Source organism: Mesocricetus auratus, unplaced genomic scaffold, assembly GCF_017639785.1.
Source record: "Mesocricetus auratus isolate SY011 unplaced genomic scaffold, BCM_Maur_2.0 Super-Scaffold_100013, whole genome shotgun sequence".
NCBI lineage: Eukaryota > Metazoa > Chordata > Mammalia > Rodentia > Cricetidae > Mesocricetus > Mesocricetus auratus.
The window spans coordinates 13,137,416-13,209,504 of NW_024429196.1; the positions used below are offsets into that span (position 1 = coordinate 13,137,416).

At 43.8% G+C, this 72,089-nt stretch overlaps 2 long non-coding RNA genes across 2 annotated transcripts; both read right to left on the minus strand.

The window, feature by feature from the left end:
* Positions 1–23,017: 23,017 nt before the first annotated feature.
* Positions 23,018–32,515, minus strand: LOC110343273. The gene is made up of 3 exons (XR_002385505.2): positions 27,587–32,515; positions 25,196–25,435; positions 23,018–25,079 (listed from the first exon to the last, which is right to left on the minus strand). It is a non-coding gene; the product is annotated as an uncharacterized LOC110343273 (long non-coding RNA).
* Positions 32,516–37,585: 5,070 nt separating this feature from the next.
* LOC121143498 lies at positions 37,586–50,250 on the minus strand. The gene is made up of 2 exons (XR_005880709.1): positions 49,907–50,250; positions 37,586–38,117 (listed from the first exon to the last, which is right to left on the minus strand). It is a non-coding gene; the product is annotated as an uncharacterized LOC121143498 (long non-coding RNA).
* Between the last annotated feature and the right edge of the window lie 21,839 nt (positions 50,251–72,089).

Sequence of the window (72,089 nt, forward strand, 5' to 3'; positions counted from 1 at the left end):
TGTGTGTGTGCCTGGTGCCCATGGATGTAAGAAGAGGGCACTGGGTCCCCTGGTGCTGACATTGGATATTCATAAGCTGTCATGTGGGTGCTGGGAACGAAACCCGAGTCTTCTGCAAAAGAAGCAAATGCTCTTAACTACTGAGCCATCTTTCACAGCCCCTCATATTGGGACCACTAGAGTCCTTACCTCTACCAAATCCTCAGACGGAAAAGAGACTAAGCCTCCTCCTGTCTTATACTCCTCTCTCTGCTCAGCAATCTTACTGCCTGTCTGTCTGTAAGATGTCCAGATCTCTATGGTTAACTAGTGGCTAGCTCTGCCTTCTGCTCTTCAGGCAAGTTATATTTTTTCATTGTGAATTCATGGGGGATTATGCCTAGACCGATGGTCTTTTGAAAAAGTCTATCTGCCATTTTCCAGCCAATGAGCATCCCTGACACATGCCAAGACAAGTGCCTTGCCGTCCCGTCCCCCAGCTCACCCTATTCCTTCACAGTGAGATTCTTCAGGCTGAGTTTGACACTGAAGCAGTTGGACACTCAAGTGATATTATTATCTTCAAGCATGTTTTCTGAACTACCCACAGTCCCACTTTACATCTACCCCATACCCGGTGTGGCCAGTGAACTGCATTAAATAGCTCTCTGGACTCTAGAGTTAGATTGTTACCCTGACAACATCACTTTTCAGTTCCTGGAAATTTCTTTTTCTTTTTAAGATTTGTTTTCTTTTACTTTATGTATGTGAGTGCTTTGCCTGCATATATGCAACATGTGCATATCTTGTGCCCACAGAAGTTAGAAGTTAGAAGAGAGTGTCAGATGGCCTGGAATTGGGGGTCATGGATTAATGTGTAAATATTAAGCTACACAAAATAGGGATGTCCTATGATATTTTATTGAGGGAGAAAGTACTTACGTGAGAAGCCAAGAAAGCTAAGAACCAAAGGTCTGCACGCTGTTCTCCAGGCCAAAACTGGAACCCAAACAGGTGTGGTCAGCGCTACGGGTACATAGATCTCTCCCTACAATGGATGGTTATGAGTCACTATCTGGGCACTGAGAATTGAGTACTCTGTAAGAGAAGCAAGTGCTTTTGACCACTGAGCCATTTCTCCAGCCCAATCCCTGGAAATTTCAATCATATTGTACATGAATATTTCCTGGGCACAGTATTGAAGACCGAAAATGGAAAACAGGAGAGAGGCAGCTACGAAAGTGGCTGAAACGGTTTGCCTCTGTGCCAGGGAACACCACCTATTGGTACAGCCAGTCAGCAAGCACGGGGGCTAATGTCAGGGAGCCTGCACCTGGAGCCCCTCAATTCTTCCACAGCTCTGGCACTGGACATTAACAGCCAAGGTGCTGATCACCGCTTGTCTGTCATGCATAAATACAATATTACCGCACAATTGTTCCAATCTAGGGTAGCATTCATCTTGCCAGTGTGTGCCAGAAAATGAATATTGAACACTTCTTTTGCAATTGATCTTAGCCAAAAGGTGAAGAAGGAAGAAGCCTCTGTGTGTGTGTGTGTGTGTGTGTGTGTGTGTGTGTGTGTGTGGTGGCGGTGGTAATATTGCTGTGGCCTTTCACATCCTAGGCTACACCCTCGTCCAGCAAAAATCTTTTGGAGAAGACTGAATCAAGAGAACTATATCCGTGTGAGACTTTTAAACCCAAAGTGGGCTGTGAGCAGGATCTGGCAAGTTGTGCAAGACCAATGACATTCATAGACAGAAAACAAGGACCTCATAGGAAAGAACAAAGACCTAAGGCGCTGGGCTAGAAAAAAAAAAAAAAAAACTGGGATTAGGGCCTGGGTTTGACAACAGATTCATAAAACAAGGCTTTCTAATCTGAGTAGAGCAATTGCCTTCAGCTACAACCTGAAACAATTAGAGTCAAGTGGTAAATTAGATACAGTATTTTGTAAAAAGTCCCTCCCCTAGGTCCATCCGACGCCTGCTTGTGGCTCTTTCCAACTCTTGGCTGGGAGCCAGGATCTGAAACCCTCCGGGATACTCCGGCCCACTCCCAATGCTCGAGAACGCTCAGCACTGCCGCTCTTTTATGCATTGACTTGGGACAAATGTGCATTTAAAACCTGGCAGGGAGAAGTCTTGGAGATGGCTGGCCTGGGGCAGCAGCGATGAGCTTTGGGAAGGCAAATGACAAGAGGCTGCTTTCGCTCCAGTATGGATCTCAGGCCTGCCCTACATCCCCGCGGGGTGCGGAGCCGGCAGAGGGATGGGCAGCGGGTCGCCAGGGATGCTCCCTGGAGCGCGCTCAGGTGCATCAGGCGCTGCTCCACAGCTGCTCCCGCGCCGTCTCGGGAATGGGGCTCCGCTGAGGTCGCGGCTTTCCCGCCCGCAGGCTGGGGGGCGGGGCGGCCCCAGCCACATCCCCCTCATCCCATCCCCCCCAGCGCAGCCGGGCTACCACATTCTCCCGGCGTCTGTCCTTCCCGCGTTCCCCACGAGAGACATGGCCGGGAGCAGTGAGAAGGCGCCAGACTCCGGGAGAGGCGTCGTGGTAAATGCAAACTCCGCACCCCGGGCTCCCCAGCTCACTGCCCTCCCCTCCCTTTGTGGCATCCCCTTTTAGCTGAAATGAGTTCGATTGAGAACCGGCCACGGCTTTGTTCCCCATCCGAACGGAGATCGCTTTCTCGTTTGCATCCAGGCCTCCCCCGACGAAAGTCCTACTAATGTCGATCATCCATCCCGAATTCCCTGTAACTCTTCCCCTCCCATCCTCCCTCGGGTCCCCAGCCTGGAAGCCTGCGTCCTACCGGGTCCCCACTTCTGCTAGCCACAAAGAGCCTGGCCTGCGAGCTGGGGTCTGGGAAGACCCCAGCGTGAGGCTCTAGCGGCCCTCTCAGCGCTGCCTCCTCACTTCAATGAATTTCGAGTTTTGTTTCAAAAAAAAAAAATCTACTGAGAACTCTTCTGGGCAGCCAAGAAACAAAGTAGCCCCTTTAAATCTGGGGCGCGGCTCTGCAGAAGTCAGCGCCCAAGTGCCCTGTGCCTTGTCTGTGAAGAAAGACAAAAGTGGATGTGTGAAATACTCAGTGGTGTGTCGAGACGGAAGGATGGGGGGGGGGGGGGTCAGATCCGAACCTCTTCAACTCGAGGGATCATTCAGGTATCAGAGAGGGTACCCACCTCACAGAATCCTGGAATCAAGCTCCAGTGGGTGGTGGTTATGACTACCGGGATTGGTGTGAAAAGGTGTCAGGGTGGTGGGTGGGGCTGATTTGTCACCAAGAGTCTCTTCCAGAAGCTCAGTGAGTAATTCGCAGTTAATCTGTTTATGGAAATGAATGGACTGAATTAGAATGAGTGGATTGGGAAGGAAACACGTCTCACTTTAATAGAACTGTTCCGGTTGAAATGTGGGGTTCAGCTCTTAATTTAACAGCAAGGCCTGCCTTTCCTAAAGGAGGGGTGCCTTTAGTCTGGCCTGCTAGTCTGGTCCTAGTGTTGGAACAAGACAAAGGTTCTTTATCTCCCAGAATGAGCATCCTAGGGGAGGGACACAGGCAAGCAGAGTGAAAACACACAGTCCAGATGATTCTGACGGCCAGGTGGACAACAGGAAGGAGGAGAACAGTTACTAGAAGGGATGGGAGCAGTGTCTTTGCTCATATGATCAAAAGGGTTGTAATGACATTTCACCCGAGATCTGAAGCATACACAGAAGGTAGCCATGTGGGGACCCAAGGCACAGAGACTCACGTCAAGGGCAAAGAAGAGATCACTGTGTCTCATTTGTGCTTTTACAATCAAAACACTCCAGCTACAGTGAGTATGATAGACCAGATGGATGGGAGTGAAAAATATGAAAGGGGAAATATTAAATTGATTCCAATATTAAGTCTATGATGCTCACAGGTCAGGTTACCCTGTAGGCAACCTAAAATTCATACTTGAAACTCCAGAATGTGATAGGGTAGATCTGGAAAACCATCATCAGAAGGTTAGTTAATATTTTGTGAATAAGTGAAGAATGAAGTGGGAAATGGAAGAAAGAAAAACAGCTATTAAGAACAGATGCCTGGGAAGCCGCGGATGTGAGTTACATGGTGGACACAAAGCCACATAGAGGAGCCACCAAGAGTGCGGAGCTATATGGGAGAAGAGGCCACAGTTCGGTGGAAGTGGATTTGCCAGGGTCATGAGCTCATCAAGAGTGTCAGATGCTGCCAGAGAGTAAGTAGGATGGGGGTGGGCAGGAGGCCTTTTGTTTGGAGTATCCTTCAAATAGCCACCCCTACAATGCTTCGAGTACCACTATATCCTAAATACTAGATGCTTCTAATGAACAATGGCATGATCCGACTGGAGGTGTGGCTCAGACGCAGAGCATTTGCCTTTCATAAAACCCATCCCCAGCACAACTGATTATTAAAAATCAAATGGAGATAAATCTAGATGTGCTGGTAGGAGGGGTAGATACAGAAGTCCCACTGTTAGTGTCAACGGAGGCCCTCTTGTGAGAGATGCATGGACATAGCAAGAGGTGCATAAGGGGAGGAGAAGCAATGTGCCCCAGCTAGTGTGGGGCTTGGACACCCAGAGTAGCTGCTCGACTGCACAAGTGCCCCCAAGGTTGGCAATAACCAGCATAGGATGGAAATGTCCCCCTACGTAGGTTCATTTCTCTTGTAGAACTTGGATAGTAAAGTTCAGAGAACATTCAGGTGCTAAAGGAAAGGGCTAGGGAAGCTAGAGAAGATGGGTGTGCCAGCAAAGCAGCTCTTAAGGATGGGTGAAAAAATCAAAAGGAAGTTATGACAATAAAAATGCTAGTACAAAAAATAAAATAATAAAAAAACCCAGGGGTTTATTGGTCACTTCTTTTGCAGTTTTGTCAAGTCCTTCATTTAATCTGAGCAAATCAGTAAGTAGGTATCCCATAGTTTCCATTTATAGAAACAAAAATGAGAGCTCTGAGGGAATACATAAAGCCCCACATTATGTAGTTGTGCTAGGCACACAACTAGCAGGTTTCACAAGCAGAATTTAGACAGCTTTCAAACCCATGCTACACAGGAGACTGTAACTTTAGAGACAGGGCTGCTCTGGAGGACTGGTGGGCTTATGGGAATGTGTTGCTAATGTAGAATTAGGATAAAATAATTGAGGGGTGGCAGTTGAAGGAGCTACAAGGTGGAGTGGTTAGAAAGGTCAGGAAAATGGGCTTTAGTAAAGCATCCAAGGTGCCTAACAGTGACAGAAAGGGAAAACCTGGGTTGGGAGAGCTGCAGTGGCAAAGGCCGTTAGAGGGATGGAGTCAGATGATTTAATCATGACATAGCACAATCCTCGTAAGAAGAGGGGCTATTAAGAAATCTAAGCCCAACTCTTCCCGACAAAGGAAACCTGAACAGAGAAGTGTCTTCTTCTAGGGAACAGAAATAAAGACAAAGACCCACGGCCACCCTAGATGGTAAAAAATAAAGGATGGCTGAAGTGTCAGCCGCAGACAAGACATTGATGTGATCTCCTTAAGGCTCAGGGAACATTGTGGGGAAAGGGGCAGAAAGAATGTAAGAGCCTCAGGATGGAGAATGGGCTGGGGAAGAGCCGGATGTAGAGTTGGGAACCACGAACTCACAGCAGCTGGGTGTGCTGACACAGAAGTCAGCTGTGAGGAGGGGAGGGACCCACAGGACCTTATCGCATGCTGTTGCTCTGTTGGTAACCCACAGATCCTGGAAGAGGGGGGAGCATGGCTGTGTGCCCACTGTTGAGCCCACCAGCCTCTGATGGTAGGTTCAGCTCATTACTGCACAGATGACCGTGGTGAAACACTATGGGACACGAAACAAAACCAAAGCTAATAGGGGAAAGGTAATTACAGAGGAGGGCAGTGGCTGGAAGGGATCAGAGAGAAAAGGAAGGAGGGTAGGCCCAGAATACATAGTGCACATTTATGAAAATGTGAAACAGCGATTTACTAATAAAAAACGTTAAAGTGGGGCTTATCTGCCAGTGACTGTCTGTTGATGCACTATAAAGAATAAATAGAAGAATGCAATAATTACTAAATGAACAGATATAGACTGAGTTCAGAGATCTTGCTCAAAGTTGCTCGTCAATTGGTTTGGAGCTAGTAGTCACCAGCTGTGTAGTTGGTACTTCCTGGTTATTTCTCAGGGAGATAAAATTTTCTCTGCCCTCCTGGCTTTTGGGGTCAGGTTCTCAGATAGCTTTGTCTCGCCAGTTTGTGTTTTACTAAAGTGTTGTCAAAGGATCCATAGTCAATACCTACACAAGGGAGTTTGGAGAAAGATGAGAAAAATCGAAGTTACTGTTGAGTGCCTGTTATGCTTGACTCGCTCATCCCCATGCGGATGGAGTGGTAATATGTGAGAATGAATTAGAGGAAGAACAGTGCAGCAGAGGAAGGCACTGGAATACAACGGAGTCACGGGGCCCATTGAGCTCTGCTGTTGTGTTAGCAGAAGAACATGGGCCCTTCTTGCGTCCATTGTTCTAACAGTGTTGAGCTGGGCTCTGGGCTGGGCCTGTTGATGCTGCTGTCTGGGGTTCTGTGCTGATGGGGGAAACAGGCACAGACATGAAAACCAATGACAAGACTCCATCAGCAGGGGAGTGCAGGGCTAAGTGCATGGATCGGGGACAGAAGCAGACTTGAGCTGTGCCCATGTGTTTCTGAGCCCGTTCTTCTCCCTGGGAAGAAATAGTCTAAGAGAAAAAGAATAGGTTGTTAATGTAGCTTCAAATTCAAACCAGAGAGTCCGATGGGTTCTGGATCTGGACATGATATAAAATGACTCAGTTACTGTGTTTGTCATTTCTCCAGCTTGGAGATGTTTTGCCTCTTTGAATAGAGAAAGCATTGTGTGGAATGAACTTGGAGCATGTTATCTGTGAACCTGAAACTATTTAAAGATTCTTTGTTTTTCTTTTTTTTTTTTTTGTTTTAAAGCAAGTGAATCCATTACTTAAGGTTCAGAGCCACCCTGCATTGCTCCAGGGATAGACTTACTCATAACACAATTTGTGTGCAAAGACAGCAAAACAGACCCAGAGTCTCTTGTCTCTTGTCTCTGATTGTCTTATCTCCACAGTGAAACCACCCTTTCAGATTAACTGGAAACAATGGCCACTTGTGAGTGTTAGAATAGTTTTAGAAACATGCATTTCTACCAGATTTACATTTATCGCTTGACCTGGGTAGTAAGAGTGTGGCTAATTACACTGAGGTTTTTCCTTAAATGCGTTAAAACATACTTATATAAAAGATTATGCAAGTTATATAGACAACCAATGCTTTAGTATAGTTCCATAGTAATGTCATTGCATAAGCACTATAGACCACATGCTAGTGAGCCTCATATTAATTATCTGTCTTATTTAACCTTCACAGTAGCCATGTGAGGCAGGCATTGACTTTATTTTAGAGACATTACAATGTCCAAGGTCCCGTAGCTAACAGACTTGTCCCACAGGAGTTAGACTTTGAAATCTGTGATGGCCACCATTACTCATGTTGCTCTGCATTACTGATTGCTCTGACTGTTTTCATGTATGTATTTGTTTCATAATGTTCTTACTGTCTTTTCCTTTTCTTTGGCATACATGTGTGGGGGATTGCATTTGTTCAGTATTTGTTATGCACTAGTCATTGCACTCACTATTGGTATCATCCACTCCATGGGTTTTATCGTATCTTAAAGAAAAGGGAGTCACACATCTTTAATCCTAGCACTCAGGAAACAGAGACAGAAGTAGGTTGACCTCTCTGAATTTAAATCCCAGCCTGGTCTGTAAAGCTAGCTCCAGGATTGTCATGCCTGCAGTGAGACTCTGTCTCAAAAAACAAAGAAAGAAAAGGAAAACAGCGTCTCCTAATCTCATGGCAGTAAAAATCAGAGTGGAGCATGACCTTGGCATAGAGAGTTATCTCTGCGATTGAGAGCTGTAAGAATTTGCACGGTAAGAGGTATCAGCTCAGGAGACCATTGATTACCTGTGTCGTGAGTGGACAAGTTCCAGGAAGTGGAGGGGTTAGCGTCACATGTCCAGAAGGAAAGCCGGAAGAGGGGCTTGGATGATCTCCCTGGATGGGTGTTACTGTGTCAGGGACTCTCACAGAGGCTGTAGGCCATTCAGGTGCTGTTATGTCACTGAGCGGCCACTCTGGTGTTAAAGGTCACAGCAGACTCCTGGAATTTCCAGGGTGGGATCCAGAGTTGCTCTGTACAAGTTCACCAGCCACACCAACCAGTGTGCTGGTAAGGTGCAGCAAATGCAACACGTTTTGAGTATGCAGATGGTGTACACTCTTTGACTAGTGCAACAGCTATGAATCTCCAGAACTTTGAAGAGCAGTTTTTTGTTTTGGGGTTTTTTTTTTTCCATCACAAGGAGACAAACTGAGGGTTGAGCTTGGAGTTCTGAGGTAAAGACTGTCTCATGTATTTGATTGTTCAGTATTTTTAGTACTCGACAGATCTCAGATCAGTGGTCTGGGCACCAGGGATGGAACAAAGAGTGAGATGAAATCTCTGTCAGAAGTAGCTCACATTCTAGCCAAGTCAGAACACACACACACACACACACACACACACACACACACACACACACACGCATACACAAATACACACAGGCACACACATGAATACTCATGCACACATACTCACACACATATAGCAATACATGCTATGAAGGAAAGTAAAATTAGATATGAAGGATACAGAAATGGGATGGGAAGGGAGGGGAGAGCCAGTTTATATTTGTGGTCAGACAAGGCTCTCTGCACAAGCCAGAGTGAAGGAAGACTAGAGAAAAAGATTATGCAAATCATGTGGTCATCTGCAGGAAGAGTATTGTATGCTAAAGAAATAGCAAAACACTAAATGTTTTCAGCAGATTCAATCAGTGAGGAGACTGTGATTGGAGCAGAGGGAAAGAGAAAATACCAGAGAATCAAGAGAGGGACATTCTGGTGGCCACAGGGAGGACCCCAGATTTTACTGGGCATAAAATGGGAAGTCCTTGAAAAAGTTTGAGCAAGCGAATGTCATGATGGGAAATTCACTCCACAAAGCTTGCCACAGCTGCCGTGGTGGGAGAAGCAAAGGCAGGCTTGGCCATTTCTGCAGTAGTCCAGGATGAAATGATGGCAGCATAGACCCAGATCAGGGTGGAGAGGGAGCAGGGGCGCTTGCACCGGTGCGGTTCTGCTCACACTGGGAGGGCACTGGGGAGAGGATAAACTGCCGATGGGCGCCAAGATTAAAGGAAAGAATGAAGCCAATGCCAAGGTTTCAGTCTGAAGAAGTAGAAGAATGTGCTGGGTTAGGGGAGGGATGGGGAAAACAGCATAAGTTTGGTCTGACTGGGCCCTACCATAAAACGTCCTTTCTAAAACCCGAGTCGAAGGGAATGGGTTTGAGTTCTTCATACGGAGGAGGGTGGGAATGGGGTGGGAATCGTTCCAGCACTGGACCGAGTTGGACTCTAAACCAGGTGCAAGCAGATAAGATAGAGCAGAGAATGGAAGGTGTGAAACTGTTCCCAAAGAGCCCGAGGTGGAGCCCTGCCTGCAACAGAACTGCGGGGAACCCCAGGGGAGTAGGGTAGAGGATGACAACGTGAGAGCAGTCAGCCAGGCTTCCCGGAAGAAGTGCATCTACCTGAGCTTCCAAGGTGAACTTTGGCATAGACACAGAGGGAGTGGAGAGGAACAAGGGCAGTGAGTGTGTGAGAGAGATGAACCGAGTCAGAGCTGGAAGAATTGGCTATTGCCATTGGTCTCGGTTGTCCACCAGAGCTTGGTGGTGAGGCCCTATTGCTGAAAATGTTACACGCTTTGACCACAGGACACGGAAAAGGCAAGTTGGTATTAAGCAGCTTCCTCCCTGCTAACTAGTTTTCATAGTACTGGAAAGTGTTACGCCCTGTGAGGTAGAATGATGGGGATGGCAAGCCTGTGGGGCAACCACCACTTTCTGATGGATTTGAGGCCTGCACCACAGAAATGCATGCCTAGTACTGCAAATATGGCCAAGAACCCATGGTTGGGGAGCTCATAGCCTACAGCAGTGAACCTTTTACAATTATTTTTCTAAATGGACACAGTATGAAACTGCCCTATACATTCCTGTCTCTCAGGCAAAGCCTGGTAATGCATATCTTTAATCCCAGCACTCAGGAGGCAGAGGCAGGCAGATCTCTGTGAGTTCCAGGCCAGCCTGGTCTACCGTGCTAGTTCAAGGACAGCCAGGGCTGTTAGAAACCCTCCCTCAAAAAACCAACCAAATAACTAACCAACCAAAAGTCCTGTCTCTGTAGCCATAGATTAGTGCAGCTCTAGACCTCATCTGAGAAGGTTTTTGTGCACTGGATGCCCATTAATGCAGAGAATAAGTGGCTGGGGAGCACTCGTCCACAAACAGGACATCTATATCACACACAGCTCTTCCCCCTAAGGCTCAGGAACAAAGTCTTTTAAGAGCCAGAGGTCAGGGAGGATCTGAGAGTAACACTGTCTTTTTGTACAGGACAGGACCACTGCAGTCATGAATTCACAGCAACTGTAGTTAATATGTTTTCTGTACTCTGAAAGTAGGTTTCTCCACCAACGCAGTAAGCCGGATCAAGCCGAATTTAAAAAGTAAAAAAGACCAGGCTTACTTGGGCAAAGCAACCCCTGGGTGATTCTCTGGCCTCCAGAGATTGAGGCAGGAGGAGAGGGCAGAAGAAAATCACATGGCAGAACTTAATGAGGGTACTTCAAAACCTGTCGGTACTCGATGATGTGTCCGTCACAACTGGGTTTGTGCCCAAGTATGGTATACTTGGGGGGGTGTTAGTTGCTGCTGGCAACTTCAGGGGAAGAGCCGCCTATGCCAAAAATTCGGAACTGGGCTTTTGGCAGCTTTTCTTTATTGGAGATTCTCGAGGGGTTTAGAGAGAGAAATGGGGTTTCCTGGAGCAAGCTGGAGGTTCCAGCCAACAGTGCTTGCCTGCACAAGATCAATCCAGCCCAGGTTTTAACTTGGAGATGAATGGGCTCATAAACCCTCACACCTAGTTAGGGAACTAGTGACCACTGATGGCTTCTGTGGGAAGGAGAGACAGTTTTCTCTAAGGGTGTATGTAGATTTAGTAGCTCAACCATTCTCCAGGGGATGATGACCCCACCCCCATGAGTATAAGAGAAACACAAGTCAGGCATTGGTGGCACATGCCTTTAATCCCAATACTTGGGAGGCAGAGGCAGGCGGATCTCTGTGAGTTCGAGGCCAGCCTGCTCTACAAAGCGAGTTCCAGGACAGGCTCCAAAGCAATTCAGAGAAACCCTGTCTCAAAAAACAAAAACAAAACAAAAAATAATAATAAAAGACAACACAAATAGATCCTGGTGGGTTTAAACAAATAAACAAACATGAAATTAGGAGACGTGGTGAGTAGAAGGATCAGTCTGAAAGAAGCTAGGATGAGGAGTTGGGGGTGAACATGATCAAAATATATTGTATGCATGTACAAAATATCATAGATTTAATAAAATATTCATATGCATGCATACACACACACAGAATCACGACTAGACTGGAAACCTGGAAACCAATCTGAAGACAGGGATTAGATGTAGAAATGAGCCAGAAAAATCAGGCTGGGTTGTATCATTACAGGCCTTGTGGCTCAAACCTGGGCAGGATAATCCAGAAGGAGTAGAAAAATGATTAAAGAAAGAGAGCTATGAGACCTTATACAGAAAGGTTTCCGTGTATAACAATTTCATTGTTGCATCCTTCTTGTTTATGTGAAAGGAAAAAGCAACTTTCACCTTCACTGTTTTCCACAATTGTTATTACTCTAACCAGAACACTTGTGCATGAAGTCTCGGGCAAGAGAAGGGGTTGCTGGCTTGCTTTCAGTCTGTAGTCTGTGAATAGGCCAGTTTTCTTAGACCACCACATCCTAAGACTGGCTGAAGTTCCTTAAAAAGGGCATCCTGTTTCAGTCTCTACTGCACTGACCCAGGCACCTAGAGTTCTGGGTCAACTGTGATCCTGAGTTATACTTTTCATAGTTAAACCTTCCCTCCCAGGCAGATGAACCAATTCATAGTAAAGAGAAATGCAGAATATATCATAATACTGTATATTATACAATCATAAATGTGTATAATGTAATCATACTAATTTTATAATATAGACACAAAGTATATGCTTACAACACATACATATTTTTTTTTAATCACGCCAGAGCCTGAGTTTAGGGCTTCCGACATGTTGGACACTCACTCTGTTATTGAGATGCACCTATAAAGTTCCATCGGGTTAGCTAAAAGACGCTGAGTTTAGGGCCTTGAGAGATGGCTGGGTAATTAAGAGCACTTACTGCTCTTGCAGAGGTTCCAGGTTCAGTTTCCAGCACCTATATCAAGTAGTTCCTAACCACCTGTAACTCCATTTCCAGGACATCTGATGCTCTCTGTCCTCTGAACTGGCCTTTGAGGATACCTTTATGCATGTAGTACAGATAAACTCATGCAGGCACACACACAAATAAATAAAAAGAATGAAATAATTAAAAAAACATTAGGTTTGCATTTTTATAGTGTGTGATGCCAATAGCCAAATGGAGCACACACTGATCTTACCACTCCCTTGTTCTATCAGGCTGCATAAACAATAACCTCTTACTAAGTTTTTCATAGCTGGAGGGAATATATTAATGTATTGAGATATGCAGACCTAGTGTTCATGTTCAACTTTATTCTGTTTACAAATAACAGGTTTTTTCCTTATTGTTTATATTCAAAAATGCATAACAAAAATATCATAACCAGTCAGGCAGTGGTGGCACATGCCTTTAATCCCAGCACTCGGGAGACAGAGGCAGGTGGATCTCTGTAAGTTCGAGACCAGCCTGGTCTACAAGAGCTAGTTCCAGGACACCCTCCAAAGCCACAGAGAAACCCTGTCTCGAAAAACAAAACAAAACAAAAACACCATAGCCAAGCCACTTTGATTTACAGCTTATGGATAATTGGCCAGGATGACTTGGATTTATTCATGTACCCGCAGCACTATTATGGTGACCTGGAGTGTGTGCTCATCCCTCACGGCATCATAGTTGTCAGGTGAGTGCTGTGTCCTGTGTCATCATTGCATTGGGGTGGCCCCCTCTTGTGTGACTCTTACAGTACTGTTAGGGACTTTCCTTGGTGGTTGGAGAAACTACTATAGGGTAGCAAATTTGAACCCAAGGAGCGTGTGCGTTCACTGAATGGTGCACATAGGCATTTACTCAGGAAGACTGGGAAGAAGGCTATACACACATAAGCTATTATAAATAATACATCCCGTCCCTCCCACCCCCCATAATGAGTATTCTTCCCACCAGCCTGGTCTCAGAGCCGAGTCAGTCCCAAATGAACATGCAGGATGCTATATTAATTATGACGCTGTTGGTTGTTTGCTATGGTTTCTTAGTGGCTAGCTCTGACTTAATTATTAACCCATAATTACTAATATATATTTTTATAAGGACTTATCTTTCCAAGGAAGCCAGATTTGTGCCCTTTCCTTCCGGGATCACATGGTGACTCTTCATTCTTGACTACATTTCTCAGAATCCTCCTCGACTCCTAGTCCCACCTATCTTGCTTCCCTATTGGCCAACAGTGCTTTATTTATCAACATATACACAGAAGGACTTCCCCCATCACCTCCCCCCCAAAAAAACAATGCCCTGTACCAACCATAGAGATGAGGTAAAACATGGTTTTGCACCCAGAAGCATTTGATGCTTTTCACAGATTTTTGGTTTCACCAGGGAGAGTTAGGAGGTGAACTTTACCTTGGCAGGACATGCTCTTAAAACCCTGACTTTCCCTGCAATTTTCCTTTTCTTTGGAAAAAATAGTGTGTCACAGGTAGGCCAGTTTGTGTATGATTGCATCTATCAGTGGTAATATTTTGAGAATTATAGAATCTGCAATTTCAAACTATCTGTGGAAAGCACAGCTATTTTCTCTCCCATTCTAGGTCCTTCACTTTTCTGGTCCTAGACACTTCACTTACTCTTGGTTTTCAAAAGACTGCCTTTGACTCCCTACCATAGCTCTGGATCTGTAGGTGTAGCCCTTTAACAGAACCACCTCAGTACCTAGACCACCTAGCCCACTCCTGTACCAAGACTGAATAAGTACATCTTCACATTCACAAGGAAGATGCTTAAGGTCTGAGATCGGTGACTCTGAAGAGGCCCAGAACCCAGGGAGGAAGACAGTGGGGGAGTGAAAAGCTGGATCTGTTCCATTTCTACCTCTCTTGTTTTTTAATCTGTTATACTCTCATGAGGTTAAATTTAATTTTGTGAACCAAGGCCTCAGAGCAAAAGAAAAGTTCAAACATATCCATATGGCACTCCCAGATATTACCTTTCCATCAATCCCAGTCAGTAAGAAAAAGGACTTGTGATTCATACAAATTCCTAGATTGTATAAGATTTCTATTGCCTATGATTTATATGTTGCTTATTGTCTCAACTCATAGTGTATCATAAAAAAATTAAGTTCCAGTTTGGAGTTTATCATGTCCTAAGATGGATTTCCCATGACAACCACATTTGATCCTTAGAAGGAAAGAATTTCCATTAAATAAATTTAGGGAATTTTTCAGTTTTCTAACACGCAAAATCTCATTAGCATATTAAAGGTAGGGAAATTTACCCCCCCGGAAAATTGTAATGAAGGCTCTTGACTTAGATAATCATGTCAACTTAATGTGTGCAAGAAGAAACTTCATTTATTCGCTTTTTCATATACCTCACATGCAGTATCAGTTTGGGAGGCTCCATATGTAAACAAATTCTTACTTTTCTCACTTGAATTTTGTGGCTTTAGTTAACTGTACCCTGATTGAAAATATGATCATGTCTGGGTAAGAGGACCTTAGCCCTTTCCCTATACAGTGGAACCACCCAGAGTTTGTATTGGTAGAGTTTGTATTAGTATCCTGTTTCTAAAAACCCTGCATCAGTGGTCAAGGGTGGGGCCCAGGATTTCAGTCCTCACCTTTAAAACAAACATTTGACGTATTTTATAGACTGCCGAATTCACCCATTATGGGGGAATGATTCCATGATATCAGTACATTTTTATGCTTGGGGCCCATCTCCACTATCCAGTCTTGAAATTACATTAACCTACTGCCAGACAGTTTCTAATCAGCTTTGTTTCCCTGGAAATTTCTCTGAATATGTCATGAAAATAAAGTCATAGAGTATCTTATCATCAATCCAGCAGCCAGTGAACCTTTGGACTTCTAATTTGGATCTGTGCAGAGTATATGTACAGTTCATGGTACGGATGTATCTTTTCATTTCTCTTCGATGAGGTCCTTAGGGTAGAATTCTGGGCTTCCTGGTGAGTTTCAACAACTGCAGGTTGTTGCCCAAAGAGGCTATGACAGGGCTGAAGAGATGGCTCAGAGGTTTAGAGCACCTTGACTGCTCTTCCAGAGGTCCTGAGTTTAATTCCCAGCAACCACATGGTGACTCTCAAAGAGGCTGTGACCTCACTAGTAGTTCAGAAGGACTCCAGTTTTCTTCACATCTTTGCTGACATATTGTATTGTCTGTCCTTTGGGTCACCGACATTCTAGTATTATGCTCTCTCCCTGTGTAATGAAATATTTATGAATTCAAATGCCTCTTTGTGAGGTCATGCCAGATATTCTGATGTTCAATCTTTGGGTGATAAAATTTAGATACATACTACCTGAAAACAGCTAATATTCTACATATATATGAACACTTGCAAAGTGTGACATAGAATCCACACACATATATAGAGCATAGAGATTATAAAAATGCATGTGCATACATGCATAATTCAGTTTTTCCATTTTAATGTAATCCAACTTTAAATGCTAGTGGGGATTTTCTTTTTGAAGCGCATGCTTGAAATACTGCCTCTGTTTAGGTTTTTGGTATGTATGGGGAGTAGCTATGTCCTTGCAGACATGGGATGGGCAGAAAACCTGTGAAGATAGTTCCAGTGAGCTGCGGGAGGCAGGCCAAGGCCTGTTGGTTGCCTCCAGGGAGCACCCTCCATATTGGATTTCACACTGTATTGTATGACACCTCTTGCTGTTGTATGGGAGCATCTTTCCCATATGTGGCGTGCTCCTTTGGGGAGTACATGACTTTGTTGTTGTTGCTGTTACTCTGAACTTGACTTTTCTTCCAGTGTGAGTGAGCCACTCCCTGTCTTAGGGTTTCTTTTGCTGTGATAAAACGTTAGGACCAAAAGCAGCTTGGGAAGGAAGGGGTTTATTTCACCCTACACTTCCAGGTAACAGCCCATCACTGGGGGAGTCAGGGCAGGAACTCAAGCAGGGTGGGAACTTGGAGGCAGGAACTGAAGCAAAGGCTACAGAGGAGTGCTGCTCACTGGCTTGCTCCTCATGACTTGCTCGGCTTGCTTTCTTACACAACCAGGACCACCTGCTGAGGGATGGCACCACCCACAGTGACCTGAGCCCTCCTCCATCAATCATTAAGCTACACAGTACTCCACAGGCTTGCCTACAGGCCACACTTATAGAGGTGGTGTCTCAATTAAGATTCCCTCTTCCTACCGATCAGCACTCTCTATTTCCACTTTCTTTGCTATGAAATGAAGCTATCACTGAATACCATCAAAACATTTTAAAGCTTAACAAGCAGGTTCTGTAATGATAAAACAATAGGTAGCATGCATGATCTCTAACAGCTCACAGTTTATGACATACAGGAGCTGTGATATCACTGTCAGAAGTATGTTATGAACACTTTGTTCTCACCTTAACAGAACTTATCTGCCTGAAGCTTTCAGTTTCCCCTGCTGCGCAGCCTGTGTCCGAGAATGTGCAGAGGGTGTCGGGGATTGACAACACTGAAGGCTCCTCAAGAAGGTTCTCCTTTATTCCTACTCTGGCTGGTTATTATATACCCTGACACCAGAGGTGGAGGTGGGAGGGTCTGAAGAGGCTGTTAGTCTTTGGAAAAGGTCGAGGACAGGGCCATTCCTGTGGGCAAGCCCTTTTCAGGAACTTACTGCCCCAGGCATTGTATTGTTTTTAGTAAACATTGTCTTACAGCTGCCTACTCCCAGGCCCATGGGGAAGAGGGTCTCTGTTCAAGGTCTGGTGTCCCCACACCAAGCTTTTCTCCATATTCATCCTAGTGATCTAAACTGTATGAAACATCATACTGTTTATCAGTTGTACCATAATATACCTCTTATTTCTTACTTTCTTCATAATTGACTGTCTGGCTAAGGATATAATGAAAGACATAGGCTGCCATGATATTCTGGTCCTGTGTGTGCTGAAAGGAGGTTACAAATTCTGTGCTGGTCTTGTAGAACACCTCAAGAACATCAGCCGAAATTCAGATCGATTTGTCTCTATGAAAGTTGACTTCATCAGACTAAAAAGTTACAAGGTAAGTCACTGTGTGCTCCATTTTTATTGCAGAATTGTTAGAATTCACAATTCCTTAGTCAAAATTAAAGTTATAAAAATGAAGTCTTGTGTCTAAACACTGAAAAGAAAATGATGAGAATAGTTTTTGTTGTTACCGTTGTTTTGTTTTGTTCTGAAAACAGGGTTCCTCTGTATAGCCCTGGCTGCCCTGGAACTCACTCTGTAGACCAGGCTCACCTGGAACTCAGAGATCTGTCTGACTCTGCCTCTCGAGTGCTGGTATTAAAGGCATACACTACCATGCCCGGCCTCAGTGTGACTTTTTTAATGTACAAAAATACAACGCCGATTATAAGAATTTAAATAATATTTTCTATTTTCACACATGTGGAAAGACTCTTTGGGGATGATTCCTGGGTTTGTTCGTGTGACTAAAGCTGATGAGTGTGCTCAATGTGGAGAAAGTCCGGTGCTTACTGGCTTGCTTGCCAGGGCTGTGGTAGGAGTAGCACTGTCCCCAGTGAGTTGGGCTCTCCCACATTAATCATCAACCAAATCAAATCAATCATCAATTTAAAAAAATGTATTACAGACTTGCCCACAGGCCAATCTTATGAAGGCATGTTCTCGGTTGAGAGTCTCTTCCCAAATGTCTGTAGCTTGTGTCAAGTTGACAAGAAAACAGCCAGCACGGCCATCTTGAGTGCCACATGCCCAGCGAGCAGACTTTCCTCTTTCATTGGTTGGTTATTTTATGTTGGTTTTCAACCACCTGCAGGAGGTTTCCAAAGGCTTTTGTATTATTTCTGGTTCAACTCTGTTGCAGAAACTATACTGTGTGGCCGTTCTGTCTTTTTGAATATTTTGAGGCTTGGTCTACTGTCTTGCTGAAGCCAACATAGTTGGACTCCATGCCTTGTTAAGCCACGCTGTGCTTTTTCTAACATTTTGGAGCCTTTTCACTGTCTATCTCTCTCTATTTCCCCCAGGTTTCCACCTAGAGGCACACATTCTCAAACTTAAAAGATATGCTAAGCCACCCTTGTATGATACCAGTAGAGGAAAATGTGTTCATCTCTAAAACAGAGACGTGTTCATTAACACTTCATCTTGGCAGACGTTTGTTTTACTTGCCACATTACTTCCTGGGGGTGGGGATGCTGTGGTTCTTCCCTGGGGCTCCCAGGGAGAAGGGAGGCAGCAACTGACATCATCTCTTTACCACTGGCGTCCAGTCTCACTTGTGCATCTTTGTTTCTGCCTCTCACCTGAAGCCCTTTAAGCCCCAGCTGTGATGTCTCCTCTCTTCTGGCCAAATATTTCTCCTCTTGCCCATCACCAAGGTAACACAAGCCATCTTCGGAGCCATTACCTCATGGAACAGTCGCCTGCCTGCCCACTCAGACAAGATGTCCCTCTAATTACGTAGCATCCAAAATGGAGGGGAAACCCATAGTCATAGTCTGGCCCGTGGCATGAGCAATTCTCCACCCATGACATACACTCTCCCCATTCAGAGATGCCTCAGTTGCTCGGTCGGCCTGGAACTGGTCATCCCCTCAGCACGCCTGAGGGCAGAGGCCAATAAAAACAAAACACTTTAAATGAGGAGGAAGGACTAGCTCACGTTCCTCTGAGGGGATCTGGTACTTCTCCACTCCTCCACACCTTTGCACAGGGCTCACACATCTTGAACACATCTGTGTGATGACTTGAGTCTGACTGTACCTCCACAGCTCGTGTATGGATGTTTGCAGCCAGCTGGTGGTACTCTAAGAGGCTGTGGGCCCTTGATGGAAAATGTAGGCCACTGGGGTTGGGGGACATGGTTTGAAGATTACAGTGTGAGCCTAGCTCCTGCCTTGCTCTCTCTGCTTCCTGGTTTGCTGTGATGAGAACAGCCTGTGCCACATGATCCAGCTGACCTGCTCCTCTACACCCTGGGGGACTGCAACCCTGACCATACATCCTTCTTCTTATGTTTCTGTCAAGTACTGTGGTCATAATGACAACTCCGTCCCCAGTCTGTTAATCACTCTGAAAATGCCTTCACATACACACCCACAGATAGGTGTCTCTCCAGGATTCTAAGTGCCCCTAAGTGGAAAGCAAAGAGCTACCACCACATCTTGTATCCTGTTGTCTGACGAAAACTAGGGTAAATTATATGTGAGACTGAATGACAGTGATGGTTTAGTACTCTTGCCTTTCAGAGCCCTGTGTAGGAGCCATTTCCTTCTGTATCCTAGGAAAACAATGATATGATTCTGAGACTGGCAAGAGGAAAGATGGCTTCCCTCTTCCCGGCCCTCAGCCTCTGTAGGTTATGTCAGGGTTACTCTTCCCAAGGATGTCCCACTGGACCTTGTGGGACAGATGGCTCTAAACATCTCAGGGATCTCCACAGTCTACCTTGTCTTTGTTCTTATATGAAACTTCACAGGAGACATGAAATGAATTTGCATGAATGGTAGGAATTGAGAGACCGATTGTTTAGAAATTAGCATGAGACTGATGTATTTTTAATATTTTTTAAGATTTATTTTGTATTTTATGTACATGAGTGTTCTATTTGCATGTATGCCTACATGGTGGAGAGGGTAGCAGATAGAAGAGGGCATCAGATTCCATTATAGATGGTTGTGAGCTACCATGTGGGTGCTGGGAATTGAACTCAGAACCTCTGCAAGAGCAGCTAGTGCTCTTAACCACTGAGTCATCGCTCCAGTCTGAGACTGATGGATTATGGGCATGGTGAATATTCCTGTTCTTTAATGGAAGGAGGGGCACTGACAACCTGAATTCCCTAACACTGTGAACCCTCCCTCCTCCCTCACTCCTTCCTTCCATTTTCCCTCCAATCCTTCCTCTGTTTCCACTGGGGCACAGATAGCACTTCATAGCAGTCATGTCTCATTTAACCCTATCAGAAATTCTCTAGGGTTCTCTCTCACCTTTCATCCAGGAGATGAGGTAAGTCACACCATGTCACAAGCCAGGAAACAGTAGCAATGGTGCTATAATCCAAGTCCAGCTGTCTCTCAAGCCTGTGTCCAATGTAGCATACAAACATTCCCCACAGAACTCCTCATATTTTTCCCCGGAAAACTTAAGCTATTGATTTGTTTGCTAACATTTTAAGAAATCAGTTGTTTTCTTCTTAAAATACACGCAAGAGAAATATTAAGTATGTGTAAATAATTGTCATCATTATGCAACAATTTGCTTTTAAGAAATAATCAAATCTGAAAATCTTGTATGAAAGAAATTACATGTATGACATCCCATATGCACAAACGTGGCTGTGTTCAGTAGCTTGTCCTGTAATAGTGACAAAATTTATGTTGCTATTCATCGTTTACTTTATTTAGTGACAAATCAAATTGATTACCTCTCGTACAAGTTTACCTGCCTGTGGGCCTGCACTGCTCAGCTGCTAGGACCCAAAGACACATTGTGTCTTGTGGCCATCTATTTTCTGCTACTGCTTTACATATTTAAAAATTTAAAGCCTTTTATTTTCCTTAAACTCCAACAACTGTGTGTTCACAGTGAGACAAGTAGTGTGGCAGTTCTCTGAACTACTGTGGGTAACTGGAAGTCCTTCTCTTACAAGCCTCTTAAGTGCTAGGGGAGACAGACTCAGACAGCATTTTAAGTGCTTAGTGGTGCTCACAAAAAGGCAAGGAATATTCAGCGGCTAAAATGAAAAGCTTGGTATCCGAATGTAAATGGCGGCAGAAGTGAGGCTGAAGTAAAAGTACACCTGTTTGGGCAGTCTGGTTTTAACACTCATATAGAGACAGACGAAAAGGTCTTGGATTCAAATAAAATTGGACACTGAACAAGACCACCCTCTAATAAGCCAGAGTCCTCAGTCATGCCTGCATATCCCTAGGGAGAAAAAACTTTCAGTATTGGGAGACCCAAAAAGCTAGTTTATCTCTCTTGACTGGGATTAGAAGAACGTGAAATATTTTCCTGCGTAATATTTTGGTGTGTGTGGTTCTAGGGATCAAGCATAGGTTGTCACAAACGTTGGCGAGCACACTACCACACAGCCTCTTGTGTGATTTTGAAACACTAGTCTGCAAAACATGGAGCTTGAAATCTTAGCTTATCTTACCTCTGTAGTTTCAGAAATACCATCCTAAGATCTGAATTTTCAAACTTATCTCAGTCCACGATGTCTTCATGTTGCCTGATAGAAGCCAGTCCAAAACCTCTCTGCAGGGAGCACCCCAATCCAGGGAAGTCTCCTATAAACTCTCATCTCACCTAAATGCAGGCTCAGTGTGGAAGGCCTTTTGTGGTACCTGTTCTAAGGACTGAAGGCAGACAAATGGGAGATTTGGGCTTGCAGGCAAATGTTGTTAGGGGCCACAAAATGGATTTCCAGACAGCCATTTTGCGTGAGGATGTGGTATTTCCCAAACTTTTCTCTTTTTCTTCTTAAATGTCTTAGTTTAAAGGTTCATTGACTTACACATAAGGGTGTAGCACTCAGCATCGGCTGATTTTCTACCAGTTTGGTTAGCTTACCTGTGAGCACAGAAAGTATTCAAGCTTCAAGGCTTTACCGCTCCAGGAGGGATACTATTTTAAACAGGCTTGACTTCCCCCACATCCAGTCTCCTACCCCGCCAGGTCTTTGAATATACTGGGCTTTGTATTAGTTCATAATTCTTGTGTGGAGGTAACATCAAGAGAAATAAAAAAATGGGAGATAAAATACAACCCAAAATGTTACCACAGTCGGTCTGTGAGATTAACCACACAAGGATGTGAGCCCCTGGGAAGCTGGCATCAGCATTAAAGGGGCGCTCCGAAGCTAACGGCTTGCCACAGACTTGTTCCCAGGAAGGCAGAGAAAAGCTACCATCTGTTTTATCCCGTCTTGTTGCTACAGCTGAGAACAAAGGTTTAAGTCAGTCCTGGGTAAGCCATGCTGGTGAGCATGAACAGGTTGGATAAAGCCGCCACAGCATCCCAGTACCTCAGGGTTTGTATCCCGCACTTTGTCCTGTCCCAGGCCTCTGCTGAACGGGTCTTGTTCCTTTCTTCCTCTGAGAGTCTATTAGTTACACAAAATAAATGATTTTGTTATGACAGTTTCTACCTATATAATGTCCTTTGTTGTTGCGTCTGCTGCGCGGCCTGTGTCCGAGAACGTGTGGAGGGTGTCGGGGATTGACAACACAGAGACTTGTTCAACGATGTAAAGAAAACTTTAAGCAGGCCCCAAAAAGGCTCAAGAAAACTTCCTAAGAAAGGCTCCCTCCAGAAAAGCTTCTGCTCTCTCCTCCACCCTGGCTGGTTCTCCTCTGACACCAAAAACTGATCTGGGCGTGTCAGAAGAGGCGGTTAGTCTTTGGACAAGGTCGAGGTCAGGGCGGTTTCCGTGGGCAGGCCTTTTCCAGGAACCTATTGCCCCGGGCATTGTATTGTTTTTAGTAAACATGTTTTTAGTAAACATTGTCTTACAGCTGCCTACTCCCAGGCTGAAGGGGAAGTGGGTCTCTGCTCAAGGTCTGGTGTCCCCACACTTAGTTATTTCTGTATCTCTCTGTCTCTGTGTGTCTGCCTCTCTTTCTCCCTGTCTGTCTGTCCATCCCCCCAACTCTCATGTAAAAAGGTTGACCTAAGTTCTTCCTTTTCTTTGGGCGGTGGGAAATTTGCCCTTCCTGGGGTCTCATCTTGGACCTTGAGTGAACACGCAAGACTCTAGTATTTTAGAGTTCCCCAGCTCTTAGGGATATTGGATCTGTTCAAAGCAGGTGTGTAAGTACATACACACACACACACACACACACACACACACACACACACACAGAGGATGGTAACCTAAAACAAAAGGGTCAATGAATGACAAAAAAAAGTCTAAAATATTTCATCAAATCTAAGGCATCATTGGCTGTCAGTAACACCTCTCTTTATGTCCCATAAAGAAGAAAAATAAAAGCACTACAAAATTAAGCCATGATGTGAATTGTAGTACATCCTGATTTTGGAGATAGCAAAATGTGAAAAAAAATACACAATTTGGATTGATTTTTTTATGTAATAATTCTCTACCCCACCCTTTTAGCAATATCACTGGCAAGTATTTGACTAAATAAAATAATATGAAAATATTGTCTCTACTCTTTGATTCTCCTTAACTCCTGGATCCTGGAACATTGTTCTATGGCCTATTCGATAAATAATGAACCATGGATAGGCCTACCTTAGATTGAACCACATAAAAACCTTAAAATTCATGGGAAGTAGGTGTGAAAGCCAGTGCATCATGTCTGTGAGGCCTTTGGACAGAGTGATGAGCTTTGGATGCATCCTGAAGCAGGGAGTTTGGACTACCTGCCTTTTTCTTCAACTTCTGGGTCATTTGTTGCTGTTGTTGTTGTTGTTGTTGTTCCAAGATTTTTTTTAAATGTGCATGTGTGTTTTGTCTCTATGTGTGTATGTTACCACATGTGCCCAGTACCTGTAGAGACCAGAAGAGGGTGTTGGATCCCCTGAAACTAGAGTTTCAGGTAGTTGTGAGCTGCTGTATGGTGTCTGGGAATAAAACCTGGGTCACTTGGAAGAGCAGCCAGTGCTCTTACCTGCTGAGCCATCTCTCTAGGCCCTGACTTCTGGATCCTGAGACATGTTTACTGCTGGATTTCAACATGCATGGTTGAAGAACCTTCCGTGCAGAGCATATCTGGCAGAGCTACTTTGAGATTTCTACCAAGTCAAAGGCATTTGTTGCTGTTTTCTTTAAAGTGGAACTCCAGTCTGTTCAATACATGTTAGTTTTATTGTTCCTTACACTCATTTAATAAATACATGTGGATTTTATTAATGTACATTCTTTGTAGAAGACTTACTTTTATTACATTTTTATTTATTTAGTGTGTGTGTGTGTGTGTAAGTCAGAGGACAACTTGCAGGAGCCACTTCTCTCCTTCCACCTTGTGGGTTCCAGGAATTAAACCCAGAACTTCAGGCTTGGTGACAGATGCCTTTACCTGCTAAGCCGTCTCGCTTGCACTGTTAATGTGCATTCTTTACATTCAAATTTAGTTTTCTATAGAGATATCTGTTTGAGTTTGGCTTCCCCAATGAAAATCAAAAAGTAGGACATCAAGTAAGATAATAATGCAGGAAGGGGTTACTAAATTATACAGGAAACTAAATCTAATGAAAGTCTTCTGAGGATGGAGTTATTGCCTTTGTTACTGCTGAACCAGGGGAGGTAGAAGACATGACTTTGGAGCGTGGCATTGTGGCTGTAGAAACTAGCTGAGTCCAGGAAGTAGTAAGCAAGAATATCCATCAACTTGTGCAAGTGAGTATCACCACACATAAAACCCCATCCACTGAGCATTTCTGGATGATCACAATTCTGAGTATGTGTCAACTCATTAACTTCCACAGGTCGTGCCCTCTCACACCTTACAGCCCCCCATCAAGTCAGGGATACTTACTGTTCCTTTGCAAGCAAGGTTATTGAGGTCAGTTGTGGTTGTGTTCCAAGGACTCGCTTCTGGAAAGTGAGGTTCTGCTTCATTCCAGACCCACATCTTATAATCACAGCTTGTCTTCTGTCATAGTCAGGGTTTCTACTGCTGTGAAGAGACACCAAGACAATGGCAACTCTTATAAAGGAAAATGTTTAATTGTGGCTGGCTTATAGTTCAGAAGCTTGGTCCATTGTCGCCTTGGTGGGAAGCGTGGTACCCACCATGGTACTGAAGGGACAGTTGAGAGTTCTTCATCCAGATCCACAGGCAGCAGGAAGAGACTGTGACACACTTCCTCCAACAAAGCCACACCCACTTCAACAAGGCCACACCTCCTAATCGTGAAACTCCCTATGGGCCTATGGGGCCATTTTCACTCAAACTACAGCAGCTTCACCTCGGAGCGCAGCAGCTTCAAGGTCGAGCGTCTCTCCGTACTCTCTCAGGTGTGCTGAGTGAACCTGAAGCAAAAGACCTGGATGTAGGAACTGGAAGAGCACAAAGCAAGCATACAGTGCGAACAGAATCCCGAGAACAAGGCAGAAGGGCCAAAGTCAGCCAGGGGGCACAAGACTGGCACTTGGTACCGAGTTCTGCTTGCCTGCCTTGCAAGGGCAGCGGCCCCACCCCACCTAAGGTCCAGCTTTACCCTAGTGATTCTGTAGCATTGTGCCGGAAGGTGAGGGTACCTTAGTTATTAGGAAAGGGCTGCAGAACCTTGAAACCAGGTAGGGCCTGAACCAACAGGGGTGTGTGTGTGTTGCAAGTATTGTTCCCATGATGCCTTTGGGATTCAGTACATTTCCTGCACCTGCACTCTTCGTTTGTAGTTCGAAAGCATACTGGCCCCGTGGATCTTAAGCAAGCCATAAGTACACTGAGTATGTTAATTCGCTTTTACTTATTTGTATCTGACTTGTCTCAAAAGGGTTATAATAATGTGATAATTTGTTATAACCATATAACATCTAATTTCCTGCACAAAATTAATTACAGGCAATAAACTAATTTTCCTTTGTAAGTTAGGCTGTTCTTGCCAATGTTTGGTAACTGATGTTGAAGCCCATAATAGTCATTATAAATTTATATGCTCCATATGTATTTTATGAGAATATGGGGACTTTGTTAGCCATTTTTACAGAAATAATTTGGTTTTGGAAGGGGAAAATATAAACACAGACATATAATAAAATGGCTTAGAAAATTTTCACAGGAATGATTTCTCTTTAAAAACCTTTTATGGTGGACATTGTTTGAATTTAATGCCCTGTTTCTTTTTAGTTCTTTTATCTTATGTGTATGGGTATTTTGTCTACATGTATGTCTGTGCACCACGTGTGTACCTGGTGACCACGGAGGTCAGAAAAAGGCATTGGACCCCTGTAACTGGAGTCACAGATGGTGTGAGCCATCATGTGGGTGCTAATAATAAAACCGGGGTCCTCTGGAAGCACAATCAGCGTGATTAACCACTGAGCCATCTCTTCAGTCCCCTTCTTCCTATTTTAAATTGTTGGGTATATTTCTTTTAAGGCCTGAGCTTAGCATTGCTAAGGACAGTCCTATCACTAACAAAATAATTTTAACATACTGAAATGTAAAGGATTCATAACTTTCACGGACGAGAATTACTTAGTTTTGTTAATTAAGTTGATACTCCCTGGTAGCATAGTTTACAGGTTGTCAGTCTGCCTAGCATTTTTTTTCTCCCTATCAATAGAAACATAACTGAAAAAGAGAGTGACAGATTAGAAAATCATGCTGTAGAAATAGGGTGATTGCCAGTGAGGAAAAAGGTTCCACACATTTCCAGAGCCTGTAACCCGTACCGCAGCTGGGAACCACAGCAGGCCTGATTCAGGAAAAGCTGCTGCGGGGAGCAGAAGCCACAGCGACTCTTCTGTACCTTCACTGACAAAGTTGCTACAGACTAGAGCAGCCGTTCTCCACCTCTGGGTCGAGACCCCTTTGACCACCCTCTGTCTCCAAAACATAAAATTTACATTACCACCCATAACAGTAGCAAAATTGCGTTATGAAGTAGCAATAAAAATAATTTTATGGTTGATGGTTAGCACAACATGAGGAGCTGTGTTAAAGGTCACAGCATTAGCGAGGTGGAGAACCACTGGTCTAGAGGGAAGTGTTGGGTATGTGACACCCAGAAGGTCACTACTGAAGAACTGGAGTGGGCTGTCGGTGGTGTCACTCATCTGTAATCCCAGAGCTCAGAGGCAGAGACAGGGGGATCTCTGGGTTCAAGGCCAGCCTGATCTACAGAGTGAGTTCCAGGACAACCAGGGCCACACAGAGAAACCCTGTCTAGAAAAACAAAATGAAACAAAAGAACTGGAGTGGGCTTCCCTGACCTCTGGTTGAGGGGAGAGCATATTGTGCTTAGCACGTTTCTAAAGCATTTGACCCCCAGTACTCCTCTTTTCCCCCAGAATCAAAACAGCCAAGTCTGGAATCTAAAAAACGAGAATGTGTGATGCTACCTCTCCTTGTACTGTACTTTTAGATTAAAATTTATCTTCAGATTAATTACTAAGTAATCTGTGGTGCTACGGGGAGGGGGGGTGCAAGTCAGGGCCAACAAGGCAAGCACTGACCTTGAGCTGCAGCTCTGCAAACGGCTTTGGAGCACCTGCACATTTCCACCCTTCTCAGAGCCCAGGTCTCTCAGGAAGTGACGCTCCTCCTCCTGCTTCTTTTAATCACCTGTAACATGTCACACTGCAGGCAGACAAATGCTTGGCTGTGGGGGTAGGGGGACGACACACACACACACACACACACACACACACACACACACACACACACACACACACACCACAGTTTCTGCCTCTACCTCAGACAAACCCAACCCACAAATCAATTTCACAAACGGTTGTTTTGTTTCATTCTGCTGTGGATCTGGGGTTGAACCCAGGGCCTCACACCTGCTAGGCCAACACCTTCTTAGTTAGCTTTTGAGTCCTGTGATAAACACCATGACTGAAAGCAACTTGAGGAGGAGAGGGTTTCGTTTCATCTTCGCGCTGATATGATCAGCTTTTTACTTCACTGAGGGCAGTCAGGGCAGGAACCCAGAGGCCAGAGCTGAAGCAGAAACCACACAGAAGCTGACCGGCTTGCTCCCCATGGCTTGTTCTGGAATGCTGCCTTTTACTACACAGGACCACCTTCCCAGGGGCATCGCAGTGAGTAGGGCCCCACATCAAGCATGAATAAAGAAAATGCACCACAGACCTCTCCCTGACAATCTAACAGAGGCACTTTCTCAGTTAAATTAAGATATCCCTCTAGGGCTAACAAAATGACTCAGCAGTTAAGAACACTTGCTTTTCTTTCAGAGGACCTGGCTTCAATTCCCAGCACCACATTGCAACTTACAACCATATATAACTACAGTCTCAGGGGACTGACACCCTTTTCTGGCCTCTGGGCACCAGGCATGCCGTTGGTATGCAGATGTGGATGTGGACAAAACATGAATACATATAAATAATAAAATGAAAGATGGTCCTCTAGTACACTCCTTTAGTTAAATGTATCCAAAATAATAATTAAAATCATTTATTTCTATCTCAAAGATGGGGGAGAATGGGAGGATGGGAGGGAGAGGGAACTGGAATTGCTATGTAAAATAAGATAGTTTTTAATTTAAATAAAAATTAATTAAAAAATAAGAACAAAAAAGTACTCTGTTAAGAGTTTTTAGGACTGTTAATTCCTAAGTATGGGCCACAGTCTGATGAATTAGGCGACTACTATTACCCCCATTTTACAAAGGAGGAAAATGAGGCAATGTCACAAAGAAAATGCTCAATGTCACAAAGCCAGTTGGGAAAGAGACCAAGATGCATAATTAAGCTGTCTCACCCCTGTAAGAACTCAGAGCCTAACAGCCTCTCTATTCTGCTTCCAGTGACCTTAGCTCCTTTGTTCTTTCTGGGCTTCCCCTCATTTTGGGAACCAGAAAGGCTGGCCTTCAAGCTCACTTGGTTCCCTGACAGATTTGAGTTTATGTGATCTTACCAAGAAAACAAAAACAAGAAAACACTGGTTGTGCCCTCATTTTTGCTCTGCATTCTCCATTAAAATGGCATGAATATGTGCATAAAACCTCAGATGACAAACTGAGCAACAGAGACACAGCAAAGCCAGAGGTAGTGACCTAATAGTGTTGGAGGTTAGACCTCAGGACCTGGGGGAAAGACACCAGAGAAGGGCAGTTGTGACCTTGAGAGCCTTGGCATTCTAAAGACAGCAGGCACAGCAGACGTGGCAATGCCATTGTGCAGACCATTTGCACGTCTTGGTCACTGATCCCATTTCTACTGGTGCACACTCACCTCTGCTCACACCCAGTCACCCACTGTTGCAGGAGACTGAAGATGAATTTTTCAGAAAGGAAAAAAAAAGAAGAAAGCAAGAACTTGTCCAAAGGTGGTTATGAAGTAAACCAGAAGTAAAACTGCTTTGGTTACATTCTCTACATGAGGTTATAAGACTAAGACTGCCAGTGCTCTATCCAATCAGTCAGACATTACCATTCTCTGCCCACACTAATACTAGAATTGGACAGTGGGTGGATGTGCAGTGCAGAAACTGAATGGATCTGAAGAAAAGTCCTCTACGTATGACACTGGGATTCCGGAGCTGAGAAAGACATCTCTCCCATGGGAACCTCCTAGTATATCATCACTCTTTGCTCCCCACAGGACCACCCTTTCCCAGCAGGTTGGTATCTCGTGCTAAAATATGAAAAGGCAGACAAGGAGAACACCACACAAACAAAACAAAATAAAAACAACAACCAGAAAGGAAAGAAATCCCTTACTTTTGCTCATCTTCTTGTGATCCCATGAAAATGGCCTCAGTTCTGGGGAGTCACTTAAAGATGAAATAACATCTTTCTAAAAAAACAGAGATTTTTCTTTGACAGTCTAGTGTTTCTTAAAGTAAGATACCTTTTACACCGCACATTGTGGTACCTATAATCCCAATACTTAGGAGGCTGAGGCAGAATAATTGTTAAGTTCCAGGCAGCTTGGGCTATATAATGAGATCACGACTTGTAAAACCAAGAGCTAGGATGTTAACCACAGAAATCTTGCTGAGCATATACAACTCCCTGATAGATGCATAGACAGATAACAGATATTTTCTAGTGAGATAGCACTGACTGAGTTTGTTTAAAGTTCAGCTCAATTTATAGTACATATTGCTTCATAGGCTACTATATCAAAGTTTTGCCTCAAGTGTTTTATAAGTATGAACTCATTAGTACTGAGCACAATCTGAAGACACTAATGGATTCATATTTGTAGAGCACAATAGAAGCAGAAGAAAATGTTCAAATATTATCCCCATGGATACAGAATAAGTGGCTAATATCCATTAAGCAAAATCAAGTCTGTAAGATGGCAAGAGAACACAAATAGAAGGTCTTGTTTCTGCAATTGAAAGTACATGCCCTTCGGGAGCTGCTCTTGCTCTCCTGGTCAACAACTGTCCGTACTCTCCACCACGCTTCCCAGCCCCAGGCATGGAGGCAGCTGGCACTAGCACCTTGCTTTCCCAGCCTCCTTTGCTCTAAGATACTGGCCTTTGTCATGGTGAAGGGAGACTTGCTAAGAATCTCCCAGAGGAAAGAGTTTTCTTCCCCAGTTAAAGAAAAATACACTAATGTAAGAAATCTTTCTGTGTGTCAAGCAATATATTACTTTAAATGAACTCTGGAACTATGGTGATTTTCTTGGAACCATAAGACGGCTAAGTATAAAGGTTTGCCAATTGACTAAAGATGGCAGAGAGGAAAGGGTCCTCAATGGAACCAGTGAGCCAGTACCTTATTGACTAATGGGAAAATGTCAATATATGGCATGTGGGCCACGAGGAAAGACCTGAAGTTTAGATCCCCTGGTAGAGTCTGGCAGGAAAGAGATACTGTTGCCAGGGTTCCAGTGGACACAGCGTTGTGCCACCCATTCTCTCCACAAATAGTTACACTGAGGGTCTAGCCCTATTCTGTGTGACAAGGTTTTAGGTAGTGAACAAAACCAATGCCTTGGCATTTCTAACTTTACCTTTTTGGTAGAACACATTGGAAATAAAATAGAAGATACGAAATGTATCAGTGGAAAGTACTAGGAAGAAAACTAAAGTAGGTCAGAAAGACAAGGTGGGCTTGAAGGAAGAGAGGCCAGAGGTCTGGAAAATTAGCATTTAGGCATTTGAAGCAGAGACTTGGAGAAAACAAGGGTGCAAATCATAGAGACAAGGAAGTCAGTTCTGGAAAGTGGAGACAGCAAGGTTAGTGGAGATGTATTTGGTACATTTGAAGAAAAGCACAGGCAGCCAAGAAAAGCCAGTTGGAGATATTAGATGACTAAGAGAGGTAACAGAGGTCAAATACTGTTGAGTCTGGCAGGCCATGGTATGGGCTTAGCCTTTGGCTCTGAAAAGGTGGGAAGTTTTTCTTGGGACTTGAGTTTAGCGGTATGATCTGACTGGTGTTTTAAGGATTAAGTCAAAGTTGAAAGCAGGGAGATATTTGGTACAGTGGGAGACAACGGTAGCTTGAGAGAGAATACTGTCCGAAGGCCTGGTGAAAAGTGTATGGATTATAGCTGGGACTTGGAGAGACAAAGCTGTTCTTGAGGAATTTGATCCTTGTGAACTCCAGTCTTGGGTTGGAACAAAGGCATGAACTGGGTTGTCATTCACTAACAAGGAGAAGAGGGAACCTGGAGTTTGATTGGGCCTGTTTGCTTTTAGGTATCCAAGTTTGGTGGGCAGCTAGATGTGTCATTCAGAAGGCTGAGTGAGGTCACCGTATAAAAAGATGTTGTCTTGATAAAGAATAGATCCAGAGAATGAGAGTACACAGAGAAGAATTCTACATCGAAGAACGTACTTAGGGACTGAGTCCAGGACATGTGACTATTTAGAAACTAGGAGAACAGGATAAAACTAGTGAAGTCTCTACCACCAGAGAGATGCACTTGAACCAATCACAGAAGCTGAAACCCCACCTGTCGGTCATTTCAGCCCCTGGGAGGTAGAGACAGGAGAATTGCAAATGTGAGGTCAGCCTGGATTACACAGCAAGACTCTTTCTTCAAAAGCAAAAACGCAGAGCATCAAAACACACAGCAAACCAAGAAAAGAAGATTGAAATCCCACCACCATACTTACTGAGTTGAACACATTGTTGGCACTAATAAACCACGACACATCAGCCATAGTCAGAGCCAAGCTTGAAAGTAACTCCATGGCTGGGCGGCTTGTGCAATTCTCACCTGGCCCGTGAAATTGTGGGAGCCCACTCTGGGAAGGGGTCACTAGAAGGAAAATGAGGAGCTCTGATGTGTTGATTTTCATGCTAACAGAAGATTTCCTGTCCAAACGTCAGAAGCCTCCGAGGAAAAGCAAGCTAAACACAAAGCAATATGGACACCATAAGCACAATGCAGAAGGATGTGTCTGGGCTGGGTGTGGCGATGCACACCCTTGATCCCAGCAGCACTGGAGTTCAAGGCCAACCTAGGCTGGGTGACAAGACCAGGTGTGTTTGTGCGTGCGTGCGTGCGTGCGTGTGTATGTGTGTGTGTGTGTGTGTGTGTGTGTGTGTGTGTGTGTGTGTGTGTGTAAAGTGGGATGACTCAGCTGATGAAAGTGCTTTTCACTAAGCCTAACAATCTGAGTGTCTGGAACCCACACGGTAGAAGAAGAGAACTGACTCCCATAAGTTGTCCTCTGACCTCCACGTGCACTCTGTAGCATGCCCACAAGTAAACAAATAAAAATGTAGCAAATTTTTAAAGAAAAAGAAAGATGTAATCTGCACAAATTTCAGCATCACATACGGTGTTTTGGTACCAAGTTACTGAACGTTTCTGATCATAGTGTTCTTCCTAGTTAAATAAAAGCAAATGGGCAAATCTCACAGGAAGCTATTTTATGAGTAATAAATTGGATGCCATGGGAAAGATCCCTGGTGCTACATCATCCTAACATGAGATCAATAAACAAAGCTATTATTGTTGCTACTGTCTCAGAGTTAAGCCCAATGTAGCATTATCTGCATTGGCATGAGTGTAGCTGGACAAGGAAGCTGCAGCTGCACTGTATAAAATTCCCTGAAAGGCATTTCCATGGGCTGGACTCGGGGTCATGCTTTCTTGATATATTCCAAAATAAATGTCACTGACTTGTCTGAAACTCTGCCCTTTAAGTCAGTTCTCAAATCTGTAAGGTTAGGATTCTCCGGTACCCATGGGAGGCTGGGGGCCAGTGAACACCTTGTAGCCTGAGGGTGTTGGCAGGCCAGGAAGAATGTGGTTGCCAGGCACTAAGTGGCCTCGGGCTCACCTTTGTTCTGTTTTCACTCTTGATTTCATTATTTTCACACTGAAGTCCTGTGTGCATAAGGGCGTTGGCTTTGTTCTCACTGGCTCACAAAATAGAAAGCAGATAGCAAACGCCTAAGGAATAGGTTTTTGAGAGCACATCATAGCTTTCTTTTTATTTTCACAGAAACTAAGACCAAATTGGAATCTAGCAGAAACAGTCATATTCCTCACTCCCGAAGAAAATATTTAAAACTTGAGCAAGTGGGTTTAGTGTCTAAAACAATGTTTACTTGGGGCTATTATTAACTTCATTTTCTTATTTAAATATATGATTTTGTGTTCTGAACCTACGATTTATTCTTGTCTATCTGGCTTGAAACTTTATACTTCTAGAGCCCTTGAGCTGAAAAATTCAAGGAACAGTGTGGGTTTTGAATTTCAGTTTTTGTATTTCAGTTCATGCTCATTCAATTTATCAACATTTTTTAAAAAAAGTCAAGGCACATGGATATTTCCCAGAAGTCTAATGGTTTCCCCAGGGGAAACATAAAATTTCATTTAAAAATCTTCTATCCCTTTTCAAAAATAACCGTGGAAATCCTGTTTCTAATGTGAGATTTAAGGAGGAGTTGTTCATGCTTCCGAAGCCAGCTACTTCGTTTGCTGGCCTTCAGGAGGTGAGGGCTGAGTCTCTGTGTTACAGAAAAACAGATTTGGAAGGTTGCTTTGAAATCATTGTCCCTAGGAGTTTTATCCTTATTGCTTCTGAAAAATGAAAACATGCTCTAATAGAGGCATACTAAATCATTTGGGTAGACTTGACTTGGGAGGGTCATTTTGGTCATTTCTAAACACTCAGATAAGAGGTTTGATGCCTGCCTTGGTTCCAACCTCTTGGTTGTCATGATCATAGGGGAATTTTACTTAACCTGTTATCTGAGCATAATGAATTATGAACTTAGACTTGACATGGGCTAAAGGGTTTGGAGCCATAGTCACAACTATAACACCCAACAGATGAATTTATAATAGTTGGAAATCACACAATTAATCATCACAGAAACCTAATCAATACGTGTGCAGTTATCTAAAGGATCAAACGAAGAGGGCAGTGAGCACAGTGTTTCCTGACTGTGTCACACTATTGTTTCTAACCTAAGCTGCCTCTGAGTCAGCCAGGGAAGCTAATTGGCTTATCTGTTTCCACGGTTGCTCTACTTGAAAGCCAGACCACCATTTAAATTGTACTGTTTTCTCCATAAAATGTGTTGCATTTTGATGATAAGTAGGAGGGAACATTTAGAGGCCATGTTTATATTCTAGTGTTATACTATTCTGCCGAATCTGCTCTCAGAACATAATAAATAGAATCGTCTCCATTTTGGTAAATACCTGTAGCTTTGAAGACGGTCAAGGGAAGCCTTCAGGGCAGATGAAAAGCAGCATGGTCTGGTTTGTGGTTTCAGAGGATGGCAGAGATTTTGTGTTTATGATGGAATGGACAGCAGGGCAGAATCAGAGAAGCCAGATAAAATATTACCGTAAAGAGCTGGGTGAGAGCTGGCGAGCCGGGATGGAAGGGCTGTGGGGGCTGTGAAGTCTGAGATTCTGTGCACAGCGTGGGTTAGGACCAGGACTGATGGGAGGTGAGACAAAGTGCGAGGTGTCGAAGGGAAACAGGCACCAACTGGACAAAACAATTCCTTAAAGAATCTGATAAAGGTCATGTGTCCAAATACGAAATGCACTTATAACTCATTCAAAAGAGGACAAGGAACTGAACTTTTTTCTTTAATTGTCAAAGAGTTAACTAGGCTCTCTACCAAGCAAAGGCAGATAAGTAGTAAAAGAGGAAGTGGGAAGTTTGTCAACATCATTAGACACGGGGTGGGGGGCCCATGGGAAGTGGATCAAAGCAGAATCAGAAAGCCATGTCCTTCACACCTACTAGGATGCCCACAGTCCAGAAGTGAAGTAACACCACAGTTGTTAGTGGGTGGACAATGGAACCCACTGGTGAGAATGTAAAATGGTCCAGCCAATTTGAAATTGCTTTGGCAGTTTCTTATGAAGTCAGCACACACTTAACATGACCCACAACCCTTCACTGAGGCGTCTATCCAAATGAAATGAAGACATTTTCCCCACCAAGGCTGGTCTGCAAATGTTCATGACTACTGTATTCATAACAACTGAGGCTAGGCTGTTCCAGATATCCATGACGGCTGGAGGTAGGCGATGGTGGCGTATCCATGAGTTAACACCACTCAGCAACTGAAAAGGAATACACTGTCTGTAAGGATGAGAGCAGCTATGATATAGCATGAAGGGTCTCAGATGAGTTAGACTCAGTAAAAGAGCTGGATTCACAAGGCTACGTTTAGATGAAACTCTAGAAAAAACAAAGCAGTTATGACAGAAGACAGAACAATCACAACAAAGAGACAGTCTAAAAAGAGACACCAAGCCAGATGGTGGTGGTACTCACCTTTGATCCCAACACTCAGGAGGCAGAGGCAGGCAGATATCTGTGAGCTGGAGGCCAACCTGGTCTGTAAAATGAGTTCCAGGACAGCCGGAGCTGTTAAACAGAGAAATCTTGTCTTGAGAAACCAATAATAATAATAATAATAATAATAATAATATAATGAAATTGTAAAAAATAAAATAAAGTGAAAAATGAAAAGGGATACCAGGAATCGCTTGGAGTGACACAGTCTGCTGTGTCAGGATTATAATAAAGGACTTAAAGCTGAATGCACTTGACATAATTCACTGGATGAAATACTAATTTTGATAAATGTAATTTTTGCCTCAAAGAAATTGATTTTTTATACAAGTAATTCTAAATATTGTTGCATTTTGTGTTTGAGGTCAGCAGATTTTAATTGAGATTTGATAATGAATATGCAGATGTGCCACCCTTAAACAATCTTGTAAAAAAAAATCCCTACGTCTCTACGTTATCTACCTCCTCAGCTATGACATGCACGTCATAGTCACTGACTTGGGCTAGTTTTTTTTTAAATACAAAAAGGCATGGGCAATAACAATGTTTGCTAATTGTATTGAATGTCAACTGCCTGCAGTTCAGCTTTAATTCAGTACAATCCTGTAGTGGTTTGTTTCCTATTCTCTTCTAGTAAAATTTAAGTGGGCTTGAACTACTTTGTAGGCTTCAATTTTGCACACTGTAGTTAGTTCTGGTAAAGCTGGGTGGATATGTCATTAGAGGAAAGTGCCCTACCCAATGCTGACAGCCAGAAATGGGAGGTTTTTAGCTGCTCCGTACTCAGCTCACAATGATGGCAGCACTTACACTTGTGTTTTCATGTGCATTATCTTAATTGCCTCCAGCCTCTTGACATGGGAATCATTATCTCCACTGTACACAGAAGAGATTTTAAAATACATGAATTGTTTACTGACTTGCTTGTGGTCAGCCAACTTGTAAAGTGAAAATTATGACTTACGTTTACCAGGTTTTCAAAGTACTCTGCTTTCTCCAACCGTCCCCCTTCCCCACTCCACCCCTCCTGTTCCTCCCTCTAGTTCTTGAAATACATGTGCACTGGTGCTGGGGTGCAGCCCGGGGAATAGAGCATTTGCTTAGCATCCGGAAGACTATGAGTTGAATCCCCAGCACCTCCACCCCCTTGTACATGAGAAGTGTCAAGATTGCGGTTTTTCTGAATCCTCAGCTGTTGTTCAGCTCACTGGGCAAGGTTGTTTCTTTCATAAATTCTAGATAGGAAACCAACATTGCCAGTGTCTAGCTATAGGCACTAAGGAAGGGTTCTGGCCTCTAATTGGAGCGCACCCATCATTTCGCAGAGGAGCTAAGAGTTCCATGGGCTTGGAATAGGAAGCAAGATGAAGCGAAGTATCACTCTTCTGAGTTAGAGGATAAACAAGAGAGCAAGAACATGAAATCCAAATTTAGCATCAAGTGTAGCTAGCACACCAGTCTTTTGCTATTACATGAAGGAGACTTGTTTTAAGCAGGGTTTCTATGCTGCGATGAAACACCAGGACCAAAAAGCAAGTTGGAGAGGAAATAGTTTGTTTGGCTCACATTTCCACATCACTGTGATGGCTGAAGTTGCTAATCCTAGACAACTCAGAATGTGCCCGGCCCCAGAAACAGCCTGGACTTCAGCCAATTCCTCAACAAGTATATAACACTCCTGTCCTAGGGTCCTAGGTAGGGTTACTATTGCTGTGATGAAATACCATGACCAAAGCAACTAGGGAAGGAAAGGGTTTATTTGACACAGACATCTGTATCACTGTTCATCAGCGAAGGAAGTCAGGACAAGAATTCAAACAGGGCAGGAGCCTGGAGGCAGGAGCTGATGCAGAGGCCTCAGAGGGGTGTGGTTTACTGGCTGGTTCCTCAAGACATTCTCAGCCTGCTTTCCTATACAACCCAGGACCACTAGCACAGGGATGACCCTACCCACAATGGTCTGGGATCCTCCCACATCAATGTTAATTAAGGAAATGTCCGACTGCTGGATGTTATGGAGGTATTTCCTCAAACGAGGCTTCCTCCTTTCAGTGACCCCAGCCTGTGTCAAGATGACATGTAAACACATGCACACACAGACACAAAAATAAAGTGGAATTTTAAAAGAAAGTTTAAGGAATTCATCTTCTTTCCTTCATGTTGACCCCAGCAAGATCCTTCTTCTTCTTCTTCTTCTTCTTCTTCTTCTTCTTCTTCTTCTTCTTCTTCTTCTTCTTCTTCTTCTTCTTCTTCTTCTTTTCCTCACATTATCTGAAATCAAAGTGGTCTCTTAGGAAAAAGCCATGCTTTTCCCTGCTTCCTATAATCTCACTTACCAGTGTCAGAGGAGAAGTAGGTCAGCGTTTTTTGTTGTTGTAAAGAGACACCATGACCACAGCAACTCTTATAAAAGAAAACAGTGGTGTGGCTTGCTTACATTTCACAGGTTTAGTCTATTATCATCATGGTGGGACATGGCAGGGTGCAGGCAGATATGGTGCTGGAGAAATAGCTGAGTCCTACATCTTGGAAGCAACAGGAAGTGGTCTGAGACCTGGGAGATATCTCGAGTATATATTAGACCTCAAGCCTGCCTCCACAGTGACACATTTCCTCCAACAAGGCTACACCTTCTAGTAGTGCCACTCCCTTTGGGGGACATTTTCTTTCAAACCACCACAGTAGTATATGGGATGTTCCAGTGCTGCACATGCCAGCAATCCTGAGGAAAAAATGTTAGCCCAGGCTGTCACTTGAATGAGATTGTGAAAAATCATCAAAGTACAGAAGCATTCTTTGCATAAAAATGGTTCCATGAAGCTCAGTGTGGTAGTTCCCCAGTTCTTTACAAAAGACAGAAGGCATGTATGACTAAATGTAATCCTTCAAAGATGTACTGAGGAGGGTCTTTTGCACTCAGTGGCGGGGTTCAAGGGTATGATGAAGCTCTGGGCCATGGGGCCTTTGCTGTGGAACTAGCAATACTGGCTACACTTTCTTATAAAGGGCCCCATTCAGCATTCATTTCAAAAGTCTTGGATCTTATCCTAGAAAGCAGTGCTGTCCTCAAGTAAAATTTTCCCACATTTACTGTTCCAAACACTTGATTACTAGAAAAGTCTGTGAAGAAATTTTACTGAAAATCAAACTCCAAGGACAAAGGTCATGACATTTTGTTGCCTGGCTCCAGAATGAAATGATCTTTTATTCTGTGTTTTCTATTTATACTGTGTTAGAAAACTTTGCTTTGAAATGATTTGAGTTGTAGTTTTAAAATAAAAAAAAGGACAAAAAGAAATGAAAGAAAGCAACTACTTTAAATACTTTTTATTGTTAGATATTGCATTTGGAAGGCTGTGACTTCACTAACCCTGATGAAACTACCCAGGATAGTAAAAAAAAATCAGGTAAAGGGAAATAATCAAGACCAGTCATGTTGCATTTTGAAAGGAACAATTTCTCTTGTGAAACTGGTGATTCAAGATTTTATGCCTTTATCCCGCTGAATCAATAATTTATGCAATTCACTATCTCCATCACTATTCTGGGTAATTTTCCATTTTCACACTTGGCTATTTCATCCTATTTTTTCTCAGATGTATTCATTTTAGAAAACAGTAAGTAGGTCTCCTCATACCCTAAGTGGGTATACATATCTGGCTGTGCTCCAAACATAAAGAAAGAACTAGAGGCAAAGCCAAGAAGAATGTCAGGACTTCTGACATATCCATGTCTTCAACTCTGCAGCCCCGGACCTATTAGAGCCAAGGCCTGTTATGCTCAGATGGAAACAAGCAATGCATAGACCTCAAGCCAGACCTTGGTACACCTGAGGAGACTAATGTAGGCCTTGTGACTGATCTGTGAAATGAGTCTTGTAGCAAACTCCTTTCTTAATTTCCCTGATAAATTAAAATGTATATTAACTGGTCAGAAGTCCCAAGGCTGTATACACCAGACAATTAAAGACAGACTTTCATGAAACATCTATGGAATCTATATTCTTTCCATGTATCTAAGTAAGATATTTATTCATACAAGTACAAAAATTAACAAAAATTGTCAAGCAATGTATGAGCATGGGCATGCTATATGAAGATCCAAATGACTCTAAACTACAGTAAGTCTAGATTGCTCTTCATAGTATATCAAAAGCCTCATGAGAAGACCTGCCCTCTGCTGACTTCAGAGAATGTCTGTCAGTCACAGTGTAATTGGTACCAGGATAGGGCATTTGCTAAAGCGTGGAGGCAGATGACAAGAGCAACACAAGGGAGGCGTCATTGGCTGAGCCATGAAGTACAGAGATAATATGGTAGGCTTCTCTTTGCAGACAGCAGGAAAAGACAGCTGAGACAGCACTCTACAGACCCTCGCGCATCTTCAGAAACAGGAGGGAACCTTAAACTGGAGTGGACGGAGTATTATGTGCATAAGACATGGCAGGTAGCACCTCATTTGTCTCTGAGAGATTGGCTGGGACCCTGAAGCAAAGGAAAGACTTGAAGTCTTGATAGCCTCTTCGTATTACTGAAAGTCCCTCTGACCTAGACCTCTGGAGGCAGAAGAACACAAGGATGCGGAGGATGGATAAAGGCTGTTCTAAGACCAAGATGAGGGAAAGCAGACAGCACTTGCTTAGCGTGAAACTGTGAAAACACATGAAGCCAGGTGGGCAAATTGTTAAACTGCACACCTTAATTTTATTGTCTGAAAAATCTTTATAAAGGTACTTCATTAAAGGTTCTAACTGGGGTGAAATGACAAGTCTGTACTCTCACTTCCTTCAGATGTTTCCCTAAATGTCACCTGTTAGACCTGATCTAAAGTAGTATTCTCCATCCTTGGTCCCTTTTATCCTGTGTTATTTTTTTAAAGAATGCATCAGTGGTATATTGTTTGCCTGTCTGTATCTGTGGCCTCTCCTGACTGTGACTCCAAGAGATGGGCACTTTGTTTTATTCACAACAGTGTCCCTACATCCTAAGAGTGTTTGCTTCATTATAGGACACTGTAAATATCTTTTATGTTTCTATACCATGGCTTATTTTAAAGTATCACATTGTTTGCACCTCAGTATGCAAAGACATGACTTCATTATATGTTGGGCTTTACAGAGTATGTCTTGTGACCCGCAGATACTATGAAGTAGTATAAATAAAATAAGAGCTGCTTGCTTTTGAAACAAAGTATCACGGGACTAAAGTACACTATGTGTATCTTTTAGGTATGATTTAAGTCTTGTGTCTTGTCCTTTTGGAAGTCATCAAAAAGTATTTCAAAAGCTGTTCCTTTTGCTTGATATCTGTGCTCCCTGAGGGAATCACAACATTGGTCCTTTTTGCTTGTTTCAATGTGTTCACACAACCTCCTGAAACAGAAGCAAAAAGATCACATATCAAGAGATAGTGGCATTCTATGTGCATTCCACTGAGGCAAGGGACTTAGAAGCATTGTTACATTATCACTACATGGTTAAACAAGGAGTCTATTGCCACACCTAATGCTTTTCTTGTGGAAAGTCATCTATTTTGGTATCCTGATCACTGAATGTTTAATGAAAGGCTATTATTATGAAGCCTGGAACACTTTATAAAAGATATACATATGTGTGTGTGAATTCATATATATATATGCATATGATATATTCAACATACATATCATATATACACCATATGTAATGATTTATATCTTATGTATGGTATGTGTCATATATGTGTGAATTCCTATTGAATATATGAATGGGAATGTCAAATATAGCATGAGAAATAACAGTGCTTAGTACATAATAAACACAACCTGCAATAAGAACAACATATCAGAAAGGTCCGTGTTTATATAATGAAGCAATTTTGAAACGCCTTTCTATTTCTCTCTCCTTTCTGGTCCTACCTGCCGTTGTGTTCTACTCTTACTCTTTTGGGGGCCAGACACCCAGCTCCCAAATAAATCACATGGAGTCTTATTCTTATTTATGAACCCCTGGCCTTAGCTTGGCCTGTTTCTAGCCAGCTTTTCTTAAATTATCCAATTTGTCTTTAGCCTCTGGGCTTTTCCCTTTCTCTATTTCTGAATCCCTTTCTTTACTCTTACTCTGTGCCTTGCTATGTCCCTGGGTGGCTGGATGGCTGGCCCCTGAAGTCCTCTTCCTTCTTTTCTTGATCCTCTCTTCACAGATTTCTTCTGCTTTTTATTTTCTCTGCCTCCCAGCCCCGCTTATCCTTTCTCCTGCCTAGCTTTTGGCCAGTCAGCTCTTTGTTATACCAATCAGGTGATTTAGACAGGCAAAGGAACACAGCTTCACCAAATTAAACAAATGCAACATAAAAGAATGCAACACATCTTTGCATCATTACAACAAATGTTCCACAGCATAAGCGAATGTAATACACCTTAAAATAATATTCCACAACACCCACCCTTTTAATTCTTCTATATTTAAAGTACACAAAATGACAATGCCAATCCATGAGATCATCTTAAAGCTTTGGCTGCATTTCCCATTTTACTTGCTGTAATATTCACATTTTAATTATCTATTCACCTTGATTGTTTGAGAGCACCGACAAGTATATGATTTCAACATTAAGCCTATTTCTTTTGAAGCCAACATAAGTTTGTTATTTTATAAGTGTGATGGAGACCTGGTTTTCAAGCTGCTATAAGAAGGATGCTTAATGTTCACACTGCCGCCTTGCCTGGGCTTCTGTTGCCTTTGAATTAGGTGGTACCTCAAGCCTAGAAAGGCATGAACTGCATTATTTTCTCAGGCTTCAAAGAAAGCATCATAGTCCCCAGGGTGCTTGCTGGCTTACATCAAAAGTCTAAGGTAGCTGGGTCACCCATGACTGATCAATTGTTTTCAGGTACATTTTATCTCATCCACTTTCAATTCTCTTTATTGCCTGCAATTTATTTTCTTCAAATCTTACTTTGTTTGCTTCTAAGAAAACAAGTTCACCTTGCACTTTCTCTTCATCGTTCAAGAACCAGAAGACAATGCAGTATGGAGGCAGATTACCTTCCTGGGAACAATGGCTTGTGTTGTTGGGGCCCTGGAAAGGACTCAGAGGCTGCAGCAACAGCTTCAATAGACAGCTAGGGTCTGAACAGAGCTTCCTATAAGTATCTCTGAATGTATAAACAACTAATTTAAACTGACAGATACAAAGTCCTGTCATTCAGTCTATGTGTCTATCATCTGCATATGTAGCAACTGTTCAAAGCAGTAGGCAGTGTGAATTCACCAACTCCTTATGATTCAGGGGCCATATAAATGATTTACAGGGCCTTTCCCACTTTCTTGGAATATTATGAAATAAGCAATAACTATTCATTCCTTTAAGTGGCTGACTTAATAGCTGGTTGGCTGAATCTGTGATAGGAGGAAGAAAGAGAATTCTGTGACTAATTTCTTCTGACTGAGGCACCTGATACCTAATGAACCCTGCTGAGCTCAGAAACAGGAGAAGCTCTAGCAGGAGAAGCAGATGGTTTTGTACAGCTTTGAAGGATGCTACAGATGTCCACAGGGAGATTCCTTGTAGACATTTAGAGGATGAGCCTCGGTGCCATAGAGATGCCTTCATAAGAGATGACAATAAATAGTCACCAGCATGCGGGGAGAAATCAATACTATGGACCAGATTGTCTAAAAACAGGAATTGACTGAGATGTTGACAAGATTATAGATAATGTCTACAGACAGACTGAAGGAAAGGCCTCTACCCCAGAAAGGATACAGTAAACAACTTGTTTGTAAGCCGTGGTTTAGGCATCTATAGATACTTCCAGGGTCACTGTCACGGGTGGCCTCTAGAAGTTTAGGTGTGTCCTTATGGTGTTTTCAGGTAAGAAGGTTGGAGGAGGGGGCTGAGATGGCTTAGCAGGTAAAGGCGCTTGCCACTCTGGCCTGGAAACATGAGGTCCATCCCCAGAACCACATTTAGGTGGAAGGAAAGAGCAGATCATGAGGTTGTCCTCTGACCGCCACACATACACTGGCGACACATAGTGCAAACACACAAAGAGTGAATAAATAAAAATGTTTAAAAGTCTGTGGACTGTTAAAGGCAGAGCATGATCAGAGGGGCAGAATAGACAGTTATGGAGCTGTGAGCTCGAGGTGGCCCAGCCATTCACGTGGCAGGCTGGAGTGCCCCCCTATGTGCTTTGGCATGCCTGCCTCAGAGCCTCCAAGAGCTCTTTGGTGCACATGATCTTGATGGAAGGGCACAGTTGGTAATAGAGATATCACAATGGAGATACATGATAATGTGACTTGTCTCAGAAGTGGGCACTCCCCAGGGCTGGAGTAGAGCTAGGTGCTACAGCAGTTGCCTAGGGGCAAGTTGGTCCTGGTTCTATCTAAGTTGCCACTAGCTTTTGTCAACCTCAGAAATCCTGCGAAAATCTCTGTTTTGCAAATATAGAGAGAGACAGACAGACAAAGAAAGAGACAGAGAGAATATATCGTTGTGAGCATGTAGCTCACTCACAATGCTGAAGTAATTGTTATCAAGCTGAGGTACCTTTGTTAATATTAAGAATTTAATAGTTCCATTTGTCATTTTTAAAAGGCTACAAGTTTCATCTGACAGGCTATAACAGAACAAGGCTATAAGAAATAAAATGGTTCATTTTTTTTCAGCAACCTCATATGATGGAGCAGGGAACTTCACAGAGCACCAGAGAGCTGTGATGAACAAGCGTAGACTAGAAGGATAGCCAAACCAGCAGGAGCAGGGCCTGTGTTTGGTCAGCCCAGACTAACACATGGATCTCCTGGACATTGGTGTTCATCAACACTGCTTTTTCTATAAACATAGTCATTCCCTGAGTACTGGAATTATGCCTGTTGTTTGCATGGCCAATAGACTTTGTGTTGGCATGTGACATGCAAAAAAGTACACTTATCATAAACATGCAGTTCAGTGAATTTTCCATTGAGTAAGCAGGTTTGTGTGTCATCACAGAAACAGAGGCTGGAGATGGTAACACATGCCTCTAACCCCAGAATTCAGGAAGCTGAAGCAGGAGGGTAGCAAATTCAAATCCAGCCTGAGCTGCATAGCAAGTTTAAAGCCAGCTGAAGCTACACCGTGGTATTGTGTCAAAGGAAGGGAGGGAGGAAGGGAGTGAGGAAGGAAGGAAGGAAGGAAGGGAGGGAGGGAGGAAGGGAGGAAGGAAGGAAGGAAGGAAGAAAGGAAGGAAGGAAGGAAGGAAGGAAGGAGGGAGGGAGGGAGGGAGGGAGGGAGGGAGGGAGGGAGGGAGGGAAGGAAGGGCTTAAGGACTTTTCCAACTGTTTGCTATGTTGGTCTTGAGTTAAAGGGGACAGTCAAGAATTTAGTGAGGAAAACCCAACTTTCTTTGTCCTCAAAAGTCTCTAGACCTTGTTATTCCATTTATAAGGGAGATTTGTGCTGAATAACTAATCTCACCTGTCAGAGTCATCTTAACATCATCAGATGTGTGTTGAAAGGATAAAGGAACAAAAAGCTAAACCAGCATTCATTTCTAAGTACAAGACAGTGATGGAGAAAGAGTGCATGCTACCCATGTTAGCATGATCTTTGCTTCCTTTAACGCTTGAGGCCTGAATCGTAGGAACTTGCCACATTTGGTGAGGAGAGAATGCTCCCTAATCCAGGGGTCATTTTTATGTGGTCCAAATGTGAAGGAAAATGTAGACATCAACTTCCCATGGAACACCCAGGAAGAGCTTCCTTTCCCGAGAGACAGGTTGTGCAGGACAAGAGTTTATGATTCTAGATTCTGGCTATGATTCTGATGTCACAGCTGATTGAGTCTCCCATTTGTCAAAGGTGAGGATTCAACAACTGCTGGGGTCTAGTCCTGCTCTGAGGTTCTGACGACACACACTTAGGAAAAAAAGAAAAGAAAAGATGTCCAGCTGCAGTTCAGGCTGCCGTCCGTGGCCATGGAGTAGATCGAAATAACCTGGGGCTGCGCACCAGTGAGCTGTTGGCATCAGTCCACGGCCTGATGAGTTGGCCAATCAAACAGGGCAGGGATTAGTGCCTAACTAGAATGTGGATTGTTGCTTTCCAAAAGAGCAATTTAAAGATTAAGGGGGGGGGGGAAATCCTGGGCAGTCTGGTCCCACTGCCATGCAATTCCACTAGCAGCTTTGATGAGTAATCGTCTGTTGCTCTGAGCTTTCTTTTCTCACCCCCGTGCCATCGTTTTCATTGCCAATGGCAGCGCCAGCTGCGTCAGGAGGGGATGAACTGGTACTGAGCTCTCTGCTCAGCTCTCAGCCTCCCCCCTAACAACCACCCACTCCACAGATAACTGTGAGGGAATGGCAGGGAGATTCCTGATGAAATTCCCGGCCTCTGACTCTTGAAGGTGAGACCTATGACAAGACTCTCTGCCTTGAAGCCATCTGTTGGGGACGTGGGTATCCATTCACCATCTGTTGGGTAGCCATCTAGTCTCAGGAAATACAGAGGAATTGAATGCTAACTACTGGGGATTCTGCCAGCAAATAATTCATTCGAATGAAATCTTAGAAATGAAGTTGTTCTGCTTTCCCTTAAAACAACCGCAGCACACATTAGTGAATCAGTACACCAAGGCCCTGGTGGTCTTCTCTTTGAAAAGCAACCTTCTGTCTGTAACTTCTCCTTTTACCCCCGATTACAACACATCCAGCTTGCTACTTCCCTTTCCTCCCCTTAACTGCTGACATGATGCCAATGAAGAAACGCCCACTTCATTTCTTTCTTGAGACATGCTGACTTGCTGGTTCGGCAATACACGAGAAAGGAAACGGGAGTCTGGCATGGTCACTTGAGCAATAAAGGGAATTTCATTGTGGCCTTCTGATGTGTGTATTCATAAGGAAACTAAGATACAACTAATTGTCTGTAAAACTATGTAATGCTGTCTAAAGCATATGATTTAAAGAATTTTCTTTAGGAAATTTGACTTTTCTAATACTACAAATTGAGTTTTTGAGTCATAATTACTTTGCATTTGGATAACTTAAAATTTACTAATTGGGCTGAAAGTTTCAAAGTTTAATTTCAACCACGTGTTAGGAAAAGTTGCCAGGAAATAATCTCCCTTTTGAGTGATGCGCCTGGGAAGCAGAATCCTTAGTTTCTAAATATAGGTCTTATGTGTAAGTTTTATTTATATATAAAACATTTTTCTTGAATCTTTGCCAACTTAACTGAGTTATCAGAGTTTTTGTTTTGCTTTGTTTTCAATTCTAAAAATGAATCAGTTTGGTAGTCCATGCCCATAATACTAGTACTTGGGAGACTGAGGCAGAGAGATTTGGAGTTGGAGGTCAGGGCAGGCTGCACAGCAAGGCTTGTTCCCTTCCCCCAAAGAATCAATGTAGCAACCATTTGCCCCAAGTCTGTGTTTTCAGTCCTCCAGAAGAATGGAAAGCAAGAGGCTAAAAGCTCTGGGACTGCTGCCTTGTAGCTGATACTTCATATAACCTCAGAGAAATTGGAATTTTTCCATCAACCTTTGCAACTCTAGACCCTTCTAGAATTTTGAACAGAAGTAAAGAAGAAATGTAGCATCTAACGTGGGGATGGAGCAATCTGGTAGAAAAAAAAATGCATTCTCTGAGATCCATAGCTTTCTATTCTTTTTTTTTTTGTATCCTCTTCAGAATTGTTCACCAGAAAAAAGAACCCCACAACACAGATCGACACATTTATATAATATTGCTTCAAAGATTGTCACATTTCTCACTCTCCCCAGTGTTGACTTATTCTCATGTCTCTCATTCAAGTTATTTTATTTTTTGAAGTTTGTTTTTGTTTTTGTTTTTACGAGACAGGGTTTCTCTGTATTGTTTTGGAGGCTGTCGGTCCAGCCCAGCCTTGAACTCACAGAGATCTGCCCGCCTCTGCCTCCCGAGTGCTGGAATTAAAGGCATGCACCACCACCTGGCTATTTTTTTGAAGTTTTTAAAAATTAATATACACTTGCTTAATTTTGCCAGTTTGTATTTGAAAAATCATTTCTACAAAGATAAACAACTATTAATCCATTCTCTTTAACTGACATAGAGTGGAGAAGGGCTGCATTCATCCACTAGGAGATTGGTGTTCTACCTATTAAGGAGAGGGTAAAGTTTCTTTTCAACTGATTTTTTTTTTGAGACAAGGTCATACCAAGTTGCTCAGACTCATGATTCCCCCTGCCTCAGCTTTACATGTTCTGCGGTTGTTGTTGTTGTTTTTTTAGATTTATTATTTTGTGAGTATTTTACTTCCATAAATGTCTATGTGCCATTCTGTGTGCTGTATGTATGCATACAGTGCCCATGGAGACCAGAGGAGGGCACTCGCTCCCCTGGAATTGGATCCACAAATGACTGCAAGGCACCATGTGGGTGCTTGGAATCAAACCCAGGTTCTCTAGAAGAGCACCAAGTGCTCCCAACCTCTGAGCTATCGTGTTCTGAGACTTCAAGTGTGACCCACACACTTGGCTTTTTAATTGGCTTTTAAGATGCTGCTACCTAGAATATCCACTAATCTTTCCAAATACAATTGAAGTTCTTTCCAGGTCCATCTTCTATCCTGCTCCCTCCATCACTGTTTGGTAGCAAGTTTAAAATGATTGCCCTTCATCATAACCATCTGTTGTCCTGATGTTTCTCTCTATATAAAGTACATGATACAAAACGAGCATTTCTAGGGATGGAATTATTGAGCCTGTGTTGGGCTTAGTTAGGAATCACTATATTCTAGGAGCATTCTGCTAGATTGCAAGGTAGTGAGTGGGTAAACTGTTCTAGACAAGCACTTGCACTGTGTCTTGTGAGGAACATGAAATCATTTATTAGTGCTGGCAACACATGTCATCTAATCTTCCACAAGCACCATAGCCAGAGACGGTCACACACAACTGTAAGAGTGTGATCCCTAACCAGAGCTCTCCACTGAGAAATGGACATGGTTAGGCTTACACCTCTCAAGAAGATCGGGTCCAATTACTGTGGAAAGAAAGCACTGGTAAATACTTTCATTAACTGAAATTGTCACAGACACAAATTGGAGTTACTTTCTGGATCCCAGCGTTTTCCCAGTGGACCCAACTGTGCTAGGCCAACCAATCTGGGTTCTCTCAAGGGTCCACACCTGGAGCTCAGCCCTTGGAACAAGCAAAGATGCTGCGTTAGCACATTTTCTAAATAGACTATTAGCGCCTTAGTCATCTGCCCAGACGGATCTAACAAAATACCAGAGGCTGAGTGGTGTGTAAACAATATAAGAGTATTTCTCATGGTTCTAGGGACTGAAAGTCCAGGGACTCAGGTGCTGGCATGGCTGAGTTCTATTGCATGTTAGATTCTTAGTTCTGTTATAAATATACTTGTTCATAAAAGTGCTGTGCAAATATCTTTTGTTGGGTTTGCTCCCACAGTCAAGTACACTGGAAAACAGATGTCCCGGTTTCCCTGCAAAACAGTTGTGTCTTTCTTTCATGTTATTACCACCTCCAGATAGCAGTACTCCAGTTCTTTAATACTGCTTCCAGATTGATAGGCAGAAAGTGCCAGCATATTGTCCCCTGTTTTTCAAGTTTGCATTTCTTGGGAAAAACAGGTCATACTTAGCGAGAAGACCTGGATTCCCTTCAGTTCTAGAGTGTCATGCTCGTGTTGCCCTTATCGGCCCATGGCTGCCTCCCTCACTGACTGACTTACCCTATCAAAATGCTAACAGAGTTTCCTGCCATCCACAGGTTTTATCAAAACATCACGTGGGCTAATTTTGACCACCACCCCAAATACCAATATCCTTTTCATTCTGTTGCAGGGAGGCAAGACCATTAGGGCCTTTGACATCTTCAGACGACCAAAGATGGCAAAAGCAATATTGCTTCGTTTCATTTTGCTTTAACATTTAGATTCAGTGACTAGAGGCAGGTGAGAGAGCCTTTTAATCAACTCTCTCTCTCTCTCTCTCTCTCTCTCTCTCTCACACACACACACACACACACTCACACACACACACACACACACACACACACACACTCAATCCTTATTTTGTGGTGCTTACCTTTTCTAGTGACTGTTCCATGGGTGACAGACAAGATCTGGTATCCCCACAGGAGCCCGGATGCCTCTCCATCCTGTCAAACGGGGCACGTTTACTTTCACTTTTTTTCTCTCTTTCATGGGCTGCAGACTGAAATGAGCCTGTCGGTGCTGGAAGCTGACCTTGGAGGACCAGGCTTCTCACGAGGAGGCTGGGAACAGGGAAAGGCCGCTTCTCTGCCATGGCACTAGCTGCCGCCCTGAAGTCCCTTGTCTTGTACATGCTCACAATGTGGCAGGCCTTGACTGAGGCTTCAGACTTGCTGTGTCAGAGCAGCGGAAGAAAGGCGGGGGAGAGGGGGTTAGGAGGGGGGGGTCGGGGGTACCTATTTTAATTTTATTTTAAAATCAAATGTATATCAAACATCTTAGAGGACTGAAAATTATGTGAAAGCAAGTTTAGTATAATGGAGTGAAGAGTAATATAACTATTTCCTGGTGGGCTAAAACTTCATTGTTGCTTTTGCATTTGGAGCATCCTTTCATTATATGTGTTATATACATGGTATATTTACATATATATGTGTGCATGTGAAATGTGTAAACTATTGTATTCAAATATGGTAGTTTTTTATGTATGTGTCAAAGTATTGGGACGGTCTGGTGCGAGCTTTGGGCCCTGAGATAGCACTGGAATAAAAGTGAAAGAAAACTCCAAGAGCAGGCTGCCCTCTGTGTGCCATCCCTACAGCTCCCCAGTGAAACATGCAGCTGCTTTGTTCACTACAGTAAGGAAATCTAAAATCTGCAAGAGAAAGCAGTACAAAGTCCCCGGTACAGACAGAGGACCTTGCATCAATAGCGACAAGACATAGGCTCCCCCAACCTCAGCTTTCATACTTCCAATAACAGAGGGGCTGTCTGTCCACTAAAGGAACGCCCAGATTTGTACTTTCAGGAGATGCTGGATGGTGTGACACAGGGTATGTCATCCAGTCTGTCTGAGGAGCCAGATTCCTTGCCTGTCCATGTGAACCTACTTTTTTTCCCCTCTGCCTTTGGACCTGGCCCTCCTGTCTCATCTCCCTTTCATGAATTCCTACTGCAGCACCAATTATTTCCTTTGCTGGTAGCTTACACCAAACCCAGCTGTAATGGGGGCACCGAGAGGTTTATTGGCCAGAGGCACACTGTCATTAGCAGCACAGCCTGGATTTGAACCCAAGTTGTCACACTGCAAATTCACAAGCCTAATCAATAGTACTGTGATGCCTCACCTCCTAGGAGGCTGGTGGCTTTCAAGCTTGTATCAGCCCTGAAGTTTTGTAAGGGATAGTTCCTAAAATCTCAAAAACAGAGAGTCACTAGGTATAGTTAAGCTGGAACCTGGATGTCAGCCACATGTCCCATCCACAAGGCTAGGCTTGCTCCCCGGTATCACAGAGCCTCAAGCTCTGAATGAAGAAAAGCCACCACATGTGACCATGGCAGAACTCAGCTTACCTTGTGTCCTGTCCATAGTCTGCCTGATGGTCAAATGTTCAGTCTTCACAAGGGAGGCAGAGACACAAGTCCATGACTCAGCCTAAGCATCACTGTCAGCAGTCAGATAGCATAGCTGACCTAATTCTTCCTCTGAGGACCTGATGAGATAGTGCTATCAGTGCCATGCACACCCTGCTTTACCTCGTCACCTTTCCAAACAGACGTGAAAAGGTCGGAGGCTGCAAGGACACATTTTTGAGTATCAACACCAATAGCACTGCCAGGTTGATGAGAACTGATTTGTTGTATCAACTTGAAGTTACACATAGGAGTCAATACTGGATAAGTGTAGTTCTGCCAATCAGTGGGTGGGTTTGGACCAGTTGCCAAACATTCCGTTTTCAGAATTGGTGAGGTGGTTCATCAGCATTTGCTACACAAGCCCAGTGACCTGAGTCCTGGAACCCATGGCAGGACCCAGGGCCTCCAAAGGTGGGAGAAGAGAAGCAACCCCATGGCGCATACACACACACACACACACACACACACACACACACACACACACACACACCACCACCACCACCACCACCACCAGCAATAAAAGATATTTTAGAAAGATTTCATTTTCCCATCTAGAAAATGAAGTTATATAAATAAAACTCAACCAAATACCCATTACCAGTTTAATTATTAATTACTGTTTGAAATTAATGAAGTTAATATTCTAATTGTAAGAAAATGTTAAGAGTCGGTATTTTTATAAAGTTTTCTAGTATATATTGTTACCTGTTTATTTAGAAATGACCCCATGAACCTTTTTTTTTGTTTTCTTTACATTTAAACACTTTCCTTCTGGGTTGTGTCTTAATTTTCAAGTGATTTTTCTTTCTTAAATGTGTTAGGTTATGGAACATAGTTAATCCACTTAAACTCTGATCATATAATAGATGTCTTTGTGAAGTACATCTAATTAAAGATGAATGGAAACAGTAATGTGTCAGTGTTTGTGGGAAAATATACCGGAGTTATGTAAGGCGTTTAAACAATGAGAGTTGGGTGATGACTATATAGGATTCCTTTGTAAAAACACTGAAACTTTTCTAAACCTAAAATGCATTCTGTGAAAGCTGCTTTTAAACAGGTGTCAATGACAGGAGAATCTCGTGCATAAGTAGCATTTTTGATGTTCTCCTATTTGCACATACCTGTTTCCTTCTGTTAACACTTTTCCCTATGCCTGAGATGTGCCTTTGACACGTTTTTGCAGTGAAGATCTCTTGTTGATGAACACTCTGCACATTTCATCTGAACGGCCCTTCCTCTCACCTTCAATTTTGAACTATATTTTTGCTAGCTGGGTGTACCCTTCTGCCACGTTGAAAGTCACGTGAATGTATACTTTCAATGTGTCGATCCACTAGTTTTTCACTGGCATTGTTTTTAGCCAGAAGTCTCCTATTCTGGATTTGTTTGTTGTTTTAAGGCAGAGTCTCACTTTGTAGCCCAGACCAGCCTTCTGCCTCATGCGCGCTAGGATTACAGGTATGTGCCTCCACGCCCAGCACATTTCTGTCATCTAGCTCCCATGTATCTCTTCTGCAGTTTCTCATATATAATCAGTCAACCCTGTCCAGCTGCATAAATTTCTTTTTACTGCATAACTAATTACCACAGATTTCAGATCTTACAACAGAAATCTTTTATTATCTCACAGTTTCCATGGTCAGGAGTCTAGCCTGACGTAGCTAGGGCCTCCTCTCAGGCCTCTCGAGGCAGAAATCAAGGTTGTCATCTGGCTGCCTCCAAATACCTCAATTAGGAGAAGTATCTGCTTCCAAGTCCCTTTGGGTTGTTGGCAGAATTCGTTTTCTGCGGTTATTAGTCTGAAGCCCTGCGTTCTTGCCTGCTGTCAGCTGTGGGCTGCTCCCCCGCCCCCATTCCTGCCACATGGCTCTCTCTGTGACATGGCAGTACACAGCATGTCTTCTGGGACACACGAAATCCCATTCTGGTAAGTGCTGTGATGACTTTGACTTCTAGATCTACTGTCTGGGTCAGTTCTTGTGTGATCTTAATGAGTTGATTGTTCTCAACATTTTCTTGCCTCAGTGCATAGTAATCTCTCACCAGATGTCAAAAATTATAAAGCACTTTATAATGTGTAATAGTATTTTAAAATCATGTCTAATTGTAGTTTTTAAAAGATCATGTAACATAAAATAGGGTGTGCTAACCACTTGTCAGGATATAGGGCAGTGGGAGTGTGTACATTCACCTTGCTGTGTAGCACCTCTCTGGAACTTTCTAATCTTGCAAAATGGAAACTCTGTGACCGTTGAGCAAGTCTCATTTCTGGAAACCACCATTCTAATTTTCATTTCTATGGAGCTAATATAAATGGAATTATTCCGTATTCTTTCTTCCTACTCCGTGATGCTGGGGTTTGATCCCAAGGCCTCACATATTCTAGGCAGGCACTCTATCGCTGAGCTGTACCACAACCTTTTTTATTTTGAGACAGGATTTCATGAAGTTCTCCAGGATCACAAATTCAAGGCAAGCCTAACATTGTGTACCAGTCAGTGTACACAAATTTGGATCTACTTATGGATGTATACAGAATACACTGAACTTAAACCTTTTCTGCTTTCTGTATCTGAGAGTCCCTCTCTACTTATTTGTCAGGCTTCTCATGAATGTCCATAAGTCAGTCAACCATAGTTAGTACCAGGGGCCTGTCACTTCCTCCACCAGCCAGGTTGCAGGCCCTGCTTCCATGTTTCTGTCCAACAAGCCTGGTTTGGGTCATTTGTGGTTCTGGGCTGATATGTATGAGACCGGCCATATCTATGCTATTAGTGGGCAAAGCTAGTGGTCCTGGGAATGATGTGGGATTGAGTCTCTTATAGAACTTGAGAGCACAATACAGTTCTGAACATACCATTCTTCTGGTATGTAGCCCTTTCCCCAAATCTTCCAGTCTCTTATAACATGAGTTCCATCAGTTTATTGTAAAAGGAGCCAGCTTCAGAGAAATACACATCTTCCAGGTCCCAGCAGGCAGTGGGAGTCAGGATGTACAGCCCCTGCTGCTCCAGAAGCTGCTGGCTGCTGAACTCGCCACACACCACATTGCTATGCCCAGGAATTAAGTCAGCAGTGTCTCTGAAGATGACAGGAATGTGCCCTCCATCTACCTGCAGCACACGGAACAAGCAGATTATCACTCTGACCACAGCAACCAGAACAGACAGGGATCCATTCACAGCCAAGAGATGCTAAGCCAGAGGTCTCCACGGCAGTGATGAAAATCTTCCCAGACGTCCTGCTGTGCCAGAGCTACTGCCCCCAGTGGCACCCCTAGCCTCAGTGCTGTGGTGGCTAGTCCTGAGCCTGGGCTGCCTCCTCTGCAGGTGGCTGAAGTCACCTATGTCACTGGGATTTAAAATACACACACCCACCCACACCCACACCCACACCCACGTACACACACACACACACACACACACACACACACACACACACACACGACAGAAACAACCTAAGGGACAAAAGATTGACTTTGGCTCATGGTCGCAGAAGGATTTCAGTGGGTGTGACAGAGAAAGCCTGGCAGGCAGTTTAGTTCACAGTGGCAGAAGCCTGTAACAGGGTTGTTCACATCACAGTGGAGCAGGAACTAGAGACTGTGAAAGGAGTCAAGGGTCAGGATCACCTTAAAGGCCCACTCCTGGTGTATACTTCTACCAGGGAGGCCCCAACTTCCAGAGTTCCCAGTCTCCCAGCAGTTAGAGAAGGATCCTTCAAAACACCAGCCTGTGGGTGGACAGGTCAGGTTAAACGATAATAGGGCCCAAACAAGGTTTCCTGATCTAAGAAGTCATCATCGTGAGGTCCAGCAGCTGCAGGAGCATCAGGAAGTCTAAGTGGCACCTTTGCTCCACTCCCAAGACTGTAGGATTCTGGGACCCTAGGGCCTGACTCCCAGAATTCCTCCTGCCTCATCTTCTGTTGACTTCAGAAGCCTCATGGCAGCACTAGCTTTCCTGTGACAAATGCTGGAAACTATTCATTGCTTGAAGTATTTTCCCTTCACCCTCCTATTCTCTTCCCTCCACCACCACCCCCACTCACTACTCCCGCCCCCATGTAACAGGGGACTCTGCGATCCTCAGACAATGACGAAGAGTATATGACCAGAGCAGGTGTTTTACTGTTGGTGCTGCTTGATGGAGAACAACCGAGCCCCAAGCTCACTGATTCACGGCTGCTCACTCTTGTTCTGCTGTATCACATGGCCGTCAGAGCACAGAGCCTGTCTAGCCTGGATACTACACTGACGAACGTCCATCAGGGTGATCACACCACAGACACTGAGAACAAACTTGGCTCTCCCCAGACACCGTGCCTTCCTCCTTAACAGGCTAGGGTAAGACCCCTTGCAGGAGCTTCTTACATTGGAGGCTCCTTTCTGCTTTGTCGAGAGAGCTCAGTGCCTCCAGACGCCCCTGTGGTCCTCCTCCTGGAGCACTCATCCAGGCTTCCGCCAGTGCGTGGAGAAAGCAGCCTCATTTCCTGTTGTTTGCTGAAGACTTTCTTCTCACTGTGGCCACAAAAATGTTTATTAGAGAACAATGTATTCCTGCAGCTTGTGATTGGAGTCGGGCTGCTGCTTGGGTAATACAGACAGACACATGCACCGAGAGCCTGGTGCGCCACTTTTAGATGAGCAATGATGTTTACACAAAATTTTCCCAAGACCACCCAACTCATTTCACATGTAGTCTTCAGCTTTCCAAGCCCTGGCCTCCAGAGGAAAAGAGAAAATGTAACAACTCAGCGCCCCACCCAGTTCTGAAGACATGACTTAATACTCAAAGTATTTGCAAGCCTGCGCTGCTGATCAACACGCCTGCATCAAATAGGCCATCTTTTCTTGTACTACATTTTTTCTTTTTATGAAAGGTGTCTCTGGAAGAATTCTGCCCTCTGACCCTAGTGTATATTGCTGATATCTCGTTAGATATTTGGAGAAGTTTGAGCAAAAACCATAAATCTAAAATTAAAAACAGAAGATGAAGCACTTGGTATTTGGCCTTTCCCCAGTCTCCTGTTCTATGTATATTTCACATAAATTGCTTTTCCTTTTTAGCTCTCTAATATGCATAAAGTTTCTGTTAAAAAAATGTTTGTTCAAGGAAAACTGATAAGGTTTCTGTCAGTGCATAAATATATTAGTCATTTGATTCTTACATTAGTTTTGAGGAGCAGGTAAGGCACTGTCTCAATCTGTTCAGGACCCTGTAACAAAATACCATAAGCCAAGTGGCTTACAAACAGGGAAATCTATTTCTCACAGTTCCATGGAGACCCCTGCAGACAGCATCCCAGTTCACAGATGCCACCTCCCATCTGTGCACACATAAAATAGAAGGGACATGGGGGCTCTCAGTGTCACTCCTATAAGGACCCCAAACCTATTCATTTCACAAGGACCCAGTTGAGGCTGGGCATGATGGTAAACGCCTTTAACCCCAGCGCTTGGGAGGCAGAGGCAGGAGGACCTCTTTGAGTTTGAGGCCAACGTGGTCTTCATAGTAAGTTCCAGGCCAGTCAGGGCTACATAAAGAGACCCTGTTTCAAAAGACCAAAACATAAAAACCTTGTTTAACCTTTTGAAAGATTTCTTTTATGTGTGTGAGTGCTTTTGCCTGTGTGTATCTGTGTGTCAGGTGCCAGTGGAGGTCAGAAGGCATTGGATCTTCAGGAACTGGAAAATAAGATGATCGTGAGCCACTATGTGGATACTGAGACTCGAACCTTGGTCCTCTGCAGGAGCAGAAAGAACCACTGAATTCTCTCTCCAACTGCCAGGTCCCACCTCTTAGTGTCAGTCCATTGGTGAATATATGTCAATCCGTAAGTGGAGATGCACAACAAAGGAGAAATCAAATGATTTGTTGAGGATTGCCAGTAATTACCATTGGCGTCATAAATTGCATTTTCCTTATATGATCATATTTCATCTGGAAATCATCACCTCATCTCAGATTTGCTTGTTTTGAGTTTCAGAGACATAGCATTTCTTGCTAAGTGCGTATTAAACATGCTTTATTACAACTTAGTTTCCCAGAGTGAAGGAATACACTGGTTTCTCGTATGCAGAAAACAATGTGGTGTAGAAGATGGAGCCTGACTTTTTTCTTTGGTTCTGTAAAATGGGGATGACATCTCTCCTTTTGTGTCATCATGACATCTAATTTAAATGTCAAATGTAAAGTCCTTTACTCAGTATCCCGTTGGTAAATATCTGCTGAACCAAATGTTCTTTTATTTTCCATAAAAGGTAAAAGAGTGGGCATGATAGATAGTGAATGACAGAGTCAGGCCTTCTTGGTGCTAAGAAACCTCTACAGGACACAGGCACACAACTGCTTCCAGGTTGCTTTCGAAGAAGGGGACATGAAGAGATGCATAAGAGATGCATAAGATTGAATAAGGAGAGGCTGTACAGGAAGGAAGCAACGTTGCTTTGTGAACTGGCCCTGACTGGAAGGGAGCAGGCTGGGGGAAGAGGTGAAGTCAGGCGATAGTTCACAACGAAACAGACTTCTTCAGTCTGGCTGTCTATGGGCGATTCCGGTTTTAACAGGCAGGCATACTGCAGAGACATTCTATGTAGATGGTGCACCAGCAGGCATAAAATAAAATGCACGGCATGTACTCAACTGAGCCAGTAGATTTGCATAAGTGGAACGGACACCTTGGCTACTCAGAGGGTGACCTATGGTCCTGCAGCATCCCTGTTGCCTGGGAGTGCCTTAGGAACGCAGTCTGTTAGCCAGGCATGGTGGAGCCCTCCAGGATCCCAGCATTTGGAAAGTGAGGCAGGAGGATCTTATCTGAGGTCAGTTTGGGCTACATAGGCTCTGCCTTGGAAAAAGAGAAGTAAGCAGGAAAAAGAAGACAGGAGGGCAGGAGGGGGGAAGATGAAAGCCGAGGAAAAGGGAGAAGAGGAGAGATTCGCAATCACAATTAGAGCAAGGGACACATACATGCTGGGATGCTCTGGAAGAGAAGGAATGTAGAAAGTCAAGTCACACGGAAAGGTAGATTGTGATCAGACCCAAGAGAGGCTGGGAAGCATGCCCCAAGCAGGGGCTTCACAGCAAGCTGGAAAGGGAAAATCGAAATCCTTTTACAAAGGTGTTATCCTTTATTTATAAGTCTGTCCATGTCCTATTGACACAGTGTGTCTAAGGTGCATTGAGAGGCCAGAAGAGGACAATGGAATCCCTGGAACTATCGTGGCAGACAGATGTAAGCTGCCCAACGTGGGTACTGGGAACCAGACTCCTGCAAGAGCAATAAGCATCCTTAACCACTGAGTCATCTCTCTAGCTCGGTGGTTCTCAACCTTCCTAATGCTGTGACTCTTTAATGTTGTGGTGACTTGACCACCAACCATAAAATTATTTTCGTTGCTACTTCAGAACTGTAATTTTGCTACTGTTATGAATCATAATGTAAATTTATCTGTGTTTTCTGATGGTCTTGGGCAACCCTGTGAAAGGGTATTTTGACCCCCAAAGGGGCCACAAACCACAGGTTGAGAACAGCTGCTCTGGCTCCTTGAATTTTTTTTTATCCTGCCAACAACATTGCTTTCCAGTTGGGAGACTTTGGACAAGGTTACTTATCAAGGTGTTATGATTTGAACCTGAAATGACACCCCCTTGGGCCCATGTCCCTGAGCTGATGGCCATGGTGGTATTGTCAGTGGGTTGCCACTGCTGAAAGGGAAGCTTGCATACAGCCTGGCCCCACCTTCCTGCCTTTTTGAATTCTCTCCACCTTCCTCCTGCCTGCCTTGGCCACACACTCCCGCTACTATAAATTGATCTGCTCCACCATGCCTTCCCCGCCATGATGGACTGGAAATCTGAAAGTATAAAGAATCCTGACTTCCTCATTTCTACCCAGTATTGGGGTTACTGTAGCAAAAAAGTAACTAAGACACAAGATTATTTAACATAAGGTAGTTACAGTATAGTACCTAGCAACAATTTTTCCCTTTTATTGATTCTTTGTGGATTTCACATCCTGAATTCTGATCCCATTTATCTCCCCATCTCCTCAAATCTGCCCTCTGCCCTTTCACCCTCGCCCTACCTGGAAGGAACTTTTAATAGTATGTTTTCAGGGCAGTTTTAGGTTCCTGCAAAGTTGCTCAGAAGGTACAAAGAACACCTCCCCTCCACCAACCACACGTGAAACTTCCCCTCTTATCAGCATCCTGACAATCAGGGAGCCCATGTTGACATATTACCATCATCCGGCACCAGTTCACTCTGGGATGACTCTTTTTTGTTTGTGTTGGAGGTGGGGTGTTAATGAGACCAGGTCTCACTGTGTGTCACTGGCTGGTCTGGAACTAGACTAGGCTGGACTGGAACTCACAGAGCTCCTTCTGCCTCTGCCTATCAAGAGCTAGAATTAAAAGCATGTGACAGGATACCTGGCTTGGGGCTCACTCTTTATATTTAGCATTCTGTGGGTTTGACCAATTATACAGTGGCCTATATCTATTAATACTGTAGAAGTCCCGTATGAAATAGTTTCTGCCCTAAAAATCCTGAGCTCTGCCTACTTGCTTTTTACCTCCCCACCCTCTGGTACAGACTAATCTTTTTAAAAAATTTTATCTTGTCTGGAATATCTATCATGTAGCTAGAGTGATACAAGGTGACTTCTTTCACTGAGAAATATGCACTTAAATTTTTTTCTTGTATTTTCATGGCTTGAAAGCTCACATCTTAGCACCAAATAACCAAGTCTACTGTCTAGATGAGCCATTATCTACACTAAGACCTCTTTGTTGTTTAACAGCTGTAAGTAAAACTGCCATGTGCAGGTTTCTATACAGACATGTTTCTTTAAACTCATGTAAGTAAATGTCGTAATTGCTAGATCATATTGCATAGGACTTGGGATTTGTGACAGCTGTGTACCCAGCATAGCTAACACTTAGAAAATTCTTAGCTAATGATTCTGACCATCAGGCTTGCCCGAGGCAAGGGTAGATGAAGGTCCAAATACCAAGAGCAGATAAGGTAGCTTTGTCAGGGCAGAGTGTAGCATAACCTGGAGATCAGGTCTTCGAGGGGACCCAGGTGTTATTTCTGAGCCAAGAGGTAGGAAGGAACAGTGTTGTCCAGGTGGCCTGGCCTGATGATTTAGGTGTCCAGTTGGAAATTCAAGACCATTTGTCCTCCAGGTTGACAGTTCTTCCCTTTCTTCCATTCCCACCCTCAACACAAACAGCCCAAAAGGGAGGGGAGGAGACTCATTTCCAGACAAGTCCTCCTTGCACAACTCTGACAAGCTCATTCAGCTATAGAACTTTCAGAGGAGCTAGATGTGGTGGCACACAGCTTTAATCCCAGTACTCGGGACAGAGGCAGGCAGATGTCAGAGTTGGAAGCCATCCTATTCTACAGAGTGAGTTCCAGGACAGCCAGGACTACACAGAGACACCTTGTCTCAAAAAAACAAAACCAAACCATAAAACTTAGAAGACCTAAAAGAATGAAAACAAATGTCTGTATTCTGGTATTTGCAATATGCTCTAACTGCAGCCTCAACATTTCCATGACAAAATGGGACTTCATTCTGCAGGCATGGCGTCTTTAGAAACAGCTGGAGATGAGTAGAGACATTATAGGTGAATCTAGAGACACTGGGTGGGAGTGAAGAAAGATCTAGTCTAACCGCCTAAAGGAGATGAATGTTCCAGATGCTTCCCAGCAAGACATCTTCCTCTAGTGTTCTCTCTTGGCCCTTTCTTATTCTTGCTGTGTCTAGCAATCATAACACGAGTATATGAGCTGCTTTAAGATTTGAACAGTGTTCATCTGGCTTTGTTGTTGTTTTATTTTTTAAATGTTGTATTATTTTTTAAATGCCTTGTTTTTCTGAGCATTTCACCATTGTATACATACATATTCACCCTAACTCTTCCCCTTAACTCCTCCCAGATGTATCCCCATCTCCCTACTACCCAACTTTGTGTCCTTTATTTAAAATTATTATATAATGGTCCATATGCTTCTGGTATTGGGTGTCTACCAGAGCATGGTGGACCTACCAGGGCCACACGTTGACAGAAAACCGACTCTCCATTTCCTTCCCTGAAGCTCCTTCTTGCTTTGAGCCAGGGTGCTGACTGACTTGATCCTGTGTGGGACCTTTGTAGGCAGCCACAGCTGCTGTGAGCTCATGAGAGCAGTGGTCCTGTCACATCCAGAAGACACTGTATGGGTTTAGTCCTCCCCAACCTCTGAGATTTATAATCTTTCCACCCCTTCTTCTGCCAAGGTCCCTGAACCTTGATGGGGGGGGCAGTGTAAAATAGATGTCCCACTTGTGACTGAGCACCCCACAGACTCTTAATCTCTGCACGTTGACCTCTTGGGGTGTTAGTTTCTGCACCAGTCACCATCCACTGCACAGAGAACCTTTTCTGATGAGGTCGGAGGGGTCCACTGATTTACAGGGAGAGGTCAGCATTGAGAGGGCAGTTTGATGCTATGTCCATTTGGCAGAATAATAGGAGCAAGCTCACCACCCCTGTGAGTGCCCCAGCCAGGAGTCATCTAGCTAGTTTTTAAAGTTATAGTGAGGAATCTTTCCTGGGTTGTTTAAAGGAGGGAGAGGAAGCTGCAAAAAGATTGTGTTGTAGGAAGTAGTCACCACTGGGATTTGACCATGCACGTGTTAAGGTATACTCTACTACAATCTGTGTGTGTGTTAGCAAGCTTGAGGGCTCACAGAGGGGGGTGTTCAGATGTGTGGAGAGGCTCAGCTTATTTGTCCTGCTCCATGATTTTAAACCACAATTTAAATCAAAACAATAAGTCCATACCACGATTCAAAACAGAAGGATATCCTGCCCTGCGCCAAGGTTTCAGACAGGTTCATGGATCTGTTTGGAAACTCCATTTCCTCTTTCCTGGAATTTTCTAGAACTAAGTGGAAGCTATGCTGTTTCTGCTCTCATCCTTCTCTGTTTTCTCAGTGACCTTTCATTATTTCCATTGGTCTGTACTTTCTTCATATCTGATCTAACATTCCTTTATTTCTCAAGAAAAACTTTGCTCTGTCAGCTGGGGACTGATCTTAGCTAACTAGTAACCCTCTTGAAGATGGGGTAGAGAGAGCACCAATCATAAAGGATTTGTAAGTCATTGTCCTTGAACCAGAAGCCATTTAGATATGGAAGAAAGTAATGTCATGTTTACAAAGTTAGAAACACAAAAAGAACTCGGGAAATGCAAAGAGAACTCAACTGTGCATGTAAAACACACATGTACACATGCTCCTGATTATTATTGCTACTTTGGCATTCTTAATGTATCATTTATTATTGGCAATAAAAGTCAATAGTTTTCATTTTAATGCTCAGTATTAACATGGATTTTTGCATTCCAGCTTTTTAAAAACATTGAGGAGACTGGAAAGTGATATAATGCATAGTAATGAGAACAAGGAAATGTACATGGGTGGGTCTATGTTCCTAGTCTTTCCATGTCCTGTGATGCCCAAAGTCAGAGTCGTTCCTGATACTTGTTGATATGTGCTTGTTTATCATTTTGGTTTTGTTTTTATCTTACCCTCTTTTTAAAAACTTATTTAACTTTATTTTATATGCATTGGTGTGAAGGCATCAGATCCCCTGGAAGTGGGGTAACAGACAATTGTGAGCTGCCATGTAGGTGCTGGGAATTGAACCCAGGTCCTCTGGAAGGGCAGCCAGGGCTCTTAACCACTGAACCATCTCTCCAGTCCCTTATCTTACTCTCTTTGAAAATGAGCTCCCTCAAGAGTTAAGAGAAGGAGTAGAAAGCAAGAAAAACCAAGTGCTACCTGCACTTACTCATTTGTCTAAAACGAGTAAGGGGAGAAGTATTAAAATATGAGCAAAGAGCCTGTGCCCACATGCTTCTGGTGCCTCAGCAAACACTGGGCGCTGCCAAGTGCTAGCCACAGTGGTACAAATGGGAAGGAAGAGCTTATTGCTTGGCAAGTTCAGCATCCACAGTATTCTGTCATGGTTTGCTAACATTCGGATATGTGGAGAACATTGCAGGAACACAGAAAAAAGTCAGGTGTGGTCAATTGGGTTAAGAACTGCCAGGCTACAGAGATAGCTCAGTAAGTAAAGCAGTTGCTGTACAAGATGAAGAGAGTTGGGATTCCCTGCACCCTCACAGATGCCAGGCAGGCATGCCAGCCTGCCTGTAATGCCAGCATGCAAAAGGCAGGCCGGCTAGCTAGACTGACTGAATCAGCATGCTTTGGGTTCAAATGAGAGACCCTGCCCTGATCTAGAAGGTGGTGAGCAATCAAAGAAGACACCTGTCATCAAACTTGGGCCTCCACAGGTGTGGAACACACGTGTATGCACACGCATGTGAATACCCACACACAGGCACCACACAGGGATACACGCAATAAAAGAAATAAGTAATAATGATCTGTGTGAAGATGGTAAGATGTGGCTCAGACAAACATAAGCCATGAGTTGCAGGACAAAGGCCATGACGAATGCCTGATACCCAGAGTTCTCTGCAGCCAGTGATATTCATCAGTAGTGGTGAATTAGTTCACAAATAAGGGACTCATAATGTTTGTCAAATTTTGTGAATATTGAAGTTTTCTGTAACTTTGATATTTGGGAAATGTTCTCTTGCTAACAAGTGGACGAATCTATTTAAACGGTTTTTATGATCCAAAGGTAATAGCGTAGTCCAATCTGGAAAAACCAAAAACTTACCCATCCACCACCGCCCAGACTAAGGCACTTCTAAGGTCAGCTCTATGCCTACTGATCTATCCACGGCTGGGTAGAAAAACCAACAAAAATCCAACATGAGTTCAAAACGCTATTCCTGGTGCTTCTGTTGACCAAAATAGCAAAGGAGGATAAAAAACTATGCCCACCAAGTGGGACATGGTAAAGCACCAGGCTTAGGAACTGGGAAGTCACAAAGAAACTCACAGAGGAACTTGTTCCAAACACTGGTGACCATGACTCAGAGTGTCACTGGAAGTACACCATTCTTAACCACATGCCTCCCGGGTTGCACTCAGCCAGTCATGGGTTGCAGTCATCGGCAGTGGGCCACAGCCATGAAGCACTCAGTTTACACATATTCAGTGTATTGAGTAACTCGGACAAAGACTAAATGACAACCTCAGTGTTAGGAAACAGCAGGTGCAGCTGTTGCTTCAGAGCACAGGTAGATGGCAAGAAGAGAGTGTGCCCTGCAAGCGTTGACTGTGGCATGTCAGGTACCTTTCTCAACGCTCAGTGCACATGAGTTCACCCCTCCCGATAACCCTTTGAGGTAAGAAATATGAATGCCCTCTTTTTATGCACGGCAAAACTAAAGCAAAGAGAGTACATTGTTTCAAGTTCATATACCTGTTAAAAGGAAACGGTGTGGAACCTGTAGTAATGCATGTCTTTGATCCCAGCAATTGGGAGGAGGAGGAGGCAAGTAGATCTTTGAGTTCAAGGCCAGCCTGGATTATAGATTGAGTTCCTGAACATCTAGGGCTACACAGAGAAACCCTGTCTCAGAAAAGAAAAGCTGGGGGGAGAACACATGTGACTGGAACCCAGAGATCTGTTCTAGGGTAGTGGATACCAGGTATCTGTTCCCTCTGTCTCCAGGTTCTCTTTTACAACCCCTGACCCCAGATATGGTCAAAATGGGTTTCTAAACAAACTCTTTCAGAAGCAAAATACATTTAAATAGACAGAAAACTACCAGGCAGTGGTGGTAAATGCCTTTAATCCCAGTACTTGGGAGGCAAAGACAGGCAAATCTCTGAGTTTGAAGACAGCCTGGTATACAGAGTGAGTTCCAGGACTGCCAGGGATACACGGTGAAACCCTGTCTTTAAAAACCAAAATAAATGAATAAACAGAAAACCAAAATCAAACAAAATGGTAAGACAATGTCAATGGGTAATAAATCCCCAAACATTAGCATGGTAGTTTTCATCCTTTTGGATTTAGTAATGGAGCTTTGTCCCCCCCCACACACACACACATTTTCCTTTGATTCCAATAAGTAAGACAAGCGAGACTACACAGTTGGAAGCAGGCATTGATGCAGATAACACACGAGGCTCTGTGTCGTATCCTGGCTGTGCTGTGCCATCCAATGCAGCTTAAAGAACTGAGAGGCCCAATTAAGAGTCTTGTCCAACCTCACCCGGTGTGTGTGGGGTGCTTGGAAAACTGGGACACTAGACCCACCTCAGCCATCTTCATTATCTGGCTTGGTTTCAAATATATTAAGAAGAAAGGACTCAATCTGAGCACTGTGCAACATCTTAACTAGAAGTTTTCCATTGTGAGCATTAAAATTTCATGTAATGAAATATTTCTGTTCTGCATGGCTGTCCATTTCCTGAAGCATCAGCAGTGAGCTTGAGCAGGCAGTAAGTGGAGGCATCTGTGGAGGGAGAAGGCTGGAGATGCTCAGGACAAAGAGGTTTCAAAGCAAACTGCTCTGACTTGGAAAATGAATGGCTTAGAGAATGGCTCTTTTGTTTATTTATAGTCTTGACTTTCCTCTTCTGGTTCTTCAGCAGGACAGGATATTTTCAGTAGTTACTCTTCCTCAGTTTGTTTTTCACCAAGTGATATCTAAACCGTCCAGTCTGTATGCAGAAGCATGTTGACCGATGGGCTGTCTGGGCCTGCTGTGTGTAGAAGTACCTGGAAGGCGAGTCACCTAAACTAACTCTCCAGATATTTCTTCTAAGAATGGCAGAGCTAAAAATGTCAGAGGTTTCCTTTAGTGTTTCAGTCTATCCGCACTTCCTTTATCATCAGCTTTTATGCCGTGATGCTTACTTCTCTTGGCCACTTCTGATACTGTGTCTTACTTCACTCCTTTCCCATGCAGCCCCCAAGAGTCACTATGTACTTCTCGCTACTAGGAATACCAGGGAGGGGCAGGACTGTGTCTGCTAGGTGGATCTGGGATGGAACCATCAACTCGTCTGAGCGCTACCGCACCTTAGTGGAACAGACAAGCCCATTCATTCAAAAACTCTTCTAAATGATGTGGGGTGGAGAAGGAACCACCCAGTCTATTTTATGAAGCTAGCACAAATCTGTTTTAAAGATCCAACAACAGAACACACTAACCCGTCACATGAAGTACTGATGAGTAACCTCAAGTCTAAAACAAATGCCAATCATAGTTTGCATATGATACTTGGGAACCATTAGCTATAGATCATGGTGAAAGACAGTGGACTGGAGATGTGTGTGTGTGTGTGTGTGTGTGTGTGTGTAACTTTATCCCTTCCTGAAGCCTTGCTAGAATTGATATGGGAGAAATCATGTCCTCCTTTTCGACTTCTTGGTCTCATTAATATAAGAATTGAAGAACACAATTCCAAAAACAATTTTGTTAGAGTTTATTAAAAAAAAAAAAAGCCAGCTGTAAACTTCGGCTGCTGTCTGGAAGAAGAGGATGGAGAATAGAAGAAGAAAAGAGGCCATGCTGCTTCTGCTGGCGTGGAGGTAGGACACATGGCTGACAAGCAGTCATGTGGCAGAGGGGAAGGCATTAGAGGAAGATAAGGACATCCATTGCCTGGGGAAACCCAAAGCGTTAAGAGAAGAGTTACAACCTATACAGCTGTAGTCTTGCTAGCTATTGCACTAGGGGCGGGGATAAGAGGAAGGAAAATAAAACATCTCATTAAAGTACTCATTATTCTGCCCATTGAGCGCACCTTCCTAGGTGTGGGCCCTTAGCCAAGTGAATGACCCAGCTGGCTGGAATGTTAGGTCTCCACTCAGGCCAGAGATCCTATTGTTTCCACCAGGAGATTTCTCCCACTCTAACAGAACGAGGTTCCTAGCCACAGGCATCCAGCTGGTCCCTTTCTCTCGTCTGCAGTGCTGGTGATCTTCATCAACCTGTCCACTTTCTAAACTTAAATGCTGACCTCGCCTGCCCAGGGAGGACTTCTCTTTCTCCTTTCAGTCCTCATGGGCCAACATTTTATTTCTTCGATCTCGTTCTGTTAGAGTGGAGCTGAGAGAAGCGGCCATCGAGTTCCCTGAAAAGCTCAGGAGGCTGTCGCTACTGTCTTAAAAGCCGGAGAAAGGGCTGAACGGAAGGACAGTAGCAAGGTTGGTCAAAAGCCTACAGAAGGAGAACTTGGATCTCTCGGCTCCCTTTTCTGTCTCAGAAGGAAACAAAATGAAAACCCCACTTATTTTTATAGTCACTAAACCAGGGGAGCTGCAGACCCGCCTGTGCCTGGGAAGAGGCCATTTCCTAATGGATTAAAAAGGAAGAGAATGACCAGGAAGTTCTGTTGTCATCAGCTTCCCACCACTGTAACAAATACCTGACATAACCAGCTTACAGACAGGAAGGGTTTGTTTTGCCTCGGGGTTCCGAGGCTTCAGTCCAGGATTGACTGGTTCCATTGCTTTTGGACACTGCGGAGGCAGCACGGGAACAACGCCATTGGCCCTGTGTCCAGGAAATGAGACGGGGTGGGGGGAGGGGTGTCAGTGCCGGTGTCACTTTCAGGGACAAGCCCCCAAGTGACAGCCTCTCCTTGGGCGAAGCCCCACCTCTTAAAGGACCTACCACATTCCCCAGACCACCAAGGTGGAGACCAAGCTGTCAACATGGCAGCGGTGCTAAGGTGAGGGTCTAGTGGATCAGGGGCTGGCCTTGCGTCATTCCCTGGTCCGTGTTCCACACCAATCAATTCGTTTGATCTTCAAAACGACCCACAGGGAGGAGAAAGAACAAGAACAAAAACAACCAAGACACGAAACAGAAAAAAAGGGGGGGGGAGACCCTACTAGTTATTAAGACATCCTTAAAAACAATATTACAAGAACAGAATTTTAAGTATTGGGAAAGGCTAATTCCTTATTTCCTATTTATAACTAATTGGCAAGCTAAGTTAATTAACTGACTATATCAGATTAGTTAATACTAGATCAGGCATGTTAGACTGGAAAAATATAGAAACCGACCTTTACATGAGGATAAAAACTATAATTTTTTTTAAATGGGCATTTCCAGTCCACAGGGGAAAATAATAATACAGCAAAGAGTGTTGGGATAATTGACTATATACACACTCAGAAAATATAACTTCCAGATGGGTTAAGGACAAATCTAATATTAAAAACATGTTTAGAAACTTGGAGTAAGACAGACCTTTGTAAATGAGACTCACTTGGCAGCACGCTGTGTGACTTTGAGTCCAGTATTTCGTTTTCTGATGGTCCACGGCTTTTTGTTGTTGTTCTGTTTTTAACAAACAAATATAAAACCAACAGGATAGAGAGAAACACTCGACAGAGTGGGTGGAATAACAAAATTATTTCAAAATGTACTCTGATCCGTTAATCCAAATCTCACTTGTTACGTGGTGCCTTGTGGTTTGTGGTTGCATCCAGCTATTATTATCCCTGACCTGAAATTGTGTTTCTCCAGGTTACAGCATAGCTCACTCTAATACACAGATCATCCCATGTTGAGTCCCGTGTCTCCGGGTCCCCGTGAGTGACAAGAAAGCATTCTCCCTTGACACTTCTTAAAGATTTCTTAAGATTTTGGTTCATGTATAGATGTGCTTGTGTATGCCTTGTGAGTGTGAGTGCCCCTGGAGGCCACAGAGGGTGTCAGATGCCCTGGAACTGCTAATGTTAACTTCTGGATGTGTGGTCTGGGAACCGAATTTGGGTCCTCTTTGAGTATAGCAGTAGCAATTAACCACTGAACTGACTATTCAGCCTTCCTTTGATATTGTTTTGCAAGTTCTTAGCCACTATCATAACTGCTTTCAAACATGATTGGATCACCAATACAAAAAAAAAAGGCCTGGATTTCGATGATTCTCTCTTTCGAGGATCAGACTGTTATGCTATCTAATTCAATGGTTCATTTTGAGATACTCCCTCCAACGCTGCACTAAGCGGAAATGCTTTAGCAAGTAGAAGTGACCCTTTTATTTATTTGGTTCTTTTGAGATAGGGTCTTACTGTCCTGGAACTAACTATATAGACCCAGATAGTCTCAAACTTACAGAGAACCAACCGCCTGTGCCTCCCCAGTGCTGAGATTAAAGACATGCGCTACCATTCCTGGCTCAGAGTGAACATTTTTAAGGTCTCTCATTCTCTTCACTTTCAATCCTTTTTTTTTTTTCTCTTCTTAGATAGACAAAGGTACTTGACTGGCAGAGCTGTCATATTGGTGTTTGGGCTTTTTTTTTTTTCTTTCCCAGGCAACCAATCCCCAGACAAAGTAACTCAGTATCCTGACAGATTGCTACCTGTAGGCAGCAGAATCCAACTCAAGCCAGCTCAAGAAAATTCTTCCAGGAAGTGGCTGGAGTAACTAGAAAACTCTGGCTGGCAGTAGCCTCCAGCAGAGCTGATTTCTTGGCACTGCTAAACCAGGTCCTGCCTCCCCCATAGGATGAACTCTTCTAGAATGAGGGAAGTCCTTGTCAAGCCCAGGGAAGAGTCGGCTAGACTGACAAATGGAATAGCTGTCTGTGTAGGTAACAGAGGACATCTCCTGCTTCAGCAAGGCACTCATGATTGATTGTCTTCTCAAGTTTATCATTGTATCAAGGCGTTGCAACATCACCACATTCTTGCTTTGGTTGTGGAGCAGACTGACTGAGTCTGTCTGCTTCAGTTCCTCTGATGTATGTCTGTCAGGACGCAGAGGCAGAAGCAGAGGACAAGTTCCGTTTCAGTTCTTCCCCAAGTGAGGCAGTTGCTGGCTTGTTTGTATGCATGCTTGCTCTTTGAAATTTTCTTAGGACACTGGAATGTTCCATACTTAAACACTGAAGAAAAATGAGTGATACACTCACTCTTAGAAGATTTGGATTTGAGAGAGAGAGAGAGAGAGAGAGAGAGAGAGAGAGAGAGAGAGAGAGAGAGAGAGAGAGAGATGTTCCTGGTTCTCATATTCTTGGAGCTACAGAGGGGTCCTGAGGTTTTGTCTCTTGTGTCAGAAGACCAAAGCTTCCTTGATCTGGTCTGCTGCAGTTGATGAGATGATGAGATGAGGGGCTGAATTTCCAAGGACAGAGAATAGGTGAGGGCCCCTTTTCCTGGGAAATCAGAATTTGATTGTTCGCCACTGCAACCCACAGCCAGGGCTTAGCGGAAGTCACTCCCCACCCCCTCACCTCAGTGAAGTCAACAAGTGGCTGTCTTTTTCTAATTGTCTGCCTCAGGACAAGTACTGTCTATGGTATATTAAGTCTGTCTATCCTCTCTCCGTCTGTCCATCCCCCTCTACAGTCTTTCTCCGCCAGCCAGTCATAAGCTGGCTTTGTCTCAAGAGCCTGCAGGAGAGTGGCTCTCGGTAACCATAGGCAACCATGAGCCCTTGCTAGCTATGTGCGTTGTATTTGCAAGGCGCAATCTAACCATTAACCAAGGAGATGGGAAAATGTGCTTTTAACGTTTTCTTGTGCACTGAAGTCATTGTCTTCCTTCTCTCCCCACTCCCCGATTTCCACAGAATGACCAGTCCATGGGTGAGATGCAGATCATAGGAGGCGAGGACCTTTCAACACTGGCTGGAAAGGTTTGTTAATGTAACTTCTCAGGAGGCATACACTTCTGGGGACATCTATGTGACCTTCATGTCAGGTCAGAGCTCCAAATGCTTTTCAGAAGCTCTCCCGGGTTTTCTAATTCATGCAAATAGATGTGTGAGGCCCTTTAATGATTTCTCCTGTCCAAAACACAGGCGGTAGAAAGAAAGCTTCTAGGACATGCTGCAGACTGAATCCTCGAGGCCTCCAATTCCAGTCTTATTTCAGACAACAAGCCCCAGGCCCTTGCTGGCCTTCTTTCTACTCACCTCAGAGACACCTCTACCCCCAAAATTAATCTTCTCTTCTGTCCGAGTTTCTGTCTGTTGTTTTGCAGCAAGCACTGTGGTAAGACGTTTAATCAGGTTTATTGAAATGTACAATGGAGGGTCAGTTTTTAGTCCTTTGCTGAAGGGCTCCCACGCCCCCCCAGCCCCACCCACACCCCCACAGCCCCACTCACAACCTCACGACCATACCCCCACCCACACCCCCACACCTTCACCCACATACCCACACCCTCACCCACACAAAGAATGAAACCTACTAGACTTTGGGGGTGGGGAGGGGAGGAATACCCTATTTTAACTTGGAGTTCCAAACTTGCCCTTGACTAATTATGAAGTGAAAGGACTATTTGGATTCTAACATAAATTCCGGGATTCCAAGGGAGGGCTGCTTTACAAAGCAGATGATCCTGGTGGAGTGATTTGAAATGCAGATTTACTGGGCGTGAAAGCAACTAGCAACTGCAGAGTTTGTTTCTCTTCGCCTACCACGATCTAGCCTGAACATCCCCTCCCCCCCACAAAAAACCCCTTCAGCTTTCTAAGTAGAACTGGTCAGACTATTACACGCACTTTAATCTCTCATCCTTGGCAGCTGTTACCGTTACACAATTCCCCGGATGGGGAAAAGCAGAACAGCAGCCGCATTTAATAAAAGTACATATCACAGTATTTGGAACGCTACTGGGCTGCGTGGACGAATAGAAAACAGTTTCTTCTTCCTCTGAAGACCACCTCGTGGGT